Source organism: Humulus lupulus, chromosome 4 (genome assembly GCF_963169125.1).
Source record: "Humulus lupulus chromosome 4, drHumLupu1.1, whole genome shotgun sequence".
Taxonomy (NCBI): Eukaryota; Viridiplantae; Streptophyta; class Magnoliopsida; order Rosales; family Cannabaceae; genus Humulus; species Humulus lupulus.
In genome coordinates, this window is record NC_084796.1 from 70,622,466 (window position 1) to 70,694,554 (window position 72,089).

Consider the following 72,089-nt stretch of genomic DNA (forward strand, 5'->3'; position numbering starts at 1 on the left):
CGGTTTAATTCTCAATATGGGTTATCTCAGCCGGAAGTGCCAGCTGCTGCCCCTGATTCAGCTCAGTCTGGGTCAGGGTGCTGCCCATCTTCAAAGACCTTTCTTTTGCACACCAGCTGCGTGACTTTTTCTTCCTCTTCAGTGTCTTTGACGGCTTGGGTTTTATGCCCTTATAAAACCATGTTGGACATGTAATATGATTTTATATTGTGAATAAAAGTAGTAGAAATTATTTAGTTTGACAACTGTGTTGCTTGCTAATTTTATTACAACACTATTGAAATAATACAAACATTTATAAACTCACGAACATATGGATAGTTAAAATTATAGTGACTAGGACAGTGGATTATAATTATAATTATATGTTCAATAGAACAAGTCCTAAGATTAGATTAGTGCATTGGATTTTCATTGGTTAGGCAATGTACGATACGATCTACTTACACATTCGGGGTGTGATGTCTTGTATAAGGCATTGACCAAGTAGATATTATCGAATGTATTTGGTTACATCAGACTAGGACTGATATTGATTATTGATTGATAAATAAGTATCTTTGTTATCGAATCTAATCAATGTCACAACGTTGACCATAGGTTAAGTCGATCTTAATTCAAAGTGATAATATTCTGCTAATTATATTATTTAAATCTTTTGACTTGTTCTTTACCAGCTTACCCTACAGTCTAGTCCATACTTACATCTTGGAGATTTAGTAGTGTAATTGAGTGGGAGTATTATAGATAGATATGAAATCTATAGCTTCTGTATGAGAAGTGAAAAGATGATTTTCTTAATTGCTTTGTTCAAAATGTTAAATTATTGAGATCTCATTTTTGTGATTAAGTTCAAGGAAATATCATTTATAAGGAACTTAGTGGGAATTGAGGATAAAATACTAATGATGGGTAAAACAGTAATTTGCACCTAGCTCATTAGTAAGTCATCGATAGAGAAATGACTGATTGTAATGGTTATAACAATGAATAACGTATTTATGGTTTGGAAAATACGTTCTATGAATTCAAGACTTCAATTTCGAGTCTATAGTGGAGTCACGAGGAATTAATAGGGTAGTGAAATTATTCGTAAATAAATTCACGATAACTTATTGGAGCTTGATTTCATGAATCCATGGTCCCCGCATCACCTTTGAATAAATTATCTATAATGTCTCAATTAATTGATTTAAATATCAATTAGGAGTTTTAAAGTTGACTAGGTCAATTTTGGAAAATTTTACAGAGATATGAGATTTAGGGAATAAAAGAGAATCTTTGGGTAGATTTATTAATATTGATAAATTGGTGTCAATATAAATAAATAATATTAAATCAAGTTGCAAATTTTAATTAGTTAATTTGAATAAGGATTTAAATAATTGAAAAAATAAAAGGTTTTGAATTTAGGCCCAATTGGGATTTACATTCAAAACAAAGAGATTGGGCCCAAGTCCATTTGTAGGAGCCCAAGGCTTTTATTTTTTGTTTAGTACTCTTAATTAATTTAAATTTAAATAAAGCCCATTAAGTTGCCTATATAAGGAATACGATATCTGGGGTTTTCATAAGGAAGTCTCAATTGATTCATTGGGTAAGTGAAAATCTAGTCAGTCTAATCTTTTCTTGGCCATTCACTCTCTTCTTCTCTTCTAGAACTCTATCTCATGTGTTGAGAACCAGCCCACACTAGTTTTAGGTTGATCAAAGGCTTAGTGAGGAAGACTGTGTTGCTGATCTAATACAGTCTCTTGATAATACTCTGCTACAAAAAAAGAATCAAGGGTTAGAGAGATTGAAGGAAGGAGTTGTTCTAGTTCTGGTGCAAAATGGCGCCAGTTCGACGTAGTTCAGAAAATCCATGAAGTACTAGTCCAAAGGGTGAAAAGAACTTGCCTTCACGTGCTCGTCACTCCAAGCTTCGAAGTCATCCTGAAGTGGAGTGCAACTCCACTCTCCTTCCAATGGAGGTTGAGCAACAAGGCCCTCGGACCCTAATTTGATCCCATGGCTTAACAAAATTTTGTTCACCTTGCACTGGGTCTTTATTCTAGATTCGATATGCTCGGCCTCAAAAAAGGCGTTGGGGTCAACTACAATCTCCCTATCCACCAACGAGCCATGGTGGGGAATAGGGGCCTCAGAGGCAACCTACTTGCCCTTACTCTTGCTTTGCGAAGAGGAGCTCGCGACTGACTTATTTTGATGGGCCATGATCTAGCTTGCCTAACAACAAAGCGGCCTGTTAGAGGCAACCTATGCAAAACCTTGCTACTGCGATAAAGTTACGACAATCAAAGACAAAACTTAAGGGTTTGAATTTGAGTTATTCAATCTATAAAGTGTGCCCATGATAAGATATCTCCTAGCAACAACATGTGTGTCCATGCGCATTCAGTAGCCACGTGCTATAAACTTGAGAAATCTCATGATACTTCGTGATTCGTGTGTTAGGACCAATACTTCTTTAAGGCGGTTTAATGCAAAACCTCTCGGGGAATCGTAACCCTTAAGTTACCTAGAACTAAACCCAAAATCCCTCAAATTTCTATGCATACACATGCAACTCTCTTTCAAAACCCAGAAAATTACCCATATTTTACGCACATTATTTCTAACCAAACCTAGTATTGTGCTTTTGGCCTATAACAAACCGCTATTAAACTCGAACATACAAAAATTAAGAAACTGTACTTGAAATTTCATAAAACTTATTGAAAAATAAGAGGGAGAAATTTAAACCAGCTATAGGAACACTTACAGTATCGATGGATGATAGTAGCCTGAGAGTTTCTGAAGAATGAGAGGATGCTGAAGGTTTTTAAAAGTTCTCTGAGAAGAAAAGGGAAATTTTTTGAATGTGAAGGTGCTGAAGTTCAATTCCATTTCTCCAATTTATACGAAAACTTAGGGAACCAATATGGATCACTCAATTAGGTCAGTTCCGGAACCAAAGGCCAAGAATAAATAACCTCTGCAGTGGCAAAAATTTGACAGGACAGTTGTCACAATACTCAAAACTTGAATAGGTTCCTAACACAGACTGACACATGTTTAACACTCAAGTAGTGGGTGGGCACGATTTCACATAACTGAAGCCCAAAATCCCCTACTGTGCTTCTCAAAGGTGACGTCATCACGAGTAGGATAAGCGAATTGAATCACTATGTTCGGGGTACAGCTGGCAGATAAGTGAATGGAGAAAGCGAACAGATAGAACATCTAGCTAACTCTGGCGTGAGCAATTCGAGTCAAACTTGGCAGTACGATAGCCAGATAATCTCCAGGTCTCCCCTTGAGCCAATAACCTAGTTCTAGATGCGTGATGGCTAGATCACCTTCTAGATGCTCACAACTTGGGCATTGGCAAGTTTCGTTAACTCTTTGACATCCAACTCGAGGAAAGTGTTCAACTCACAGAAGCTTGATCATGACGCACAGTGAAGGATCATAAAAGACTCGAAGATTCCTTATCCACTCATTGATGCCCAAATTTGATTACACAGTTATTACCCGAGATAATATATGTAAGTTTGATAGACAATCATATCCCTATGTAAATGGGATATTATTCTGATTGATTATTTACCATATTTATGCACGCGGTTACCCCAATGTTGTCCAGGAAAACCCACTATAAATATCAAGGGAATGGACAGGAAAATGGGTTGCTTCTTGATATACAAAAACTCTGCTGAAATTATTAGAAAATATTTCATCTAGAGCCCAAAAAAGATTAATAATATTTTCTCGTAGACTATGTGGATTTTAACCACTGAACCACGCTAAAGTGTGAGTATTTTTAGATATTGTTCATTTTATTGATAACGGTTTAGAAAGAGAGCACTAATATCTCTGTTGTCGGATTTCTTAATCCACTGTTGGTGAAAAATTGCGTCAACATTAAGTTACTTGGCATTCACACCCTCAACATTGACGTACATTTTGACAACGAAACCTAACTGAACCAGCATTTGTATAAACCAATTTCAATACATTCTGCAATGTATATTCCAACGATCAAGTTCTAGTTACCCACTAATCTTCCATAACAGAATAAAATTTAAATTAGGATTGATAATCTATAGTCATTGGGAAAGAGATTGAAAATCGTGAGTTATGAATCGTGAGTTTATGTTTATGTTATCTTATGTGTTATGTTATGATATGTTATGAATATGTTATGAATGTGTACGTTTGTAGGCTTGGGCTTATGCCCTATTTGACTAACAAGACCCCAAAAAGATTGTGGGCATATGCCTATTTAGCTGGTAGGACCCCACTAATCTCATGGGCATAAGCTTGTTTAGTCTATGGGACCCCAAGTAATAATGACCATTATAATAAGTGTATTATGTGTTATGATATGTCTTTACGTTTATTATGAAATTTATGTGTATGACTATGTGTTAGATTTTCCTTGCTGGGCATTAGGCTCATTCCTTTCTGTTTTATGTGCAGGAAAATAGCTTTAAGAGGCGGTAAGATTCGTGGACGCTTAGAGGATGTGTATCGATGGTGAATGGAGTCAAGGGGCCGAGTGTTATTCGATTCGAGGATGTAGTCTTGTTTTACTTTTTATAGTTTTAGATGTATTTTCCGCATTTTCTATGTAACTCTTTTTACTTTAAGTTATTTTTGTTTTAAAGACAATGGGTACCCATATCCTACTTATTTTTATGAAAGTAACCTTTGTTTCTACAAGTTTATAATAAATTATGGTATTTTCGCAAATGTATGTTTTAGTAAGAATTTGTATGTATAGTTCGATAATGGTCCAAGAGTCTAGATTAGTGGGTCATTACAGTTGGTATCAGAGCAACGGTTCCTTTGCATGAAGTTCTCCTCGATGCACACGCTCAAAGCTCCGAATTGGACCGCCAAGTAAGTGTTTAAGTTACTAGTTATGTTACTTATGTGTATAGCTAACACCTTTAGTGTTTATGTTTTCAGTTAAGAATGAACGGAGCTTTAAGAAATGAGGATATCCGAGCCATTAAGGCTTTAAAAAGAATAAGGGAGCCAAGGAACACCGTAGGAGCACTAGAAAAGATCACTCGAAGATTGATCTTGTTCCACAAAGAGATAGGTCACCTTCAAGAGTCTAAGCAAATCATGATGAGAGCTGCAGAACAATATGTCCTAGTAATTAGGCTTTTAAAAGATTTTCCCTCAGCAATTTTAACTTTAGAAGAAATATGGGAGAATATAAATAATGATGATGACTTACAAGCAGCCCTAAGATATTATTCTCTCATACTTAAGTTCACCTATGATTTAGAGTTTCAATTCACTAATGAGCAACAACATAGGATCTTCTTGAATCTTCCCCGAGGAAATTTTGAGGCTCAAGACAATGATGATTATAAGGAGATAGATGATGATATGTTAGATGAAGGATCGGATGTAGAAGATCCCGATTTTTAGAATAGCTAGTTTTTCATTGTTTGTTTTGTTTATTTCTTTATTTTATGATTGTAATAAGTGAAAATTATTTTTCCAAATTAATTTCATGTTATTTTATCATCATGTATGAGTTTGATTTTTTTTTTCGCAATCATAATAAGTAATGAATAATGACTAAGTTCAGTGAGGGTGGATACAAATCAATGAACCAAGTTTCCTTATTGAGAGTTAGGGGGCCTTAGTAGTGGGAACGATTTTACTGATCCCAGCCCTCCCTCAATATGGTTAACTTTGGAACAAAGATAAGTTTCGAGCCTGAGAATTAAGTCATATAGGATGATTAGAAACACACTTAGAAAATAAAGATGACTTGTTTTTCTAAGTATAGAAACCCACTCTAATAATAAATAAAGACCTATATAATTTTTCATAAGAAGTCATAATAAATAGGTCCGAGATATGTTTGTTTTAGAATAATTTTTTGCCTTAGAGCCTATTAGGGTAAGTTCTAACAAGTTCTCGACTGTTAGTACTATTGGTGACGATGTCACTCCGAAGATTTGCACGCACCAACGGAAATGCCTCCAACGCCATCCCAGCAACCAATGAAGCCCCTCCAGTTCGCAGAAGAGGAGTGCGTGCTACCACTAGCCGTAACGCGCCGACACCGTCAGCTGACAACACCGCGGAAATCGCTAGACGGCGACAACAAGTCGAGGAACTCTTGCAGCAACAACGTCAACAGGCGCAGACTCAGCCTCAGCCTCCGCCGCAACCGCAGCCGCAGCTACAACAAATGGCCCTAGCACCCCAAGAAGTTGGTCCATATGGGGGATGGCCAGTGACGAACTACGCGCCACATCCAGTACCGAATATGGAGTCAGTGTATGAGAGGTTCCGCAAGCAGCACGCTCCAAACTTCGAAGGGACTATAGACCCCTTTGAGGCAGAAGAGTGGCTAAGGAATGTGAAGCCAATTCTTACGCACATGAATCTCAGTAATGCAGACCGCATATCCTGCGTCTCGTCATTACTCAAGAAGGATGCCAAAATATGGTGGGACTTAGTTCACCAGACTAACGATGTCACCACCATGATATGGACAAGATTTTTGGAGCCGTTCCACAAGAAGTATTACACCTCGGCAGTCATCGCTAATGATAGAAGAATATGCTCGTCAGTTCAATAGATTAGTCAAGTTTGCACCAGAGTTGGTCCCAACCGACTTTACGAGGTTGACCAAGTTCGTCAGAGGACTTAGACCAAAGATGGAATTTGGGGTTAAGTTAGCAAACCTGGGAACCACTACCTATGCCAATATTCTAGAAACGGCAATAGAAGTAGGAAGGATTCAGATTAATGTTAGTGAGGAGAAGAAGGATTAAACGATGGTTCCAGACCAAAGTCTTTGCCTTGACCCAATGAGGAGCCCATGCTAGTAACAAGGATTTACAGGTCAGATCCTATCCTCGATAGTATATGTTCTAGTATCGCTTGATTGGTAGCAGTATACTCGTATATCTCGTTAGGAATGATAGAAAAACTAGACAAACCTAGTGAAAGATTTAGAACTAGGTTTGTAACCGAGTTGCCTTCGGGCAAAGTAGTTCTATCATCACGAATAGTACGAGGCGTACCGATCAAGATTGAGGACATAGAACTAGAAGGAGACCTGATAGAGCTAGTGATCAAGGACTTCGACGTAATACTAGGCATGGATCGGCTAGCACGGCATGGCGCAACGATCGACAGCAAATGCAAGAAGGTGATGTTCGAGACTCCTGACGGTCAGAGACGATGCCTCATGGGACAAGCTTCAGGATTACACACCCCGTTAGTGTCATCTCTCAAAGCTCAACAAAGGATAGAGAAAGGATGTCAAGCGTTCTTAGCCAGCATCACGAACGTGGAAAGGGAGACGCCACGTAAGGATAGGAGATGTTCGAGTTATACAAGTATTTCCAGAGGTATTTCCCGATGACTTGCCAGGATTGCCGCCAACTCGAGAGATAAACTTCACGATAGAATTAGTACCAGGCACCGAGCCTATCTCTAAGGCACCATACCGGATGGCACCCACGGAACTCAAGGAGTTAAAGACGCAGCTACAAGAACTCCTAGACTTAGGCCAAGCCATTCACCATGGGGAGCTCCGGTACTATTCGTGAAGAAGAAGGACGGAAGTATGCGGATGTGCATAGACGACCGTGAGCTGAACAAAGTAACGATTAAGAACAAGTACCCGTTACCTCGGATTGACGATTTATTCGATCAACTCCGAGGCGCGACGGTATTATCAAAATCGATCTACGGTCCGGGTATCATCAGCTCAAGGTAAAGGGAGAAGATATTCCTAAGACAGCCTTTAGGACTCGTTATGGACATTATGAGTTCTTGGTTATATCTTTTGGTCTTACTAACGCACCAGCCGCGTTTATGGACTTAATGAATAGGGTCTTCAAGGATTACTTAGATAAATTCGTCGTTGTATTCATCGACGATATCTTAGTATACTCCAAGGATGAAGTAGAGCACGAGGAACACTTAAGGTTGATTTTGACGCGATTGAAGGAGCATAAACTTTACGCCAAGTTCAAGAAATGCGAATTTTGGCTTTCGCAAGTGGTGTTCCTCGGGCACATCATATCAAAAGACGGAGTTGCAGTAGATCCATCGAAGGTAGAGGCCGTGAAGGATTGGCCTAGGCCAAAGAACGCGTCAGAAGTAAGAAGCTTCTTAGGGCTAGCAGGTTATTATAGAAAGTTTGTAGAGGGCTTTTCTAAGATAGCCACTCCACTCACCAACCTGACCCGGAAGCAACAAAAGTTTAACTGGAATGATAAGTGTGAGGAAAGCTTCCAGTTGCTTAAGGATAAGCTTTGCTCAACACCAGTACTTAGTGTCCCAACACCCAACGACAAGTTCGTTGTCTACTGTGATGCATCAAAGTTAGGATTGGGATGCGTACTGATGCAAAATGACAAGGTGAAAGCCTACGCCTCACATCAGCTGAAGGAGTATGAACAACGCTATCCAACTCACGATATGGATTTGGCAGCGGTGGTCGTTGCATTGAAAATCTGGCGCCATTATCTTTACGGAGAACGGTGCGAGATTTATACGGACCACAAGAGTTTAAAATACTTCTTTACGTAGAAGGAGCTCAACATGAGGCAGCGCAGGTGGATAGAATTAGTCAAGGATTATGACTGCGAAATCCTATACCACCCAGGGAAGGCGAACGTAGTTGCCGATGCGCTTAGTAGGAAAAGCTATGGGAACTTAGCAGTCTTATCCGGAATAGAAAAGCCGCTACAGCAGGAGCTTATCAGTGCCGGAATAGAAGTGGTTGTAGGCAAGCTGGCTAACTTGTCTATCCAATCAAATCTGCTAGAGGACATACGGATTGGTCATAGACATGAGGAATCGCTAGCACCACACATGGATGCAGTCAGAGAAGGCAAGACTATAGATTTCTCAATATCTAGCCAAGGCTTATTGAGATATAAGGATCGGGTATGCGTGCCAGAAGATCAAAGTATTAAGAAGACGATTCTAAAAGAAGCGCACAATACCCCGTACTCAGTTCATCCAGGGTCTACCAAGATGACTCATGACATCAAGGCAGTCTATTGGTGGCCAGGGATGAAGAAGGAGATAGCGGAGTATGTATCTAAGTGTCTGGTATGCCAGCAAGTGAAAGCGGAGCATCAGCGGCCTGCAGGATTATTGCAACCGCTTAGCATACCGGAGTGGAAGTGGGACGATATAGCCATGGACTTTGTGACGGGTCTGCCAAAGATGAACAAGCAGCATGATTCCGCTTGGATAGTCATAGATAGACTAACCAAGTCGGCTTATTTTCTGCCTGTTAAGACTTCATGCACGGCAGACCAATATGCAGACATCTACATCCAAGAGATTATACGATTGCATGGAATCCCCAAGACGATAGTGTCAGATAGAGGATCAGTATTTACGTCAAGATTTTGGAGAAACTTACAGCGAGCTATGGGTACTAAGTTAAGCCTTAGTACAGCTTTCCATCCTCAGACAGATGGGCAGTCTGAGCGTACGATTCAGATCTTAGAGGATATGCTATGCGCGTGTATACTTGATTTCAGAGGATCGTGGAACAAGTACTTACCACTGATCGAGTTCTCGTACAACAACAGCTACCAGTCGACGATCGGAATGGCACCTTATGAGTTGCTATATGGAAGAAGGTGTCGATCACCGTTGCACTAGGACGAGGTAGGAGAAAGGCAGCTTCTAGGGCCCGAAGCTGTTAGACAAGCTCAAGAAGCAGTAACGCTTATTAGACAGCGTATGCTGGCTACTCAAAGCCGTCAGAAAAGCTATGCGGATACCAAGCGACGCGATGTGGAATTCCAAGTTGGAGATCAAGTCTTCTTGAAGATATCTCCTATAAAAAAATGTCAAGCGGTTCGGAAAGAAAGGCAAGCTTAGTCCCCGATTCATAGGTCCTTTTAGATATTGGATGAAGTGGGAACAGTTGCGTATAGACTAGCCCTACCGCCAGCACTAGCCTATAGTCACAACGTCTTCCACATCTCGATGTTACGCAAATATGTGTCAGACCCATCTCACGTCCTCAAATACGATACGATAGCACTCCAGAAAGACTTAAGTTACGAGGAACGACTGGTTAGCATCCTAGATAGAGGGATGAAGCAGTTACGGTCCAAGAGCTTTCCTATAGTCAAAGTCCTATGGAGCAATAGTTCTGAATGCGAGGCAACGTGGGAGTTGGAGGAGGACATGCAAGGCCGGTATCCGGAGTTATTTGATAAGTAAATTTCGAGGACGAAATTCTTTTTAGTAGGGGAGAATTGTAGATTCCAAGAACTTTACTTAGCTAAGATAGATAATAGTATGATAGTATTTATAGAATTATCTTTGTAACTATGGATTTTTGGTTCAGACCGGGAATTATTTGGACACTCATAGTAGTACTTATAGATTTTCTAAGTTTAATCTATAGTTTAAGAATATTAAGTATAACCTAAGGTTTGATTAATGTGACTGATATTAAGGATTATATTTATTATACTATAAGGTTTAGATATCAACCAATAGGATTTTAAGCACATGTTATGAATGGTGATTAAGGATTAAGTATTTTTTAGGATTAAATTTAATAAGGAGTAAAGTTTGAATGTTATAGGGTCAGTCAGCAGCTTTGAATACGTTGAGGGCTTAGTCAAGGCTGTTTACTCCATTCAAACTTAGCTAAAAATGTGTAATTTCGTGTTTAAATATTCAGCGTGTGCCGATATATCGCAGCACGTAGATACGGAAAACACGAATCGATGCATGGTCGCCTCGGGAGCAATGGTCCAGGCGATATATCGCCTATAGGGGGTGATATATCGCCTCCTCCAGCATAAATTCAAACACTTGAACGAGTCCAGCATCTTTTGAACGAGTCTTCAGCCTCTGCTGAACGATTATTCAAATGATTTTCACCTAAAAAGCCATTATTTTTATTCAAGTAAAATCAAGATACTTTCACTCCCAAACTCTATAAATAGGACCCAGTACCCAGCCATTATTCACCTTTTACTCTAAGTTCAGAAGCTGCAAGTGCTAGGAGAGTGTGAGAGTTAAACACTTGGGTGGGAAAGTCATAAGCTTAATCATCTTTAGCTTATCAAACACTTTGGGAAGTGAGGTTCGTTAGTATTTCGGTTGTGGTTAGATTGATCTTGCAAGTCTTTGAGGTAACCAAAACTCTAGTTCATTTCTGTATTATGTTATTTCCTTTCTCATAGTCTTCTACTCAATCTCTAACCTTAATCTCTATTTTGGTTAGGGAATCTAAGTTCTTGAGCACATAAGTTTCGGTAAGCATGTTTCTCAAATGGTTTAGTCTTCCCATTTCCTTTTCATCTCTTTCCTTCTTTAGACTCACTCTTTCTTATGGTTTTAGGAGTGTTCCAAAAGTCCCAACTCAGTCCATTATATCCCGGTAACTTTGGTAAGGAAAATAGGCTAGAATCTATATGTTTATGTTTATGTTATCTTATGTGTTATGTTATGATATGTTATGAATATGTTATGAATGTGTACGTTTGTAGGCTTGGGCTTATGCCCTATTTGACTAACAAGACCCCAAAAAGATTGTGGGCATATGCCTATTTAGCTGGTAGGACCCCACTAATCTCATGGGCATAAGCTTGTTTAGTCTATGGGACCCCAAGTAATAATGACCATTATAATAAGTGTATTATGTGTTATGATATGTCTTTACGTTTATTATGAAATTTATGTGTATGACTATGTGTTAGATTTTCCTTGCTGGGCATTAGGCTCATTCCTTTCTGTTTTATGTGCAGGAAAATAGCTTTAAGAGGCGGTAAGATTCGTGGACGCTTAGAGGATGTGTATCGATGGTGAATGGAGTCAAGGGGCCGAGTGTTATTCGATTCGAGGATGTAGTCTTGTTTTACTTTTTATGGTTTTAGATGTATTTTCCGCATTTTCTATGTAACTCTTTTTACTTTAAGTTATTTTTGTTTTAAAGACAATGGGTACCCATATCCTACTTATTTTTATGAAAGTAACCTTTGTTTCTACAAGTTTATAATAAATTATGGTATTTTTGCAAATGTATGTTTTAGTAAGAATTTGTATGTATAGTTCGATAATGGTCCAAGAGTCTAGATTAGTGGGTCATTACAATAACCACATAATGGAAAATTGGAATTAGATAGCACTTTCCGCTTATATAGCCCAACACAAATAGGTAAGATTTCATGAAATCTTCTCCATGCAAAGATTAAAATCTTTTTTCACAAGTGTAACTGCCAAAAGTTCTTCCACCACTCCAAAATAACCTCTCTTGAAGGCGAAGTAAAATTGTATAGAAACTAGTAGCCACTTTTGAAAGTATAAAGACAATTAATAGTATAATTCCATAACAAACTATCAACCTTTAAAATATTTCTTAGTGGAATTGAGAAAATACACACTTGATCAACCACATTGAAATAATCCTATATAATTTCCATATTCCAACCCTCCCCCATTATCTATAAGATCTTTCACTAGCAGATTAGAATTTGTCACATCTAAAGTTGTAGGCAAGAAGGAAAAGGGGCCTGGTAGTCTTTAAAGGCCAATATACTTTCGCCATTCCCCACACGTTAATGAATGTTTTTCAATAGGGGAGAACATCCCCAAATAACACTTTTCCACACATAGACACCATGCTTGTGCTGCCAAAAAAGCTTGATTATGATACTCAATCGAACGAAAACCCAATCCACCATGATTTTTTGGAAAATATAATTTATACCAAGCCAACCAGTGAATTTTCTTATGATGTGGAGAATATCTCCACCAATAACGAGCCATCATAGATTCCAACTCATCATGAAGATTCTTTGGAGTTTGAAAGCAGGACATTACATCCATTGCCTTTGTTCGTATAACAACTTTAAGAAGAATTTGTTGACCTCCATAAGAAAACAACTTATAATTCCATGATTTTAGTTTCGACCAAATCATATCCTTTATTTTAGTGAAAATTTGATTTTTATTTCGACCACTTCACATTGGAAGTCCCAAATATTTCTCAATCAAATTAGTAATCGGTATGTCAAAATTAGACACAAATAAATCTTGTAGTCAGCTTGGTATATTAGAAGAGAAGTACATTGTGGACTTATTGAAATTATTTAGCTGGAGGAAAAGAAGAGAAAAAAGTAACTATTATATAATACAAAATTAAAATCTGAAATATATGTTATCTTATAAAGTTCATAAAAAAATAAATAAAATAAAAAGAACCTTTTAGCCAAACCAAAAGAAACATACAGGAACAAAGAATGATATATTTATCAATTTTATGGGATATGCATGCTGTGAACTTAGAGACTAACCCTAAAATGATAATAAAAGTAATGGCAAATAAGTTATATAGATAACATGCCTCCTATTACGAATTATTAATTAATGCATTTAGAAAAGTGTGGATCACGAAAAGCAAAACTACCACCATACCCCAACGACATCCGACAAAAATAAAATTATAACTAATAAAATTAAAAAGTATCATTAATGAGAATATTATCTTAAAAAATAAAAAATGTTACATTAGAAATTACCTGTCCTGAAGCTTTGGAATACAACTAAAAAATATGAACAATGTCTGATATCATCTTTCTAGGACACGACTAAAAAATAGACTATCATCTGCAAAAAAAAGGTGAGTAATAGATAGTGCTTCCTGGGCTAGTTTATATCCTAGAAGATCACTATTTCGTTCTGCTTGACAAACAAGAGAGGAAAATCCTTCTGAACAAAATGGAAACAAATATGGAAAAAGATGATCGCCTTATACAAACCTCGAGATGGACAGATCTGGCCAAGTATTTCTCCGTTAATATTAAAATAATAGTGGATAGAACGAACACATCTCATTATTAATCCAAACCAAATAGGCCATATTGATTTGTGGATTCAAAATCATCACTGTCGTATAATTATAGAGAGATTAACTGATCTGGGCCCTACGAACATTCAACATGTGGCCATACGGTATCCTAATGAGTTTGATAGAATATTGCATTCATTCCATTTTCATCTGGACTCTTATCTTGAGACATTGAAAAAACAACTCTAATCTTCAACTGAAAAAGGAAGTAATAGAGATGCGCTTCAGTTGCTGATGCCCTGCGACCTTTGTTACCTTAAAAACAATGTCCATTTTCCTGTGCTACCGAACAATAGTGTAAATAGTCAATAGCTCTTTCAGTCCTGCAGTTTTAGCAGTCACTAGGCTAATAGGCATATCTCATTCAACGTCGGCATACGAAAAGCAGAGCAACTTGACTATGAGCAAGTCCAACTCACGAGACACTTCGTGCCTTCCTTCATCTCTCTTTCATAAGCAGTAATGAGTGATTTATATTTGCTATAATTTACTTTATATAAATAATGTAACCGCAACAATATTCTTATCAGCAGGATAGGATGACATAAAAAGATATGCACAATATGTCTCTATAATGCATAACACATCCTTAGAACTTGTTCACGAAATCCCATCAAATTTAAATAGCCCTAATATTAAATTATTAAATAAAGGACATAATTATTATATGGATCAAAATATAAATAAGTTAAGAAAAATTAAAGAATCCAACCTGAGTTAGATTCATACAAGATATAGCCATTATACTATTATAGTAACACATACATTAGATACCACAATTTTTCTAAATAGAGAACACAACAACATAACAAGATCAATCACTCCTAGACATTTGGACAAATAATAAGAACATGGGTAAAAATTAGCTATCACTACACAAGATGGGGTTTTTGCCGGTGCAATTACGAAACGCACCAACAAAAGTATATTTTATAGGCGTGTTTCATGAAATGCGTCGGCAAAAGTATATTTTACCGGCATGTTTCACGAAAGGCGCCGAAAAAAGTATATTTTACCAGCGCGTTTCACAAAATGTGTCGGCAAAAAAAAGGTTTTTTGCCAGCGTTAATTTACGTTGGTATAAGTGGTTTTTTCTGGCGCATTTCGCTTAATCGCCAGCAAAAGATATTTTTTCAGGCACAATTCTGACAAGCACTGGAAAAAAATTGTGAACTTTTTACGGCAACAATTTTGCCGACACATAAGGCATTATTGTGCCAACAAAACTTTTTTCCGAAATGAGTTTTGACGGTGCTCTTTTGCCGGCGTATTATGCAATTGTGTCAGAAAACGTCTTTCAAATACACCGACAAAAGTCATAAACGCGCAAAGAAAGATAAAATTACGTCGACAAAAGTATTACATAATGGAAATACACAATTTTTTTAGATTTTCTGAAGTGATTAAAGTTTGATGTAGTAGCATTCATAAATTAATGAGTATTTAACATATAATGAATGGTATAATGTTGTTAGATTGTTCTAAGGTTAACGACAATGCTAATGAACTTAATAATTATCAACTATTAGGGTTAAATTTTTGTGAGCATTGTCGATTATGCTTATCTAATCATACAAACATCATTTATTTAAAAAAAAATTGTTATCATAGGTCTAATAAATTGTTTGATTACACTCCAAGTTTATGAAGGTATACAATCTTGGTCTTACTGAGCATTATTAGTGTTACTCGTGATTATTTTTCTTTTGATAATATATATGTACGTTTCAATGTTGATAAATAAAATCGTACTGGTCATACTATTAGTGTTTTATTATAATTATCAAGAATTAATAGTGATCGTATTGATTGTGTAAGTAGATAAACTCTTGTGATATATAAATAATGTTGTATGTCATCCAATTTCACCAATTTTTAGATATATTAGTATTTATTAGTAATTAAGGATAATATAAATAGTTTGATTAAACCCGAAGTGTTAAAATATTCAAAATGTTAAGAACTACTCGTAGTTAACCTAGTTTGTTGATAGTGTCTGTATCGTTGTCGGTTGATATAACACCCGAAAGTATTAGTATGTTAAGCATTTGAACTATTATTTAGTTGTTTAGAAACAATTAATGTTCTAATTATTATGCTCAGATCATTGTAATTTGTTTAAAATTCACATAAGAATAAAATAAAATTTGAAAGGAACCTTTCTCGGTGCAGAAATAATTTTGTCAGTGTAATTTTATGTTGGCAAAGGTCACTTATGCTGGCACTCTTCACAATTTGCACCAAAAAAGTGAGCTTTGTCGACGCTTTAGCATAATGCGCCGACAAAAGTCTAAGCGCGAGAATTCCCGCGTGGTCATTTTTAAAAGCTCGTGTGTAAATACTTTTTTCGGTGCATTCCACCTAACACACCGGCAAAAGTTCCATGTTTTTTGGACATCTACGAGCATGTTAGGTGGAATGCGCTGGCAAAAGTAGTTTATAACAAATTTGGTAGGTGAAGACTTTTGCAGACGCATTTCGTTGCGTCGGCAAAAGTCCACTTCTACGCTGACAAAACTTTCACTTAGCCAAACAACACTGTTTTGAGCTAGGATTTCTGAAAAACTTTTGTCGGTGCAAAAATGTACTTTTGCCAGCGTAATGAAATGCACCAGCAAAACTGTAAGGACATTTCAGCAACAACCCCTGCCTTACTCCCCATTCTTCTAACTCTCTCACTTTCAGCAGTCACCCTCCACCAGCCGAACCTCCACCCTCCACCACCCCGAGCCCTCGTCGCCACCCCACCCCGAACCCCATTACCACCCCACCTAACCCTCCATCGGCACTACCGCAACCTCCATCATCCCTACCATGGCAAGTACGAAAATTTGTTCAAGGAGATGTCAAGTGAACTATACCCGGGTTGCAGAAAGTATTCTGCATTGAACTTCTTGGTGAAGCTGATTCATTTGAAAGTTATTAATAAGTGCAACAACTATTACTTTGATGGTTTGCTCGAATTGTTAGTCGACGCGATGCCTAACAGAATTACCTTACCTAACTCTCACTATGAGGCAAAGGCAAAGTTGCACAACCTTGGATTAGGATAGGAGTCCATAGTTGCTTGCAAGCATTATTGCACACTATTTTGGAAGGAGAATGCGAATTTGGAATTATGTCATGTTTATGGTGAGTGTCGCTGGCAAGATAATCGAGGGAACAGGTAAAAAAATGGCTCATAAGGTAATGCAATACTTTCTAGTGACACCAACATTGAAGAGGATGTATAGTTTGAGATATATTGCAGAGGATATGAAATTGAACTACTCTAAAATGCCAAAGGAAGAGGTGTGATGAGACACCCAACTGGCAGTAAGGCGTGGAAGCACCTTGATGAGTTGTACCCATCTTTCGCAGCCGAACCTATAAATGTTAGACTTGGGTTGACTACAGATGGTTTCAATCCTTTTCGGAACATGCGCAACTCTTACTGCATGTGGTTATTGATACTTTTCCTTTACAAATTGTCGTCGTGGAAGTGTATGAAACCATTGTCATTAATATTGTCTCTTCTGAATCCTGGTCCTTCTTCACCTGGAAAAGATATTGATGTCTATATGAGACCTTTGCTTAACGAGTTGAAGGAGTTGTGGGTGAATGGTGTCGAAACATGAGATGCATACAATAGTACATTATTCACTATGTGTGCAACAATCTTGTGGACTATTAATGATTACCCATTTTATGTTATGATGTTCAGGTGGAGTACAAAGGGGTACAAGGCGTGCTTCACATGTAATGAAGAAACTCTCTCTGTAGGGATTAGAAGTAGAATTTTCTACATTAAGCATAGAAGCTTTCTTGATAAGAGTCAAGAATGGAGGAATAAATGAGCACTATTCGATGGTAACAAGGAACTCATGCCACCGCCGAAAGAGTACTCAGGGGATGTTGTATTCAAGAAATTAGAGAATATACATATTCGACAACCGGGGAAACACAAATAATTTTGGGGTGTGAAACGCAAATGGGCTTCGGCTGAACTTAATTGGTCGAAAAGGAGCATATTTTTTTAGCTTGATTATTGGAAGGAATTTTTTCTTGGGCATAACTTGGACGTAATGCACATTGAAAAGAATGTTTGTGATAATTTCTTTGGTACTATGTTGAACTTAGAGGGAAAGTCTAAAGATACTGATAAGGCAAGACTTGATCTAGCGGGCATGAAAATTAGGGAAAAACTCCTCATTTATAAGGAAGGGAATAAGTGGAAGAATCCTCCTACAAGTTACACCCTCAATGCCTCTAAGCATCGAGTTTTTTGTTAATATGTGAAGTAGGTGGAATTCCCAGATGGTTTTGCCGCAAACATTTTGAAGAATGTCAATGTCCATGACAACAAGATTTCTGGACTGAAAAACTCATGATTGTCATGTGTTGCTTCAATAGTTGTTACTCACCGCAATTAGATCATTTTTGGTTCTTGATGTTTGGAAGCCAATTATTAATTTGTGCGGATTTTTCAAGAAACTTTGTTCACGGACATTGAATGTCAAAGACCTCGAGAAGATGGAGTGAGACATTATCACCATTTTGTTCAAGTTGGAAATGATTTTTCCTCCTGCATTTTTTAAAATTATGGTGCATTTGATTTTGCATCTTTTGAAAGAGGAGATTCTTAGCGGTCCCGTCAACTTTAGGTGGATGTATCCCATTAAACGCTCAATGGAAGTTTACAAACAGTTATCACAAATCATGTATGTCCTGGATGTTCAATTTCAAAAGCTTACGTGGTCAACGATGCCTTAACCTTTTGCTCAATGTACCTCCTTGGCGTTTAGACTTGATTCAATTGACCTGAAAGGAACAATGCCCACATTGAATCCCAACCAAATCAAAAATATTCTATCTTTAAGGTTGTTGGTCGTCCATTTGGTAAGAAATCAAGTATGATCCTTAATCCGCAGTTAAAGCAAAAGGTTGAGTGATATACTTGAACAAATGTACCAAAATTAAGGAGTACCTTAGGAGTGTTTTCCAAACATTTATATTCGTTTATTGTGAGCATATGGTTGAGTTAAAAATAAGGGGGGGGGGGGGGGGGGGGGCTCGAATATTGAAGTTCGAGAAGAAGCTGAGTTTCCTCACTGGTTCAAAAATAAGTATATTACTCAATTCTTATTAGAAACCACAGTTAGTCTATAGTCAACTAACCTTCAAAGCTAATGTTGATAGGTGAGCGGTTTGCGTGATTCAACACCTACTAAGTTAACAATGAATTTTATGCTCTTGCAAACAAATCAATGTACTAGTCGATAGTGATAGATATAATGGTGTCCGTAACGATGTTGTAGTTAGTGATGATGAGAATGGTGATATGTAATTTAAATGAATATTTGTAACTTTTTAAATAATTCAATAAATTACTCTATTAATTATCATTTCATTGCATTATTTTAGTTAATATATATATTCACAAATATAATATTATAATAGTAAAATTAATTAACTAATATTTTAATTTAGCATGGCCGAAACAAGTAATGACACCGGTGGTGGTTCCAAAAAGGGTCGGGGAGCTTATTATGGTGCCAATATTTAGAAGGATCTTGCCACCAAAAAGGTGAGCCACCTTAAAGTAGAGTTTGATGAACAAACTGGTAAAGTCATTCAAACCTACGAAAAGTGCTTCAATAATGTCACGACTCATTATCTGCGTGACACCGTACCCCCAACTACCCTAGCTTAGGAACAAGTAACGACAGTTGATCGAGAAGTTATTCGGTAGAGGTTATCTCTAAGTATCTTTCTAAAATTTGAGGAAATTATAATTAATTATTTTTTCTATTATTATAATATTTTAACAAATTCGAAATTTGTGATTTAGGACAAATTCATTTATCCACAAGATAATCATGTAATCAATGATGCCATTGTAAGACAGATGCAAAAGCATTTGAGTGAGTATAATCTTACAATCTAAATTAATGAGTAATATTTTTTGTTTGAATCATATATCGAAGAAAAATAAAGAGGCTCTAGAAAAAATGACAATACCAGGAGGACACGGTTCTAAATCCATTATTGCACATGTTTATGATCATGTAAGTTATAATAACTAACATCTTTAAGGTAAAAAAAAAATTATTGGGATTACAGTGTTCTAATCATTTGTTTTTCTTTGATCGACCCGTTTACTGGCCAATTTCCAAGAATGATCGACACATTCGAGCAGCACCACAGGAAGAATGATAAGTGGATTAGTGACGAAGCAGCGGCGAAATATGTATATTGCCTAACCTTTACTAATTTAAAGTGTGTATTAATTTAAAATTTTATTATAATTTAACTAAAAGTTTAGTTAAAAAAACTAAAAGTTTAGTAAATAATTAATATATAGTAACTACTAATTGGTTGGTGTCAATTAGTAATTACTTATTAATTAAATTTATAACAATTAAAACTTTATGATTTATGTGCCAATATCGTTATGATTAATGATTGTGGACCAAGATAGAGAAAGAACATAACTAATGTTGTCCCCATATCTTGGAGCTTATAGGCTAAGTTAATTTGGTCGTGAAAATCCATATCTTAATTAAAAATATGAAGATATTGTTGATATATATGTTTAGAGACGTAAATTCCTCCATGAATGGAATTAACAGCTCTTAACATATACGTCAGCAATATCTGCATATTTTTTTATTTAGATGTGGATTTCGCTAACCAAATTAACTTAACCAATTTGCTCCTAGATACGGGAACAAAATTACTTACATGATTTTCCAATCATTGGTCTGCAGTTATTAATAATGGGATGTTGGCAGATAGATAATAAAGTTATACTTTAAAATTATATAATCGATAACTTTTCTTTAGAAATGTTCATATTGATTAGTTATTTTCTGTCTAAGTTAGGTTTTATTTTACTGTTATATTTGAATCTAATATATGTGTCTTTTATTGTACAGACTCAGATGTCCGAGCATCGAGAATCAAAGAGTGCACCCGCTACATCATTTGATGCTTCCTGTGTCGATGATAATGTCGAGGTATGGACATTGTCACTGATGTCCTTGGGCCCCACTCGCGCTACAAGAAAGGGGTTGGGGTTTTGCCTAGGCTAAAGACTATTTGCAGGAAGAGGGGAGGGGATTCATTCTCATCTTCACGAATGTCTGAGCAAGTGCCACCTCACATGGACACAATACTCAACCATAATCATAAACTTGAGAGTCGTCATGTAACCCCCCAAATTACCTAATAAGGCTTAGGGCCTTAAATAGGAGGCTATGATGGTAATTTATGAGAATTATATGTCTATGTGATGTGTATGCATGTAATTGTGTGATTATGTGAGTTATATGATAATATGACTAGATATGCATGTTTAGGCGTATTAAATATGCATGTGGGCCCGTTTCTTATTAGAAGGGCAATTTTCGTAATTTTGCCTGTTATGGGTATATTTGGCATGTATGTGATATATGTGTGAGACCACATTATTATATGGATACATTTGGGTTACTCGGCACGAGACGATCCTAGGGAGCCAGTTAGCGAGAAAGTCACAACAGGACATGCTACCCGACTCGGGGCGAGTCAAGGGGTATTTTGGGTATCTAGCATATTACCGGGTTATCCGGTAATGGGAATGAATATTCGAGGATATATTTTGTATTAGCGAGACTAGGAGGGAATTTTTGGGGATGTTTTGTCCATTTTTCCCTCGAGGACATTTTTGGTTCCCCAAGCCTCGGGATTTACTTAGAGCCTAAGTAACCTCATAATTACGCAAAGCACAAAAAATAAAGGAAAAACATGATCCCTTTTCTCTCTCTCGGCTACACACTTCCTCTCTCAAATTTCTTGTGAATTCTTGCGGTTTAAGGAGAATCGAGGCTAGTTTAGGCTCGGGATTGCTTAGGGAAATACTCACCATCGATTGAGGAAATAGAGGTAACAATTTCCAGCCCTAAATCTTTGTGTTTTATGATTTTCAGTGGAGTTTTTGGAGTTTAGTAAACTCAACTCTGATTTTGGGATTTGAAGGGGTTTTGGCCAAGTTTTTGCTTGGGCTTTGTTGGGGTTGAGCAACTGAATTGATTGGGGGGTTTAATTTTGAGTTTTATCTATGTTGGGATAGGTTTTTGAAGGGATTTGGCTTGTAGAAAACAAAGAAAAATAGGGTTTTCATGTCGACTCGCGGTCTTGTTCTTGGGGCGCTGCGGCTCTCTTGAAAGTTGAGAGAAGGAGGTGTCTTCAGGCCATTTGAGCCGCGACGCCTGCTAGGGAGTATCGCGGCATGTGTTGAAGCAAAGGAGAGCTTCAAATCTTTGACATGGGGCGGGTCGCGGCTCCTTTGTTTTGAGTCATGGCACTTAAACCTAAGGGCTCAGGATCGATCCTACTACCCAGTTTAGTAGAATTTGATGTCCCAGAGGCTAGGACTCGACCTGAAAGCCTTTATTCGCTCACTTTGATGAGATTCTCTATTGATTGTGATGAGGATATCGCTAGGGGCTCAAAACCAGGATCGTGCTCGAGGGTCATTCTTAATACACTTTGCACTCGGACCTAAGGTAAGAAGACTGCACTTAATACGTGATATATGTGATTAGGGCCTAGCCTGATTGTTGATTATAACTATGAATAGGGCTCGACCCCTGAGAATGAACATGAATTAGGTTATTCTTGAATGCTCGATATCTAGATAATTGTTTAATGAATTCTTGCCTTGTTTGCATAGGTAAGGCTCGGGCCCGTTAAGGAGCATGGTTATTATTGTGTGTGGATACCAGAATTTTAGTTGCACAAGACTCCACCTCGTGACCCTCAAAATAAAGGCTCTGAATGGAAATAACCAAGACCAGCCTTGAACCCTGCACCAAAGGCCTCGAAAGGCACATGTGTCTCTTGCCTCGCCTCACCTCGTTCCCAAGCTAGGTAGGATTACCCCACAGAGCTAACTACGCATTTCACACTAAGGGTCCCAAGGGGCCGGATGTCTTGATAATAATGGCCCACTTCGCACCAATGCCTCATGAGATACAGCCTCGCGCCCGCACCACAGCTCCATCTCGCGTGCAAGGGTCTCGCGCCATGGCACTGTCTCGCAACCAAGGGCCTCGCACCACGGCCTTGTCTTGCGCACAAGGGCCTCGTGCCATGGCTCCGTATTGAGTACAAAGGCCTCGTGCCACGGCCCTATATCACGCAAGAGGGCCTCGCACCATGGTAGTTTCTCACGCTCAAAGGCCTCGCACCACGACCCCGTCTCACGGACAAGGGTCTCGCGCACAAGGGCCTTACGCCATGGCCCCGTTTCAAACAAAAGGGCCTCGTACCATTGCTCCGTCTCGCGCACAAGGGTCTTGCTCGACAAGGTTGTCTCACACCAAGGGTCTCGTGGGGCTCTTGCCTTCGACACCCTTTGGGGTCATATCTTCCATGACAACCCATAAATTCTACAACACTTACCAAAATGTAAGAAATTTTGGTGATAAGGTGTATCTTTGAAATAGGAAAATGAACCATCAGGTACAAGGCATGCCCATGAGTATGGGATGTACGACCCTAAGGAGGACAGAGGCACGACTTTGACATCCGTGCCTGCAAGTAGTGGAAGTACGACGAGTGGTGGCATGACCTACATGTCTCTAACCACAAACAAGCTTCGACATCATGATCCTCTACTCCACCACGACCTGTGCCACTACCATGATAGTGTACCCAAGTACCTTCTTGTCCCCTGGGACCACCTTGTATCAAAGGCCAGTAGAACCAAGCTATAAGTAGACCTCCACCCCTCAAACTAAGGGGTTGGAAAATTCTTGTAATGCCAGGCTATTCAAAGAGCAATGTACATGTTTTTTTTATTACTCTACTATTGTTGTTCTCTGAGTCTCCATAAGTTTTCCTAAGTTTATAAGTTCCTGGTTAAGCCATTGAATTTTCTAACCTTAATTCGTTGACGAGTTGTCACCGTCAATAGTTTGGCGCTGTGGATGCCAAAAATCCGCCAAGGAAAAAGGGTGTTGTCCCTTATTGAAACAAATGGGTAAGAGTCACCAAAGGTATCGCGTACGTGTTGGCGGCAAAAGGCTACTATGTGCCACCAAGAGGCTGGTAATGCAAAAGTTCCAAATGAAGTATGAATATAGGACAATTTCCAAAAGCACATAGCCTATAGTCCCAAGGTGACACACTCCAAATGTGGTACCAAACATGCCCACGTCTCGCACCTAGTGAGAACCTCATCTCACACCTTGCGTAGCACCTTGAGTCTCGGTAGTGCTTCACATCCAGCCGATGGGACTCACGCCTATCAAGCGCCTCGCGCCCCTTAGGCGTCTCATGCCAATCAGGGTCTCACACCGATCAGGGCCTCGCACCCATCAGGGTCTTGCGCCTATCACGTTCTCACACCCATCAGGGTCTCGCACCCATTAGCTGCCTCGCACCCATCGAGGCATCTCGCACCCCCAGGTGTCTCATACCCATCAGGTGCCTCACACCCATCAGGGTCTCGTGCCCATCAGGGCATCTCACACCCCCCAGGCATCTCGCGCCCATCAAGTGCCTCGCGCCCATCAGGGTCTCGTGCCCATCGGGGTATCGCGCCCATCATTGCCTCGCACCCATCAGGTGCCTCACACCCATCAGGGCATTTCGTACCCATCAGGCATCTCATGAGGTCCTTCCCCCACAGGTATCTTGGAACCATGTCATCTGTGATAACGCATAAGGGTTTCAATACATGAAGCTCATGGGAATAAGGTACCTTGTGAGGGTAAGAACCTACGTATGACTCGAAGAGCTAGTAAAGGTACGAAATGCAACTACCAACCAAGAGGAATTAGAGTACGAATACGACATCCATGCCGGACAAGTAGTGGCAGTACAAGAATGGTACATGGTAAGGAATCCCTCAGCACGCGTATGAGGTACGTACCCGACAAGTAGTGGAGGTACAATATGGTACCAAGGCAGGAGTACTTTTTCAGACCCCTGACACGTACTAGAGCCAACCACCACTCTTCCAACACCAAAATAACCTGTGCTACTACCCTGACAGTGTACCCATGTACTATTTTGTCCCAAGGGACCACCATGTATAAGGGACCATTAGAGCCCAACTATAAATAGACCTTCACCACTCAGAATAAGGTGTTGGGAAATTCATTGTATAATCAGACTATTAAGCAATATACGAGTTTTTACTTAATTACACTCTTACTAGAATTTGAGCTTTCTGACCTAAGATCGTTGACGAGTTCTCACCATCAACAATTTGGCACCGTCTGTGGGAAGGACGACTATCAAGCCGATTTTCTTCCATCAATTTTGACAAGAAAAAATGCCATGGCATTCAAAATGCCTACGAGAATCTCAAGATGCTTAGATCAACATTGACAGAGGCCAACTAAAAGCCTCCAGAAGAGACCATCCACCACCTGTGAATGGAGGCATGCCGGAGGAATATCCAACTCCTGGAGAGGAAGAAGGAGGCACCACACCTAGCACTCTAACCTAGGGGAGGTCATGGTGAACCATCTACGACCTATGTGGGTGGCCTGAGAACGTACCCTCCTCCTCAACCACTGATTACACCACGCTCGGGCCACCAAGATCCATGCCCCTCTTCGCACAAGCCTGATAACAGTTTGCAGGTGCACTCCGTCAGGCCTAGCTCCAGAACTCGCTTTTACGAGAATGAGATACGCGAGTTCCCCATAATAAATCAAAGGCTAGAAGCCACAATAGAGAACATGCAAGAGGTGTTGAATGATTTGCTACAAGGAAGGTCAAGCATGCCCCTTCCCTAGCATAGGAGAATGAGGCATGCACGAGGCGAAACCACCATACCCGTGGACAGTGACAAAAATGCAGCTCTCCACTTACTATACCCCTCGCCCAGAATGCAAGGAAGTTGTACACCAGTGGTGAAACCTGGCGCGAACCCCACCTACAGGAGGTACAAACACAAGACTACTCCCACAAAAGCTTCTCCTGACTTAAGGGAGAAATTTAACTCGAGAAGGTCCGAGGTAAAAACCACACCCCCTGCAGCTCCCCCAAGGGACACAACCAAATCAAGGGTTCAGTCTGAGAACCCGCAAGACTCCTTAAGCAAAAATAGGAGGCAACTAGACATCGAAATGCAAAGCCCTCGAGGCAAGATTATCACTGCTCCTGGGGGGCACAGAGATGACGAAGAATTTGACCATGATTCACCCTTCACAAGGGAGATCAAGGTTGAGCAACTCCCCACCAGCTTCAAGGAGCCTCGCATGACTCCATGCGAGGGTTCTACGGATCCAAAGTATCACTTAGACTCTTTCAATAACTAGATGAGGTTAAGAAGGGTCAATAGCAAAGTAAAGTGCCAGTGCTTTGTCGTTACACTTAAAGGATTTGCGTACAAGTGGTTCAAGAGCTTAAGACCAGGAACCATCATGTCGTGGCAGCAATTCTCTGGAGAATTTCTTCAGTAGCACCATGTAGTCTGTGATTACGTTATGCCAATTACCAGCCTCGCTAACATAAAACAAAGGGAGAATGAAAAACTGAAGAGCTATATCCACATGTTCAATATGGAAGCAACAAAGTTGGGACATTCAACTAAAGAGGAGCTCAAGATGGCTATTACAGCCAGAGTTCGCCCAGGAAGCAAGTTATGGGGAAACATGCTCAAGAGAGAGGTTACAAACTTAGATGACTTATTCGAAAGAGCAGAGAAGTATATACATGTGGAAGAGGGCCATAAGGACTTTCATGTTGAGGGAAGCAAACCTTCCTCCAATCACCCTTCTACTAATACATCTGAAGATTCCGTGTAGAAGAGAACGTCGTGATAGGGGAGTTGCTGATCAAGTTAAAAATTGGAAGAGGACTACAAAAAGGCTTTAAAGAAGAAGCTAGTAGGATTCATCAAATCATCGCAATCGGCCCCCATAAAGGTCCAAATAAGGTGCCTAGTTGATTCCAGAGATCTGGAATTGTCAAAGCATATCGGAGAGAACGAAAAACAAAGTACTTGGCAAGAAAGATCCCAGAAATCACTTAGGAGGTATTAGATCTGACCTTAATAGTCACCTAGCCATGTGCAAAGTAGGCGCTTAGCCTCACGAGCCTTAATAAATGCTTGGCCAAGTGCGAAACAGACGTCTAGCCTTGTGACATATATATATATAAAAGTACTTATAATACATATATGTGAGCGCAGTGAACCTTATGAGACAACATTTGAGTCTATAAGGGCTAGCTACCCTTATGGAATCTAAAAAAGTCAAAAGGTCCATTAAAAGTGGCCTCTTCACAAACGAACCCATCCTGCAAAGGGACCATGTCATAGAATACAAAGGGAGATCCCAAAGGGAACCCTTTCAAAATAAAGTTATTAGAACTATGACCATGAGGACCCGCAGAAGTTCCTCACAAAAAAAGAAAGAAAAAAAAGAACGGCTTCTCAGAGTCTTGGACCAAGGAAAACACGGTTCCTCACAGTCCCATACTAAAGAAAAAAGTGGGCTTCTCAAAGTCTCACACCAATGGGAGAAAGAGAAAGGGATTTACATTCCTCTTATACTTACATCAGCATGTAAAATTATATTGCGAATTGGTATAACTAAAAGAGCTGTGAGATGAGTGGTCCTTGGGACGTAGGCTCTTGGAAGAATGTGCCCGCAATACAAGGCCGCAATTTAGTAGCCTTCAAATGGAATGCGCTCGCAACTCGAGGCCACAATGCAATACTCTTATGTATTCAACTCCTTGCTCAGATGCACCTTTATTGCTAGGACGCAATGCAAGTTAACTTATGGATACCTCGATGCACCCACATCGCAAGGTCACAATGAAAGTCAACTTGCGGACATCACTTTAGTAATATCCATCTCACAAAACGAGAGGCATCTCAACTCATACTTTACCAAGTGTTAACGGTAGAAATCCTCCCTCGACCTTTGCTCCCAATTGATTCTGCTTCCTACCTTAGACATTCCTTACAACATCACCAAGTAAAGATGTTCGAAACTAATAGCTCAAGTCGACAAAGGAACGAGACACCTCACATCTTGCAAGAGGGTCTCACATAGAAAGGGCACCCTCCCTCTGCAAGGTTGCCCTCGATCTTCTAACTCAATCGGGATCCACTCCTTCATTGGATATCTATCTAAAGGACACTTTGCAGACATAAATGAAGAATGATGTCACGGAGACAAAAAATGAGGCCAAGAGGCCTCACACAGCGAGACCAACTATAGGCTAGTGCTTCCAAACATTCTTGTCTAAGTGTTTAATGTGACCCTAAGCTTCATATAATCCTTATCCTTGGAAGGATGGTCGATGAAGCCCCCGGTACGTCAACAGATAAAGCAAGAAGAGAATGGGCAAGCCTCACCATGTGAGAGGGTCTAGTTGTGCGAGACCATCTTGCATAGCAAGGTCTTCATCACCCAATAGTGTTGTATGACATCCTTCATTGCCTTATAAGCCTCCGAGCATAATGCAAGTGTCACATTATTAAAAAAGGTGACAAGTAAATGCCTTCACGTGTTGACGGATGAAGATTAAAGGCTTGGAGGCACGAAGGAAGGTCACCCTCGGCCCAATGCACCTGAATGACTTTGTTTTTGGTCTTGCATGTAGATGCTTAGTTCTTTTCACCCAACACTTGGTTATACCCTCCAAAGTATATTCTCAAGTTCCATACGCTTCACCTATGCTTAGTCATCCCGTGAGGTCTCCTGAAACAATATTAGTTGTTTTTCCACTCACACGAACATGACAGCCTGGAGTATGCTACCATTGTCACTAGCATCGCGAAATTCATTGTCAAGTTCTCTTCGTCAACAACTTTACATGAAGGCACATAACACTACCACCAGAGCATAGTACGTGTAGCATCGCAATAAGTTTACAAGGATACCTAAAGATCTCCTCATAGACTTGGAGGGCAAGTGTGGATGCGAAAAATCCACCAAGGATAAAAGGTCATGTCCCTTATTGAAATAAATGGCTAAGGGTCACCAAAGGCATCGCGTACGTGTTGGCAACAAAAGGCTACTATGTGCCACTAAGAGGTTGTTTATGCAAAAGTTCCAAATGAAGTATTAATATAGGAAAATTTCCAAAAGCACATAGCCTGTAGTGCCAAGGTTACACACTCGAAAGGTGGTCCCGAACATGCCCGCATCTTGCACCTAGTGAGATCCTCATCTCACGCCTTGGGTAGAACCTTGAGTCTCGATAGTGCCTCATTTCCAGCCAATAGGACTCGCGCCTCACGCCCATCAGGCGTCTCGCACCCAACATGGCTTCACGCCCATCAGGGTCTCACGCCCATCAAGGCCTCGTGCCTAATAGGGCATCGCACTCATCAGGGTCTTGCCCCAATCAGGGCCTCATGCCCCTCAGGTGCCTCGCGCCCATTAGGGTCTCGAAGAGCTAGTACAGGTGCGAAATGCACCAACCAATTAAGAGGAATTAGAGTACGGATATGACATCCACGCCAGACGAGTAGTGGAGGTATAATATGGTACCAGGGCAGGAGTACTGTTGTAGACCCCTGTCACGTACAAGAGTCGACTGCCACTCTTCCAACACGTAATGCCCCTACTATTTCTAAGACCTCTGACCATTAAAAACTATTATGACATAACTATTATTTTCAAATACATTCATATGAATTAACAGAACTTTATTTAAAACCCAAAACATTGTATGAAATACAAAATATGGTATGGGATCCCATTGTTTTAAAACATAACATAAACTTTAAATAAATTTTTTAAAATACTAAGTGCGGAAATACATCAAAACATAAATTTAAAGACTTTAAACAATGTCATCCTCAATCTTCCAGCAGTCCATTCAATACATTCATCCTCAACACACATGCCAAGCTGCCACGAATCCTTCCCACCTTCCACGTTCATTTTCCTCCGTCATTCTAAAAAGAAAAGAATGAGCCTAATGCCCAGCAAGAAAAATCTACTAACAACATAGTTCATAAATCATAAACATAAGGCTATATCATAAACATATACTATAAAACACATGACTATAAAAATGTATATCATAACATGGTATGTGATAAAACCATCTAGGTCCTCTGTCTACTAATCGAGGTAGGTTAGATCACAACTATAGTATATCATAACCCATCTAGGTCATCTGTCTACTAATCGAGGTAGGGTAAATCATAACTCTAAACCATGAAAATGAAAAAAATTATTGGGGCTTTCTTTCTAAGCAAGTCATATGCCCAAGCAACTATAACATAAATTCTTGGGGCTTGCAATCCAAGCAAATCATATGCCCAAGGACTACAAAACATATTTATACATATACATATCATAGCATAAAACATATCATAACATAAACATATAAACACATATAATCTAACCTATTTTCCTACCAAAAACTGGGATAAGGAGACAAGAACGAGATTTGGAAAACTCCTAAAATCAGCAGTAAAAAGCATGAGTTTCTAAAGAAAAGGAATGAAAAAGAGAACTAAACCATCAAAGAAGAAACTTACCGAAAAGAATCTTAAGTTTCAAGAAACTTAAACACCTAACCAAGAATCATAAACAAGAGTTAGTATCTGAAAGAAAATAAAAGAAAACTAAAGAACTGTGAAAAATTGAACTTAAGAATACCTTGGAGAACTATGACTTTTATCTACACCTTGAAATAACACTATATCTCACTTCCTAAGTGTTTAGAAAAGCTTAGATTGGAAAAGCTCTTAACCCAAACCCCAAGTGTTTCTCTCTATAGTAATCTTAGCGGCTTGGAGGCTCTGAACAATGCTTGAATGATGAGTGAAATGGCTGAGTACTAGGTCTTATTTATAGGGTTCAAGGAGTGAAAGTAACCCCTTTTTAATTTGAATAAATAAATGAATACAAAATGAGAAGGATTTGAATTTTCGTTTAGCAGATGCCCAAAACTCGGTCAAAATCGTTCAAAGGCAGGTCCAAGTGGTTAAGGGTGTTTTTTAAAATTAAATCCTCAAGTTTCAAAAATTCACTCCCAGGGGCGATATATCGCCAACCCTGGGCAATATATCACCTAGACCTATATCTCGAGCCTCGTTCGTACGTTCATTCGTGCGAAGTTGACGTGTTATCCGTATCTCCCGTAGGCGATATATCGGCCCCTAAAGCTACGATATATCGGCATACGTTGATATATCAAACACGTATTTGTATTTTTTTAGCATATTTTGAATTGATTAAATAGCTTTGACTGAGTCAAAATGTGATCCTAACAGCTACTTAAAGGTTCTAAAGCTTCTAGATCTTTCTTTTAATTAAACTATTCATCAAAAATACTTAAATCTTTAATAAACATGATTATGACAAGTGTCACATTCTTAATAAACCTTAGGTTATAATAAATATTATTTCTAGGACCAACAATATTAATCAAACCTTATGTTATAAATAATATTTCTAAACTATAGGTTAAACTTATAAAATCCATAACTGTTGCTATGAGTTTCCAACTAAGTCCCGGCTTGAACCAAAATCCACAGAAACTAACATTCTACAAACTACTACTAACTACTACTACTATCAAGCTAAGTAAAAATTATGGGACACTACACCACCCCATTACCATGTATAAGGGGTCATTAGAGCCCAGCTATAAATAGACCTTCACCCCTAAGAATAAGGGGTTGGGAAATTCATTGTATACTCAGGCTATTAAGCAATATACGATTTTTTACTCCATTGATGATCTACATCAATATTTCCTCAAGTCTATTCTAAATTCTTACTTAATTAGACTCTTACTAAACTTTGAGTTTTTCGCCCTAACATTGTTGATGAGTTTTCACCGTCAACAGGTGTCGTCTATGGGAAGGATAAGTGTTGTCAATGGCAGAGAAAGATTCCAAGTCGTCCTAAGCATCTGAAAGAACAAGGAGAGGTTGAGGTCCACCTGGACCGAGATCAGCTGAAAGCCTCCATGAGAAATCCTCCACTCGAAAATGTGGATGTGTCAAAGGAGCCCGTGGCTCCTGATGATGAAAGAGAGGCTTCATCCCCAGCTATCCAGCCAAATGAAATCCATCTAGGACCGATGGCAACCCCTATGAGAGGTGTCAGAGCGTTTCCGCCCCCAAGGCTGCCGTAGGTACCGAACCCCGGCCGGCAAGATCCGGGTCCATCAACGCGTAGGCCCGACAAGAGTCCCCAAGTACATTCCATAAGCTTGAGCTCTAGGACTCGATTCTATGTAGAGGAGATATGCGAGTTACACCAAAAAAATCAAAGGCTAGAAACCACCTTACAAAATATGCAAGAGGTGTTGAACGACCTGTTACAGGGAAAAACAAGCATGCCTATTCCTATGCGAAAAGGGGAAGGACATGAAGGAGGAGAAACCACAGTCCCTATAGGTGAAGGGAGGACTCAACTCTCAACTAGCAATACCCCTTGGCCAAGGCAGCGTAAGCATCCCGGACAGGCGAAGCAGCCTAAGAGGCCAGAGTGGAGGAACAACACTAACCCTCATAACGAAGTGCTGGTCACTTCAAGGGAAACACCCCCAGACTTGAGGGAAGACTCAATAGGAAAAGGATGAATGAGAGAACCACACCTCTTGTGGCTCCCCCGGAAGACAAAAGGAAAGGAAAGGCCAACCCATCCGACTTGAGAGACTCCTTGAACAAAAGATGGCAAGACTTAGACTTCGAGATGAGGAGCTTATGGAGCAAGATAATCATTGCATCTGGGGGGCACGCTATCGATAATGAGTTTTAATATGAATCTCCCTTCGTTAGAGAACTCCAAGTCGTACGTCTCCCAGCCAAGTTCAAAGAGCCTCACATGATCCCTTACGAGGGCAATAAGATCCAAAATACCATCTTGATGCGTTCAATGAACTAATGAAGTTAAGGGGAATTACTAGCAGAGCCAGATGGAACTTCTTTGTTGTCACATTAAAGGGTCCTGCATACAAGTGGTTTAAGAGGCTTCGGCCAGGGTCCATCAAGTCTAGGCAATAATTTTCTGATGAATTTCTCCATCAACATCATGTTGTACGTGATTACACCTTGCCAGGCACCAACCTCGCTAATGTGAAACAAGGAGAAGAAGAGAGCCTGAAGAGCTATATCCATAGGTTCAATATGGAGGTAGCCAAAGTAGGAAGCCTAACCCGTGGGGAGTTAAAAATGGCCATTACAATCGGGGTGCGCCCTGGTAGTAAGCTGTGGGATAACATGCTAAAGAGGGAGGTCACTGACTTAGATGATTTCTACGAACGGGCACAATACTACATTCACGTCGAAGACGGCCATGAGAACCTGAAGGCATCACTTGTGAAGCCCTCAGCTACTAAAGGTTTGAATGATGCAAAATAGAAAAGAGTGTACGAAGGGCCAAGAGATGACCACCAGAGGAAGCATAAACACGAAGGTAATCCTAAGCAAACTTCCCACACCTTCTACATTGACCTAACACATACTAGGGAGCATATCTTCATCACGAATGAGAATCAGGTCCCTTCAGAAGACCATTGCCAATGAAGAAATATCGATCAAAAAGAGACCCCAGTAAATATTGTCAGTATCATAAAGACATTAGCCATAGCACCATAGAATGCACTCATTTCAAGGTAGAAATCGAAGAGCATATACGCAGGGGACACTTGGGTAGATACGTCTGCAAAGAAAACCAATGACTGGAAGAAGGAGAACCCTCACCATGGGCACAAGATGTAGCCCTGGAGGTGCAAGGAAAAGTTAGGACCATCTTCGAAGGGCCAGGGTTTGGAGGCGAATCAAGGAAGGGGCAAGAAAGTATGCCAGAGAAGCCAGGCGAAGTCCACCTCCATGCATCTTAAGTTTGGAGGAACGCCCCCCAAAGAGTTTTAAGGGGGAGAACAACTTGGTAACAATCACCAAAGAAGATGCATGAAGTGTGCACTTTCGTGAGAATGATCCCTTGGTGTTGATTGTACAAATTGCTTACATGAGGGTGCATTGGGTCTTGATGGACAATGGGAGCTTTGTAGACATCCTATATCGCCCAGCCTTAGAGAAGATGGGACTGGTCAGCAGGAACCTAAAGCCCTGCAACACCTCCTTGTATAGGTTTACAGGAGACACGATACAGCCCCTGGGCACAATCGAGTTAGCCCTCACCATGGGAGAGTTGCCTAGACAGACCACTGTAATGACAAACTTTATCGTTGTAAGCTATTCCCGACCATCAACGCGGTATTAGGGAGAGCCTCCCTGGAAGAATTGGAGGCGATAACCTCAGTATACAACTTGGCCATAAAATTCCCAACTCCTTGGGGGTAGTGAGCATGAAAGGGGAACATAAAGAAGCAAGGGAATGTTATAACATGTACCTCTTCACAGTCATGAAACTGCAAGAACCTATGGCGATGGTAGTGCATGGGAGCACAAACCCGCGTGAGTTCAACCCCAAAGTTACTGAGGAGATCAGAATCGATGGTTGTGCATATGCGCCTGAGAGGGAACATCGGGTAAAGCTCCACTTTTAGTACAATAAATCAAAAGGGTTACCATATTTAGCCCCCCAACGTAGTTGTGAGTCCTCCCCTTAAAAGCAGCTATGAATTAGAGGGTAACCTAGATGCCATGATATGTAGTAAGAACAATGTTGCCATAGATACCTATGTACTCTACTCATTTTCAATGAATATGTTTCTTATTGGCATGTCGCACTCCTCATTTATGTGAGCACGTATCTAAATCTTGCGTACCTATCACCAATTGGAAATTTCAAAGTGTATGAGCAAAATGATCAAAGTGCCCGATGAGATAAATCACATCAACAACTTGGGGGGCAGAGCCTGCAGCCAAAAAGGGTCCTGAAAGAGACCCTTATAAAAAAAAAAAAGGAAATAAGGAAGAAAACCTTTCAAGGCATCTCTTGAGTTCACAAGGATTAGCTACCCTTATGAACATCAAGAGGGTCAAAAGGTCCTATAGGAAAAGCCTCCTATTAAATGTTGATACCTCCATGAGAGGAAATTCCTCAAGAAGAGCATCCACCAATAAGCCTAGAGCAGCCACCAAGTCGTCTAGCCAAAAAGGGTCCTAAAAGATACTCTTGTAAAAATAGTACTATGCATAATGACGAGAAGGACGCTTCTTGCAAGAAATAACAAGCGCACGCAAAAATATATAAAAGGATGGTTAGAACCCAAATACAATCAAGGTGCACCAAAGAGACCATCACTACTGATCCAAATAAAGTATCGACAAGTTATTAGAAAAAAAGAGAGACCTATAAAACCTTTGAGTGGGCTCAAAAGGACCTCAAGCATAAAGAAAAAAGAGAGACCTATCGAACACCTTTGAGTGGGCTCAAAAGAACCTAAAGCATAAAAATGAAAACAAATGTTCACATATATATATAAGGGGAGAGTTGTGATAATGTTTCAGGATAAAGTCGGCATCAACCACAGCAAGACTTAGAAAAGTTCCTGAAGGAAAAAAAAACCAAGAGAAACCTCTTTGGTATAATAAGGTTCGAATAAGCATACAATCAAATCAAAGGGAAAGATAAAAATTGTAGAAATGAAATCTCAAGGCCTCCCACCGTGAGCATTCCACTCGGCCACCTTGGCAACAGCATGGTCACCAAAGGAGGAGAAGTCGAAGCTAGGATTCTGCCTCCACATTCCATAAAGGGTGCGCTCTATGGACTTATACTCAACCTCTGCCAAATCAGTCTTCAGGAGAGTGACCCTCTCCCGCAACACCTTAGCCTTAGCTTCCGCTCTCTTCTTCTTTTTTGACGACAAAGAGGCTTTCGTCAGGGCTTTCTTAACTTGAGGTTGACATCGGTAAGTTATCCCTCAAGCTCCTGAACTCTAACCGCTAGACAATCCCATTCGGCGTTGGAGGAAGATAGGCCCTGTGCCGAGTCTACGAAGCATTGAGCCACCAGAGAAGCCTACAAGGAAGCAAAAAGTGAGCAAACAAGGAACCCAAAACACAAAAAAGACCAATGTAAGACCCAAGAACTCACCCAAGTTGTGGAGTGCAGAAGGGTCTCCCAAAGCTCTACCATGGTAAAATTCTTGAGACCACTCCACTCGGTCTCAAGAATACCCTCGGCAACTCGGGCATACCTTTGCACATAAGGAGCTAACGTGCGACCCACCCAGGATGTCCCCTCCAAATCAGGAGCACCCTGGTGAGCAGGGAAAAATGACCCACTCACAGAGGGAGGAGGAAGCGTAGAAACATCAGACAAAGGGTACCCTGAATGGCCATGACTAGAGGGAGCGTAAGGAAGATTATAAAATTCATCGGAGAAAGGTAGAACAAAGCGCCATTGCGTGGTCTGTGGACCGCGGGAATGAGAAGTTGTGTCACGGTCCATAGGAACAAAAGAGGGGGCACCCCCTAGAAGATGGAGATAGCCAAGCTAGACGTTTAGATTCTAGGGAAACCTCCTTGGGCACCCATTCAACATCACCCTAGTCCGAGTATGGTTTTCCTGGAGTTACCTTCTTCTTTTGCTCAGAAATGTGCCATAGCAGGTTGGGCTCCAAAACCCTGGATATACCATAGTGATTGAGGTTTGCCACAGTAAAGAGATGGGCTGCCATTTTCATTGCAAGGTCTGTGTCAAGGAAGACATCTACCGGCGTCACCTCCAACTCAGGAACGTCAGGGATACTGAAGCTCTCTAAACAATCAACTCAGTTATCAATATGAGTATAAGTTCCACAATGGAAAACTCAATATAAGAGGAAAGACTTGAAATACTTACTTGGAGATGAGAGAAAATGTTCATAGACGGAAAGGGGACCTTTCACAAAGAAAAATTCCTACTTGCAGGAACCTGGGTTAGAAACGGAACCCTCTATCAAGGAGACCTGAGAGTTGGCTTTATGTAAAAAGTAGAAGCCCTTAGATTTAGAATTGTGCACGAGATTGTACATAAAATGCACCTCCTGGGTCACGGGAGCGCGACCGTTAAGCTTCATGAACGCCATATACAGGCAGCTTAAGGTCAACCAGCGGTTGGGTGCCAGCTGAAGCGGAGCAAGGTCGAAGTTATTTAGGACCATGATGAAGAATGGGTGTAAGGGAATGGTCCCACCCGCCTTCAAAATATGTTCGCTCATAGCGACATATCCTTGGGAGGGATTATCAGCCCGACACTTATTGGAGGGTACACACAGCTTGTACTCTTTACTAATGTGGTATTTCTCTAACAACTCTAGCAGCCAGTTTTCTGACACGTGGAAAATGATGGTGGACGCCAATAAAGGACAGGAGTCGGGTTTCTCGGGAACGACCTGTCATCTCATTTTCTTTGACATATCTGCAAAACCAAAGGAAAAATGTGAGTTTAAAACAGAGCACTTTACCCTCCATTTTCTTCTTCTTGCGTGAGTTTTCCACTGGGACATTGGGTGTGGAAGCATCAAACACGGGTGGATTAAGGACAAGGATTGAGGGGAAACAGGAGTGACCTTGGGGCTACTATAGGGAGAACATGGGGCTAAGCGTTCCAGAGGGAGGTTTCCCTCCATGAACTCTAGCTCCATTTGTAGGTCAAGAAGGTTCACTCTAAGGCTGGGAATATGATCATTAAGATCGAAGGAGAAAGGGACTCCATCACCCCTCAAAGCCGAATCTATCTCGCTCTCCACCACCTAGATTTTATGCCTAAGCTCAGCCATGCGTTCAAGGTGACATATACGGACCCTTCTCAAGGTGTCGTAGTTTCGGTAAGGGTTGTTATTGGGGGACCCCGAATCTAAGGACAAGTATACAAGCTCGACCCCCAGAGGAACGCTAGATGACCCCTCAAATGCCATATAGTCGCGTCTCATTATTGATATGGGTGCAAGTGTATGTGGAAAGTGTACTATAAAAGACAAAGGAATAAGCTCAAAACCTCTAGACACAAGTGCTCGAAACAACCAACTATGGGGTGTAAAGGAGGGTAAACGTGCAAACGGGTGCATATACATAAAGAAGCTCACGAGGAGCACTGCTGAGACAACCCTTCCCAAGTAACGCTAATTTAGACCCATTAAGCACAAGAAAGGGTGAAGGCGTACCTTGAGGGGGCAAAGTCGCGCACTGTCGCGGTTGTAGAAATATCAAGGGTCAAAAGTACACGCCTACAAAAAGAAAAGAGATAGATGTTTTAAACTCCTAGCACATATAAAGACATTTACATAAAAAAAAAAAAAAAAAAGAGAGAGAGAGAGAAAAGAAAGAAAAAATGCCCTTGTGAGGGATAGAACCACTCACCTCTTGGAAGCTTTGAAGACAAAAGCACCACCAAGCTAAGACGGGAAAGTGCAGAAATTATCCTTGAAAATAAGGCCTATTTACAGGAGGCTCAAGCTCATCCTAGCCATTGAATTCAATATTTGATCTATGGTCATGAATGGAGTCGAACACCCGCATTGGGATCCGTGAAGCCAAATGATAGGTTCACATTTACTCTGAAGGAATGATGAGGAGAACCATCCCAAAGTGTGTTTCTTCACACTACCAAGGCAAAGAAACACACTAACACCACAAGGGATTCAAGGACACAATACCAAAAAGTCTACCAGAGCGCCTAAAGGCCCTCCCATAGACTGGGGTGGATACCAAAATTTTAGTTGCAAAGGCTCCGCCTCGTGACCCTCAAAATAAAGGCTTGGATTGGAAATAACCAAGAGTGGCCTTACGCCCTACGCCAAAGGCCTCGCAAGGCATATGCCTCTCTTGTCAAGCCTCGCCTCATGCCCTAAGCTCTGGTAGGATTACCCCTCAAAGCTAACTACGCATTTTGCACTAAGGGTCGATGCCTTGCTAATAATGGCCCACTTTGCACCAAGGCCACGCGAGGCACAGCCTCGCGCTTGCATCACAACTCTGTCTCACGTGCAAGGGCCTCGCACAATGGCCTCGTCTCACATGAAAGGGCCTCGCATCACAGCCTCGTCTTGAACGCAAGGGCCTTGTGCCATGGCCCCATCTCGCGTGCAAGGGCCTCGCGCCACGGCTCCGTCTCATGCGCAAGGGTCTCGTGCCACTGCCCCATCTCTCACACAAGGGCCTCGCCCGTCTCGCGTGCAAGGGCCTCATGCCACGACCACATCTCACGCGAGAAGGCCTCGCACCAGTGCCCCGTCTCTTGTGCAAAGGCGCGACTCTGACACTCGTGCCTAGCAAGTAGTGGAAGTACAACAAGTGGTGGAATGACTTGTATGTCTCTGACCACAAACAAGCATCAACACCATGATCCTTTGCTCCACCACGACCTATGCTACTACCATGATAGTGTACCCAAGTACCTTCTTGTCCCCTGGGACCACCTTGTATCGGAGGTCATTAGAGCCAAGCTATAAATAGACTTCCACCCCTCAAACTAAGGGATTGGAAAATTCTTGTAATGCCAGTCTATTCAAAGAGCAATGTACATGTTTTCTTTCACTACTCTACTGTTGTTGTTCTCTGAGTCTCCATAAGTTTTCCTAAGTTTATAAGTTCTTGGTTAAGTCATTGAATTTTTTGACCTAAATCCGTTGACGAGTTCTCACCGTCAACATTGTGTTTGTGTATGATTGGTTAAGATACCATGATTTATATGTATGCATACTTGTATTGTCTGAAGTATGCTTATCTGTATCTATATCTGATTTTCTGGTTATCTAAATCTCTGATTAAATCCTTGATTTATTAGTCAAGGGAAGCAATAGCACACTGTGCACTGGTCGAGAGGCTTAGGCCCAATCAGGAACGTACTATTACGTTGGTCGGCCCTATGATCATTGAGAAACAACGCTTTTGTGTACCTTTATGGCTAGTTACTCAGAGTTAAGGGAAAGTTCCCCAGGTGACTCTATGGTGACATAGCTAGGGAATAGGGCCCTGAGTTGACTCTATGGCCAATTATTCAGGGCAGCGGGCCCCAGAATGATTCAATGATCATTTATTTGTAATTTTATGCATGCATGAGTAGGTTATTACTGCTGGGCATGCTAAATATGTATTTAGAATCTACATTTACTATTCATGCACATGTTTAAGTTTTCTTCCTGAACCTTGGCTCACGGGTGCTATGTGGTGCAGGTAAGGGAAAAGGAAAGCTAGACCAACCATGAGTTGGAGAGCTTTGGTGGCAACGTGTATATATGCAGCTGCTTGTCCACTACGGCGAGGGAATTTCAGAGGAACTAGGGTTGTATCCCTTATTTTTTCGCTTAGAACTGGTTGTAACTTTTGATGTGTATACACCCTTTTAAACGTTGGTTTGTAATATTTTTGGATCCCATGTACGTATGAAATGTTCAAATGAAAAGTCAATGTTCCTTTGACCAAAAAATTTAACCCTAACCCTTGATATTAACCTTAGTTACACATTTATGACGAAATGACTTGATTTGCAAGTCTAACACTATTTAAAGTACACAGTGTAATGGTCCCTAATTAGCAGGGCAGTACAACTTGGTATTAGAGCTACCATGGTTTAAGGGTTCCTGAAGATTGGCCATTCATGTACACTCACCACTAAAGGCAAGCTCAACTCATGGTTCAGTAACTATTAATGTGGTTATGTGTTTAACTACTTAAATAGGATATAAATGTCTTATTTGCATGCCTGTTTAGGGAGCATGAGGTATTCTGATCGGGCCTGGCCCTTGACTATTGCATGAATGATAAAGAATATGTTTATTAGCATTGTTATTTCTTATGAATGCAAAGGAACCGCTTATTAGTGTTATTCTATGGGCATGTAGGTCAAGATGCGGTCATCAATGTCATTTTTTTGCATATAGGGCCAAGGAATGCTTATTAGCACTGTTAATACTGGAAGGATTTAAAGAGTATTCTTATTATCATTGCTATACATGTATAAATGCTAGAACATGCTTATTTGCATTGTTAATTTCTTATGTATGCCAGAAATGCTTAATAGCATTTTATTTGCTGATGAATATGAGGAAGTGCTTATTAGCACCATGATTGAGTATATTATGTGTAGGCATGCTTATTAGCATTTCATCTATTTGTTGTTCAGTCTTGGACTGTCAAGCAGCAAGAGGTATAGTTATTACTTACCTAACAACCAATTTGATCACTGCAGAGTGGGTTAGTTATTAGTATGCTTCCCAAAGGTCAGAGAGGTTGGCTGGCCAAGAGATATAGGCCAGGGAAGAGAATGACCAGGGCCAGACCCCACCACGAGCTCCAGAAAACTAGCAACAGGTGCTTGGATATATTCAAGCTAGGTTGCAGAGACAAGAAGATGAGATTCACCTCTTGAGACAGCAACAAATTCCTGGAGGGAACCCGCAGCCTGCAGTACCGGCAGTGTCACAGCCAGAGGTACCAACGGTAGTACAGCCCTAAGTAGGGGGAGATAGATGCGAACCCCTGTATGAGAGGTTCAGGGAACAACACCCTCTAGTTTTTGAGGGTATCTTAGACCCAGTGAAGGCTAAGCAATGGATGACTATGATAACCACCATCCTGGATTTCATGAGGGTAGGTGGTAATGAGAGAGTGGCCTACGCCACTTATATGTTTCGAGAGGATATCTGAATATGGTTGGAGGTGTTATCCCAGACCAAGGCAGTACACTATGGAATGGGGAGAATTCAGAACTCTTTTTAATGAGAAGTACTACAAGGAGACAATTAAAGCTGCGAAGGCTGAAGAGTTCAGGAAGTTACTTCAGAGCAACATGATAGTGACCGATTATGCATTGAAGTTCGACAGATTGGAAAATTTTGCAAAGGATCTGGTGCCCACTGATGGGACCAGGAGAGAGAGGTTTCTCTACGGGCTACACCCTATGATAGCCCGGGTTGTTCGTATTACTACTATGCCAGGGGTGACTACCTATGCACAATCTGTGGAGAAGTTGCTTACAACTAAGAGTGTAGAGAACAAGATCTAGTGTGAGAATGCAACTAGAATGGATTCTAGGAATCCGGGACCTCCATTTATTGGCTTTGGTATGGGTGGAGGCCCTAGTGACCAAAAGAGAAAGACTCCAGATACAGTTTCAGCTCTAGGGCCAGATAAGGAGGCCACGTGCCATACAGATAGGCCGCCGAGGTGGCCCTGAGACCTAGAAGGCATTCCCAGAGTGTACTCGGTGCAAGAGGTTCCATATTGGGGAATGTTGGGCGAAGGACTGCTTCGTCTGTGAGAGTGTGGGACACTTGAAGAAGGACTGCCCAAAGGCCAGAAAGGAAGATCCCAAGAAGGTGGACAACCTGACGCCAGCTCGGGTGTTCACCAAGACCCAAGCAGAGGCCGAGGGTTGTCCCTCGGTTGTTAAGGTCAACTTTCAAGTGCTGGGAGCCTTCATACTATTTTGATTGATTCGGGTGATACACACTCTATTGATGCTAGTAAGGTTATAGATGGATTGTGCAGACCGTGTGACTTTTATCCTATGGAGTTTGGTATTATGCTGCCTACTGGGGAGTTAGTGATCTCCAAGAGATGGGTTAGACCACTATCAGTGACAGTGGATGCCAAGGAGTTGTCAGTTGACTTGGCAGAGGTTGTTATGACTGACTTTGATATAATTTTGGGTAAGGACTTGCTAGAGAAGTATGGGGTAACGATAGATTGCAAGAAGAAGATGGTGTTGGAAATTATTTCCTAAAAGCAATTGTATTAGACAATGGTTTTAATGAATAAATAAATGAATTGAATTATTGTAAATATGTAGCTTATGTACTATATTGTTGCTAATAATATTAAGTAAATATCAAAAAATTCTTAAATTCATCTATGTGGTCTGAATCTCATATTGGTATGAGAGGATCGAGATTGAGATGATGAACTTAAATAGTTCGCAATAAAATAAAGTTATGGAATCTTTAGATTAATTACTGCTAGTACGGTCCACTAGTATTATGAATACATGTGACGTAGATCCGAGTTACTAGTGTAGTAGGACATTTTAGTGGGGTTACTTTGCATGCTGAGAGTATGTAGAACTGGACCAGATGTTATTTAATAATACTTGTTTAAATAACGTTTCGTAGTTATAAAACACATGAACTCATGGTCATATACAAATTGATCTTAATTATGAAGTTACTATGAACTCCTAGATATGTTACTTGATCATTTGATTCATGTGTTACTGTTTCTCAGAATGATTAGGCTAAGAACAATTGTTTTGGGGACTCAATGATGTATATGGCTCAGAACATAGTTTAACAGATATGGAATCTATACCTTCTTATAGATTGAATGATGATTCTCATTTGGGCTGACTTTTGGAACTGAAAAGGTTATTGACGTCAAATTCATAATCAGGTTATGAATTAATCTTCAGTAGTAAAGTCAATGGTACATTAGGAACCAAGATATAATTAAAATGGTAAAACGGTAATTTTATTCCCATTTAATTATGTATCATTAATGGAGGATTAATTTGTATGTAATGATTATATCAATGGACACTTTTTGATTACAATAAAGTACTCAGTAAATATATGTCTTTAATTCTCAAGAGTTCAATCTCATATTTATAGCGGAATAATCATGAGATTAATACATATGATTATTAAATCAAAGAGTTTTGGTTAATAATCTTTTATTTATTAGAGCTTGGAATTATTGGTCCATAGGACCCCGGGGCGGCTCTATCAATACTAATCAAGTTAAGAGTTGATACAAGGGTTAAACAGTGAATGGCCTATTTGGAAGAATATTTATTCCTCGGGATAAATGTGCAATTATATGATAATTGAGGTTACAAAATTTATTATTGCATTTGTGCAATTTAGAAATTGTGCCTAAATAAAAGGAATTGATTTTAATCAATTATTTTATTAAAGTGTGAATAAATAAATATGGATGGTAAAAATTCATTTTGATTATTATATTCATTTAATTAATAATAAGATGATGATGGAAATCCAAATTTTGAATTTTGAATTTTTAAATTTAAGTTGTTATCTTTTTTCCTTAAAAAGATGATACCTTATTTGAATGTCTAAGTATTAATTTATTAAAAATAAAAACACATGAAAAATCAAAATCTCATTTTTCAAGGATAGGCCACACGCATAGGGCTTGGACCGCTCTATGCATGTGGCACATCAGATGTTATCTGATATTGGTTTTTCAATTTTATTTTTTAATTAATTAAACCTTTTAAAAGGGGTTTTAAAATGGTATGTTAGAATTTTGTCTATCATCATTATTATTATAAAAGGTAATTGATTTTTCATCATTATTATTATTATGGTAATAATGTCTATATATTCTATTTGATAGAAAATAGAAACAACAAGTTTCGACAAGTTTTATACAAAGAAGAAAAACTATCATCTTTTTCACAAAAAGAAAAACCTATTCTCTCTAGCCTATAATGAAAATTTTTATGTGTTTAGAATCCTTTTGATTCACAAAATTGATCATTGTTCTCTATGTGCCCACCCACATCTTGAGGTGTAGAGAACTTCTTGGAAAATCTAGGTGTGAGTACTCATGTAACCACCCAAAATTGCTAATAGAGTTTAGCGCCTTGATTAGCGTCCCGGGAGGGCATAATTGGTTTATATTTTGATTAAATTGGTTAAATGCATGACTATGTCACATGCATGATTAATATGATTGTGTGAATATATTATTTGCATGTTTATGAGTATTAGATATGCATGTGGGCCCTTTACTGCTTATAAGGGCATATTGTAATTTTGGCCTGTTAAGGGCATATATGTGATTATATGTGATAAATGGTTGAGATCACATTATTATGCTGATATATTTGTAGTAAATGGCTCGAGATGGTCCTAGTGAACGGATAAGCGAAATAGTCACAGTGGGGTTTAATACCCGGCTCGGGGGAGCCTAGGGGTATTTTGGGAATTTAGAGAATATTTTGGGATTTATTGAGTAATGAATAAGTATTTGGTAATTAACTAGACGTGATGGGATTAATTGGTTAATAGTAGGAACACTTGAGGAAATTAGCGGGAACCAGGGGGAATGACCATTTTACCCTTAGAAACCATTAGAGGGCTGAATAAACTTAAAGGGGCAAAATGGTCTTTTATGGGTTAAGGATATACATAGAGAAGACTTGGGAATGTATCATAATACACTAGAAGTCCCAAAACTCTCAAAACGTTCTTCTTTCATCTCTCTAAAACTAAGGAGGAAAGTTGAAGGAGAACTCAAGAATAAGCTGGATTTTGGGCTGGTTCAAGCTGAGGAAAACCAAAGCTAAGGTCAACCAGGGGTTTCTGAGAAGTTTAGACAATCAATTCAGGTAAGAGTTCCAATCCTAATCTGCTGAATTTAACTGAATTATTGAGGAGTTTAGAACTTGTGTAAACTCTCGGTTTAGGTTGAATTTGAGTGTTTAATAGGAGTAAGGATTGATTATGAGCTAGATATAATGTTCCGAACAAAAGGATGGGAATTCTAGGCTTAAATCCAAGTTTGGTTACTGGTTTGGGGTGTGAATTTGAGGTTATGGCTGGGTAGAATGCTAAGGGAACCCAAAGAATTCTAGGTTAGCGGGGGCACGCCGCGACCTAACTCATGGGTGTCACGGCCGGCGTGCCCAGAATGCCCTAGGAGGGCTTGTTGACTTGAGGGTGCGCCGCGACCCTAGGGGGGCAAGTTGCGACCCGCCTCCCCCCAGAAGCATGAGGTTGCACCTCTGACTTGAGGCACGCCACGACCCTCAGGGCCAGGTCGCGGTCCACCTACACAATTTTGGCCTAGGATAGTTTTTAGGCTCAGGGAGGCTCCAGGATTCAAACCTAGGTGTTCGGGATGAATTCTACTACCGGGTTTAGTAGAATTCAAGGTCGCGGAGGCTAGTTTTTGTTTCCTAAACATTTATTTGGATTAGGACATGATGGTTACCCATTGACCATGTGACTAGGTTTATTTCTAAGGCTCAGGACTGAGGATCATGCTCGGGATTTGAGGAAAGAAAACTGCACCCATGTGGGTGGGTGTCTTTGGGATTAAGAGCATTCTTTGAGATATATATCTGTTATGTGGAATAAGAAAGTACGGCCTAAGGGTGTCGGGGCTGATGATAAGCGTATTGAATGCAGCTCAGCTAAAGTGAGCTGGGGTCAGCTAAATAATTAAAGGACTCAGCCTAAGCGAGCTGGGGTCAGCTGAATAAACAGACGGCTCGACCAAAGGGCGCCGATCCTGAACAATTGTATTATCTATTGAAATGTATGCTTGAGAATACATGTTTGTCATTGTTTAGCCTAATACGTGTACTCTGCTTAATAACTGAATCAGTTTGATTAATGTTGATTAAATCCTACTATTGCTATATGTGTTTGCTGTATTTGGTTTTCTTGGTAGGCCTTGGCTCACGGGTGCTACGTGGTGCAGGTAAAGGCAAAGGGAAACTGGACCAACCATGAGTTGGAGAGCTCTAGGGGCGGAGTGTACATAGGCAGCTGCTCGACCACCATGGCCGAGGGATAATTACAGGGACAGAGCTCTAAAATTTGTATTTTTCCATTATAATGGCTTTTATTGTATTAAATTTTGGAGATTGTATTTACCACTTATACCCTGTTTTTGGGATAACATGTATCAAACATCTATTTTAATGAAAATCAACCATTTATGATCAAAATCTTTTTACCTTAACCTGATAGTGGACCTTAGGATCACATTTTTATTCAAACGACTTGATTAGCAGGACTTGCACTAATTTAAAATAAACAGTGTAAGGGTCTTGGTTATCCAGGGTATTACAACTCAAGCAAGGATAGGACGATCGAAATACATACGAAAAGATTCAAGAATTCTTGATAGGCTACAATAGGTAAATTGTTTCGTATTATTTTTATATTCATACTATATATATTGATTAACATATTGCATATTATCCTCGTATAAAGATTGTTTATATGAAAATTTTTGCTGTATACGATTACCGCCATTTTCGCTGCGCACTTGGAATCGTTCCTTTCAATTGGTGTCATAGACATCTTTAATCCCAACATATGTTAATTAATGTCTTGGTATCATATGCATTTTTATATTATGTGTAATATATGAATGGATAGTATTTGTGTTAGAAAATGTTCTTAATTTTTCTAGATATACAAAATTTGTAAGCCATTTTGGGGCATAGGAATTTTGTAATTTATATTAAATTCTGAAAATTTTGTAATAGCCCAAGCCCAGAGCGCAAACCCTGAGGCCCGAGTCGTTGCCCCTACAGCCGTGTGCACACCAGCACGCCCAACACCCACGTCCAGTGCCCGTGCCCGTGCCTAGCGCCCAGCCTCCTACACCCTTGCGTGCCCAGATCCACGCGCCTGCGCCCAACTCCCCGCGCATGCACCCCTGCGGCCTAACGTCCTGCGCACCTTCAACCACACCATGGCTAGCCTCAACCCACCATTGACACACCCATTAGGGTTTGTATCATGCAAACCCTAATGGATGTGTAATTATCCATTTGGGCATGATTAAGCCCAATATAATTAAAAGTGTTTTAATTATAAATTTTGAGTTAATTGTGGTGAGTCCAAATTCCAATTGGGCCTAAACAACTTGTTGGGTATTAAAACCCAAAGTTTGATTATTTTAAAATTTGCTGAAAATAATTAAACGGTTATTTAACTCACAATGGTCAATTAAAATGGTAATGGCCCAAAGACTAAAAGAGAAGGTCCAAGATCAAAGGAGTTGCTCTTTATTAGGCCTTAGTTAGTTTAATTATTGTGTATTTTTTTCAAGTGTTGTAATTTTCTAGAAATACCCAAAACACCCAACCCTCTTTTATTTATTTATTTATTTTCGTGAACATGATTAAATTTTTTAATACTTTATCATGCATAATAACATGCCATACATATTACCCACAAAGTACATATTAAGCATGCATATTTTTAGAAACATGCTTAGGATTGATTATATGTTTTATTTGATAACTCGTATAATTAATTTAGTCCTAATTAGTTAAGATGTTAAATAGAATTTAAAGTTGTTTATTTTCTTATTTAATACAATTGTTTTATTAAATAAAATGGTATTATATTTAAAAAGGAAAAATAAAATCTAGGGCACGATTATTTATTTTGCACAATTGGATTAGCATTCATTAGAATATCATTTAAAAAATTAATTTAATTAGTTTTACAACCTAATTAAAAAATATTGATTTTGAGAAAAACACAAATTTATAATAGTGAGTGGGAGATAAAATTATGACAATAAGTCCCATGGTCTTCATTGTTGGTTGAACTGGCATAGGAAGGGCCTATTGTCACCTCCGTTTGCGACCTCCCTAAGGAAAGGCTTCCGAATATGTTCATTTTATCTCAAGGTTGACTTCTCTTATGAAAATAAGATTAGTGATGTATTTCAAGTTTGACTGACCCTAAGGCATACTCTTGAGTTAAGTCATTGATCGAAAATAATGGGTTACACTCTGAAGATGTGTAATGACCCAAATTCACTAATAGGGCTTAAGGGCCTTGATTAGTGTGCCGGGAGGGCATGACGGGAATTATGTGTGATTTTTATGATTAAGACGCATGGTTATGATTCTAAGCATGTTATATGACTATGTGAATTATGTTATGCGATAATTATGATGTGTGAATCGTACCACGTGGGTGCTGTGATACCAATGTGATGCACGTGCCGAGACGGTCCTAGGAAGCTAGATAGTGGTAACTGGTAATTTGGTAACCTGCGTAACTATTAGTAACCCTAGAGAGTAACAGGTTTTATGGGGAAAGTGGTAGAATTGCAAAGCTGGTAAAAGGACGAGTATGCCCTTGGGGGTTAGTTAGGAAGGGGTATTAGTGGAAGGGTATAATAGTCATTTGGTAGGATAAATGACCATTAGCTGAAGGGAAAAGATCATAAACGTTATTTCATTTGGGGCATGATTGATTTATGCTGAATATGGAGACCTAGAAATAGAGAAAAAGAAAAGAAGAAGAAGGAAGCTGAATTTGAGTCTTGGAAGGAAAATCAAGAGGGTTGAAGTAATCAAAATCAAGCTTAAGCCAAGAATATTCAGAGGTAAGATTTTGGTTATGGTATATCTAAGTTTCAAGTCTGATTTTTGATTGATAAGAGTGAATTGAAACAAATTGGTGGCTGGTTTTGTATGAACTCAGAATTGGGTACTCAAAGGGGAAGGAGGTTTAAAGCTAGAGGTTGGACTCACCACTCAAGGTAAGGTTTCTGTGTAATTATTAGGCTTATTTCTGTTAAGGTTTAGGGAGTTTGGAGTGTGGTTCGTGTTTGGGTTTAAGTTGTTTTTTTTAATTCTCTGGTTTGAGTTACAAAGCATGAAACTCAAGAGTGAATCTTGGGAATAGTTGTGTGAATGGGCTTGAGTATGATGTTTCTAGGTTGTTGTGGGGTTTATTAAGGATCTAGAGTTGGTTTTGGGACTTAGGATGGAGTTTGGGGTGATTTGGAGTGAGTTAGGCTGGGGAAAAACGCGAAGGAAAACCCAGAATTCTGGGCCTGCGAAGGCGCGCCGCGGCACAGTTTTAGCGTGCCGCGGCACGAGGCCCCTGACTTGCTGGGTGCCACGGCACAAGGCCAATTTCAGGACATCAATTTTGGCAATTTTGGCCCTTTGCTCCGGGGGTTCGGGGGATGTCTCCGGGGTATAGTTTTAAGGTTTTGGGGGTTCCGAGAGTGTGGGTTAGGTTCCGAGAAGGTAGTTTTGGATTGGTTAGTGACAAAGAATGTTTTATTTGTGTTTTGATTAGGACTTTGGAGAGGCTCGGGGTAGAGGACCGTGCTTGCGGCTACGTGGCATCGAAAACCAGTGAATTGAAAGGTAAGAAAACTGCACCCGAATGTATGATTGTAATGGGACTAAGTGCTCCCGAGAGTTGTATTGTGTCAATGTTGGTATTATGCCAAGGGACACGTAAAAGCGGTCTAAGAGTACCGTACATGATTTTAGCGCACGGGGTGCGAATTGGCCACTGGGAGCCAGAAACAATAGGATAACAGAGGGAGCAGCCTGTGAGCACTAGCCCTGGTTATCGTCTGTGCATTATGTATTATGACCTGAGATGCTTAGTATATGAAATACTTGACTGATGATATACTTGAGTTTATGAGATGCTATATGTGTAATTGACCTGTTTGCTAGTTGATCATGCTCTGTTGTTGCTTTGTTTTCTTGCTGGGCCTTGGCTCACGGGTGCTTCGTGGTGCAGGTAAGGGCAAGAGCAAGCTGGACCAGGCCTGAGGTGGAGAGCTCAGCGGTGAAATGTACATAGCCAGTTGTTCGATCACCATGGTCGAGGAGTGTGTCAGGACAGGGAATTACCTAACTGCTCATTTTTGCCTTAATATGGCCAGTCAATGTATTTAAACTTTGTAACTTGTGTAAATGGCTTTTAAACTGTCATTTTTGGGATCCCATGTAAATAAACAATGTTTAGTAATGAAAACGTAACTTTTGAGACCAAAACACTTTTAACCCTAGCTTCTCTACTGTTTCAATAACACGCTTTTACTTTAATGACTTGATTAGCAAGTCTGGCACTTTACAAACACACAGTGTAACGGTCTTGGCTATCCAGGGCGTTACAAGATGTATCTAAGCTTTCTAGCGCGTATAGTACATCTTGACCAAACTAGCGATAATTCATAAGTCAAAAGGGAAAAAATGAGTTTTTAAGTTTTCACTTATGGAGTTGAGATCTAGTCTCATGGTTAATTTGTGATTAGTCTGACCAACCCTAAGGCGGACAATTAATTTTCAAATTAGTCTATTGTGGATTAGTAATTAATTTTAAGTGTTATTTTATATGTTGCATTCATGCATCATATTTACTATTCCAAATATAAACTGATATTTATTATATGCATTAATTCATTATATTTTATTTATTTAATTTTCAGCAATATGTCCAATCCAAACCCTGTAACTCATTTACTTGCTAATGAAAAATTGGCTGGTGATAACTACATGAAATGGAAATCAAACATGAAAATTGTTTTGATATGTGAAAATGACATGTTTGTTCTTAATGAGGAATATCCTAAGGTTCCTGCTCTCATTGCTGCCAAAACTGCAAGAGAGGAATATGACAAGTGGATCTTATCTAACAAGAAGGCCAAATGTTATATGCTTGCTAGTATGAGCAATGTGCTCAGAAAGAATTTTGAAACTATTGAAACAACCTATGAGATTTGGGAAACTCTACCAGGCATGTTTGGCCAGCAATCTGATAAGTGTAGACATGATGCTTCTAGAAGCTTCATGAATATGAAAATGAAGAAAAATGTTTCTGTCAGAGAACATGTCCTAGACATGATCAATATATTGCACGATGTAGAAATCCATGGTGCAACCATTGATGAGATAACTCAAGTAAGTGTGATACTTGAATCTCTCACACCAGCTTTTGCGGCATTCACTATCAACTATGTTATGAACAAATTGGAGTATAATATGACCCAACTGCTGAATGAGTTGCAAACTTTTGAATCTCTAAACAAAATTTCCACTAAGGTTGAGGAGGCAAATGTTTCTGAAACCAAGCCTTCCACTTCAAACGGTAATTCAAGGAAGAGGAAGGGTGGCCATGGAAAGGACAAGAAAAAGGACAAATAACCAGAGAAGACCAATAAGTCTTCCAAGAAGAATAATTCTGCAAAGACCCCCAAAAAGAAGGCACTGAAAGGAGCATTCTTTCATTGTGGAGTTGATGGTCATTGGAAAGGAATTGTCCTTAAGTACCTGGCTGAACTGAATGACAAAAAGAAGGGTAATTTGATTTACTTGTTTTAGAATCTTTCTTAGTGGAAAGTGATTTATCATCCTGGATAATTGATTCCGGAGCCACTAACCATATTTATTTTTCTTTGCAAATTCTTAGTACTTCAAGGAAGGTGGCTCATGGAGAGGCAACCATGAGAGTTGGAAGTGATCAGGCGATCTCGGTAGCTGAAGTTGGAAAAGCTCGCCTAGATTTTGATAATAATAAATTTATTGTGTTGGATAGTGTTCATTTTATTCCTAGCTTTACTAGAAATTTAATTTCCTTATCAAAATTGCATGAACAAGGCTTTAATGTTTATTTTAATAATAATTAGATTGTTATCTCAAAATATGGTTTTGAAATTTGTTCTACAAAGTCTAAAGGTGGACTTTACAAGCTAGAGCCCAACGTTGAGCATGTTTATAATTCTGAACTATTTAAAATAGCAAATCCTAGATCTATTAAAAGACAAAAGACAGATTGGGACATATTGGTCTAGACAGGATTAATAGACTAACAAAGGATAGTTCTTTAAGAGAAGTATCTATTGGTTCTCTCCCAGTCTGTGAATCCTGCCTAGAAGGCAAAATGACCAAAAGAGCTTTCTCTACTAAAGGTTCAAGAGCCACAGAACCACTTCAACTTGTACATATGGACGTTTGTGGTCCACTAAATGTCCAAGCTAGAGGAGGTTATGAATATTTCGTTACTTTCATTGATGATTATTCAATATATGGTTACATGTATTTAATGCAAAGGAAATTTGAAACCTATGACAAGTTTAGGGAATTCCGAGCATAAGCTGAAAAGCAATTAGGTAAATCACTAAAAATTACTTTGATCAAATCGAGGTGAAGAGTACTTATATTATGAATTTGAGGACCATTTGTGTGAGAATGGAATTCATTCCCAACTCACTGCACCTGGAAAGCCACAAAAAATGGTGTTTCAGCAAGACGCAACAAAACCTTATTAGATATGGTTAGATCGATGATGAGTTACTCATCATTGCCTTTGACATACTAGGGTTATGCAATAAAATGTGCTCTATACATACTCAATGTTGTTTCATCTAAGTCTATTCAGAAAACACCATAGGAATTATGGAGTGGTACTAAACCTAGTTTACACCATTTTCGTATATGGGGTTGTCCTGCACACATGCTTAAAGGAAAGACTAGGAAGTTGGAATCATGCACTGAAGTGTGCATGTTTGTGGGATATTCGAAAGAAACCAAAGGTAGTATATTTTATAGTCCTAAAGACAACAAAACATTTGTATCTACAAATGCTACTTTTTTGGAGCATGACTATATAAATAACTACAAACCTCAAAGTAAAGTCGTACTTGAGGAAATGGTCTCAAGTAAACAAGACCAATCACCAGTAATTGCAAGAGATAAACGGCCAGAGGATATCGCCAGTTCTAGTCAGAACAAGAGAGAGCTTCGTCGTAGTGGGAGGCTTGATAAACAGCATGTACGCTATGAACATGAAGTTCAAATGCTTGTGTATGACACAATCAAAGATTATCCATTGACTTATATAAATGCCATGGAAGATTCTGACAAAGATAAATGGCTAGATGCCATGGAGCTTGAAATGGAATCGATGTATTCCAATTCTGTCTGGACTCTTGAAGATCCACCTGAAAATGTTAAACCTATTGGTTGCAAATGGATATTCAAGAAGAAGAGAGGAGCCAATGGGAAAGTAGAGACTTCCAAAGCAAGGCTAGTAGCAAAGGGCTACACACAGAAAGAAGGAGTTGTTTATGAAGAAACTTTTTCACATGTGTCCATGTTCAAATCTATAAGCATACTCTTATCCATAGCTGCATGCATGGATTATGAGATTTGGCAAATGGATGTTAAAACATCTTTTTGGAATGGCTATCTTGACGAAACCATTTACATGTCTAAACCAGAAGGGTTGCAAGTTAAAGGTCAAGAGCAAAAAGTTTGCAAGATTCTTAAGTCTATTTATGGACTCAAACAAGCTTTGAGATCTTGGAATCTTAGTGAAACAATCAAAACTTTGATGAACCTTGGTTTATAAACAAATCAAAGATAAGATTGTGGTATTCCTCGTTCCTTACGTTGATGATATTCTACTCATTGGGAATGACATAGAAACATTATCAAAAGTAAAGACATGGTTAGCTGAGACATTCCAAATGAAGGATTTGGGAGAAGCCAAATATGTTTTTGGAATTCAGATCTGCAAAGATCGAAATAAAAAAATTTCGGCCTATCTCAAGCAACTTATATTGATAAAGTGCTAGAACACTTTGGCATGCAAAACTCCAAGAAGGGCACTGTGCCTACCCAGTCAGGAGTTTAATTGTCTAAAGAACAATGTCCAGAAACACCTCAAGTAAGAGGACATGAGACAGTATCTCTATGCCTCTGCAGTAGGCACTCTAATGTAGGCAATGTTATGCACTAGACCTGACATATGTTATTGTAATGACCCAACTATTTCTAAGACCTTGGACCATTAAAACTATAGACATAGCTACTATTTTGGGAACATACATAGGAAATAACATAATTTTATTTAAAACCCCAAAAATAAATATTGTGCAAAATACAAAGTAAAATGTAAAATATAAAATACGGTAATACATAAAAAACATAAACCATAACTTTAATTTTTTAAAGAACTAAATTCAGAATTACAAAAGAAACATAATTTAAAAGACTTAAAAATAACTTCATCCTTGATCGTCACGCAGTCCATTCAATCCATTCATCCTTAACACACAAGCCAAGCTGCCAAGAATCTTTCCGCCTTCCATATTCATTTTCCTGCATCAAGCTAAAAATAAAGGAGTGAGCCTAATGCCCAGCAAGGAAAATCTACTAACACATATATGTCATATACATAAAACATAAGACTATATGATAAAGCATATACTATAAAACATATGACTATAAAAATATATAACATATAGGACTACAATATTAATGGCCATTTACTCATTAACATGGCATGTGATAAACCATCTAGGTCCTCTGTCTACTAATCGAGGTAGATTAGATCACATGGTAGTATATGATAACCCATCTAGGTCCTTTGTCTACTAATCGAGGTAGGGTAAATCATAACTCTAAACCATGAAAAATGATAAAAATTCTTGGGGCTTGCTATCTAAGCAAGTCATATGCCCAAGCGACTGTAGAACATATTCTTGGGGCATACTATCTAAGCAAGTCATATGCCCAAGGACTACAAAACATATCATAGCACAAACATATAAACACATATAATCTATCCTATTTTCCTTACCACAAACCGGGATATTTGGGAACAAGAACGGAATTAGAACACTCCTTAAAACCAACAGTAAGAATGATGAGTATCTCTAAAGAATAAACATGAAAAGAGAACTAAACCATCAAAGAAGAAACTTACCAAGAAGAACCTTAAGTTTCAAGAAACTTAAACACCTAACCAAGAATCATATACAAGACTTAGGATCTGAAAGAATGAAAATAAAGAAAACTAAAGAACCATAATGAACTGAACTTAAGGATAAGAATACCTTGAATGATCTTATGAATTGATCTAAACCTCGATGCCGAAATCTCACTATATCTCACTTCCCAAGTGTTTAGAAAAGCTTAGAATGATAAAGCTTTTAACCCAACACCCAAGTGTTTCTCTCAATAGTAACACTAGCAATTTCGAGGCTCTGAACAATTGCTTGAAGAATGAAGAAAATGGCTGAGTACTAGGTCCTATTTATAGAGTTCAAGGAGTGAAACTAACCCCTTTTAATTTGAATAAATAAATGATTATAAAATGAAAAAGATTTGAATTTTTGTTCAACAGCCACCCAAAACTCGGTCAAAATCGTTCAAAGGCAGGTCCAAGTGGTTAAGGCTATTTTTAAAATTTAAAAACCAAAATTTCAAAAAATTATAGCACCAAGGGCGATATATCGCCTACCCTAGGCGATATATCAGCTAGTCCATTTTCCCGAGCCCCGTTCGAATGTTCATGCAAAGTCGACGTGTTTTCTGTATCTTCCGTAGGCGATATTTCGGCCCCTATAGCTGCGATATATCGGCATACGTTGATATATCAAACATGTATTTGCACTTTTTCAGAATATTTTGAATTGAGTAAACAGCTTTGGCTGAGTCATAATACGACCATAACAGTTTCTGGAAGGTTCTAGAGCTTCTAGATCTTTCTTTTAATTAAATTATTCATCAAAATACTTAAATCCTTAATAAACATGATTATGAAAAGTGTCATGCTCTTAATGGTTCGATCTAAACCTTAGGTTATAATAATTATATTTCTAGAACCAGCAATATTAATCAAACCTTATGCTATAATTAATATTCTTAAACTATAGGTTAAACTTATCAAATCCATAACTGTTGCTATGAGTGTCCAACTAAGTCCCGGCTTGAACCAAAATCCACGGAATCTAACATACTACAAACTAATACTAACTACTACTACTCTCTAGCTACTTAAGTAAATATTATGGGACACTACAGTTATGTAGTAAGGATAGTTAGCCATTATAAATCCAATAATCCTGGATTGAATTATTGGACAACAGTAAAGAATATTCTCAAGTATCTTAGGCATACTAGAGATTACATGCTTGTGTATTCAGGTGGAGACCTGAACCCCACTAGATATTCTGAATCTAATTTTCAATCAGATAAAGATAGTCGAAAGTCGACATCTGGATCATTTTTCACACTTAGAGGAGGTGTTGTAGTTTGGAGAAGTATTAAACAATCCAATATTGCAGACTCCACCATACAAGCTGAATACATAGCAGCTTGTGAAGCAGCTAAAGAGGTTGTGTGGCTCAAGAAGTTCTATATTGATCTGGAAGTTGATCCAGGCATGGATCTGTAACGACCTAAAAATGCTAATAAGGTTTAGTGTCTTGATTAGCATGCTAAGAGGGTATAATTGGATATGTATGTGATTACATGATTTAAATGCGTGACTATGTGTCATTCATGATATATATGATGATGTGAATATATTATATGCATGTTTATGAGTATTAGATATGCATATGAGCCCTTTATTGTTTATAAGGGCATATCTGTAATTTTTGGCCAATTAAGGGCATAAATGTGATTATGTGTTAAATGGTTGAGACAACATTATTATGTGGAAATATATTTTTAGCACACGGCTCGAGGCGATCCTAGTGATCAGATTAGTGAAATAGTCACAGCAGGGTTTGATACCAGGCTCGGGGTGGGCCTAAGGGTATTTTGGGAATTTAGAGAATATTTTGGGATATATCGAGTAACGAGAAAGTATTTCATAATTAATTGGACATGTCAGGATTAACTGGTAATTGGTAGGATGAATTGAGGAATTAGTGGGAATTGGGAAAAAGACCATTTTACCCTAAGAGCAATTAGAGGGCTAAGTAGTCTTGAGGGGTATTTTAGTCTTTTGGTTAAGGTGTATGATCAGCTGAGGTTTTAGGAAACCACCAGAGTTATTAGGAATACACTTAATCTCTCTCACTCACTCACATATACGGTTTCTCTCTCTCTCTCTAAAACCTAAGGAAACTTAAAGCTTGAAGAAAAAAAACTCATGAATGTGGGCTGGGAAATCTGGAGAATTGAGGCTAGAAAATGATAGAGAATAGCAGGGGATTCAAGCCACGAACTGAGGTAAGGTTTCAAGTTTTAATTGCTAAATTATGCAGTAATATAGTTGGAACTTAGAGTTTGCATGAAAGTGGATTCCAAAACTGATTTTGGGTGTTTGATGAGTGTAAGGATTGGTTTATAAGTTGGTTATGATGTTTAGGCTATAAGGATAAGAATTCTGGATTCAATTTTGAGTTTGGCTGAAGATTGGGGTGTGAATTCAGGGTTTTGGCTCGAGAAAAAACGCTGGAAAAAGGCTGGTTTTCTGGGTTTGGGGGCTTAGGTCGCAACCCTGTTCTTCAAGCATCGCTGCCCATGTGCTCGAGGAGGCTGGAAGGCCTCCGTTCTATTTAGGCGTGTCGCAGTGCAAGGTATAGCATGATGCGGCCCGTGTCCTTCAGCAGAGAGGCATTTTGCCTCTGACTTGAGCGTGTCACAGCCTTTAGGGGTTGGACAAGGCTCAAATGCAAAACCAAGGATGTTTGACAGTTTTAAGCTCAAGAACCAAAATGTTAAGGCTCGGGAAGGATCCTACCACCCAGTTTGGTAGAGTCCAAGGTGCCTGAGGTTAGATTATTATTTTGATGTTGATTATTTGATTGGGATTTGATAGTTTTCCATTATTACTTGTGATAGATTACCATTAAGGCTCAGGACTGAGGATCATACTCGAGACCGCTCTTTATCTATCGCTCGGGACTCAATGTAAGAAAACTGCATTCATGTGGTTGTGTTTGGGACTGAGGTTCCCTGTAATTGAACGTATGTATTGTGTAATTGTATGGGTATTGTATGCAATATGAAAGTATGACCAAAGGCTGTCGGGGCTGATGATAAGTGTACTGAATGCAATTCAGCCTAAGCGAGCCGGGATCGGCTAAATAACCAAAGGGCTCGGCCTAAGGGCACCGATACCTAATTTCTTGTATTATTGATCAAAATATATGTTGAAACTATATGTTTTTCGTTGTCTAGTTTTATGCCTGTATTCTGCTAATTAGTTGAACTGATTGGATTGAAGTTGATTATATGCTCTTGTTGCTATCTATGCTTGTTGTTTTATGGTTTTCTTGTTGGGCCTTGGCTCACGGGTGTTATGTAGTTCAGATAAAGACAAAGGAAAGTTGGACCAACCATGAGTTGGAGAGCTCTAGGGGTGGAGTGTACATTGTTAGCTGCTCGACTGCCACGGCCGAGGGAATTTACAGGAATTAGAGCTCTAAACTGTATTTTGCCATTTAGAATGGCTTTTTCCTATACCTACTTTTGAGGGTTCTTTTTCCATCATGTAAATACTATTTTTGGGATCCCATGTATCAAACACTTGTTTTAATGAAAATTAACCATTTATGATCAAAATCTTTTAACCTTTACGGGTCAGTTAACTTTAGAAAACACATTTATGTTTAAACAACTTGATTAGCAAGTCTGGCACTATTTTAAACACACAGTGTAACGGTCTTGGTTATCCAGGGCTTTACAGGATCAGCCACTTGTTCTCTACTATGATAACAATGGGGCTGTAGCTAATTCAAAGGAACCCAGAAATCACAAGAGGGGAAAGCACATCGAGAGGAAATATCACTTGACTTGAGAGATAGTCAATAGAGGGGATGTTGCTGTCTTGAATATTGCCTCCGAAGATAATCTTGCAGGCCCATTCATAAAGACTTTATCTAATTAATCTTTTAAGGGTCATGTAAGAAGCATGGGGTTAAGGGAAATGCCCCATTTGCTTTAGGGCTAGTGGGAGATTGTTGGGAATTGTGCCCTAAAAGATTGTGGTAGACAATGGTTTTAATGAAATAAATAAAGAATTGAATTATTGTATATATGTAGCTTATGTACTATATTTTTTCTCATAATATTAAGTAAATATCATAAAATTCTTAAGTTTATCTATGTGGTCTCAATCTCATATTGGTATGAGAGGATCGAGATTGAGATAATGAACTTAAATAGTTCGCAGTAAAATAAAGTTATGGAATCTTTAGATTAATTACTGCTAGGACGGTCCACTAGTATTATGAATACATGTGACCTAGATCTGAGTTACTAGTGTAGTGAGACATTTTAGGGGAGGTACTTTGCACGCTGATAGTATGTAGAACTGGCCCAGATGTTTATTTAATTATTTAATTAAAATCAATCTTCCACAAAATAAGGTATTTATCTTTTTAAGAAAAAGATGACAACCATATTTCTAAATTTAAATTTTAAATTCAAAATTCAAATTGATGATCCTCATTATCATCATCTTTTAAAATTAAATAATTCAAAAAATTATTTTTTCTTACTTACCAATTTTATTTTCTTTCACTCAACTAAAATAATTAATTTCACAAATTAATTTATTTCTTTATTTATATATATGAATTTCAAAATTTTATATATTTAAATTAATAAATATATTTTAAAAAATTAATAATTAATTTCAAATTAATTATTCAACCTCAATTATCATATAATTGGATACTTGACCTGAAGAATAGAATTCTTCTCAAATTCCCAAATTATAGCTATAGCCTTGTATTAATTCTTACATTGATATTGTGTTGATAGAGCCACCCTAGGGACCTATGGACTTATAATATCAAGCTCCAATAAATATTACATTATTAATCAAAGCTCTTTGATTAAATAATCATATTTATTAATCTTATGATTACTCAACTATAAATATAAGATTGAACTCTTGATAATTACAGACATATACTTTGTAGAGTCCAAGAACTTTACTTAGCTAGTTAGATAGTAGTATAATAGTAATAGTAGTAGTATTTATATGACTGTGGACTTTGGTTTAGACCAAGATTTATTTGGACACTCATAGTAACACTTGTAGATTTTCTAAGTTTAAGCTATAGTTTAAGAATATTAATTTTAACCTAAGGTTTGATTAATATGACTGATATTGATGGTGATATTTATTATATTATAAGGTTTAGATAGACCCAATAAGAGAGTAACACTTGCCATGTGTATGTTTAATGATAATTAAGTATTTTTGAGGAATAAGTTTATTAAGAGTAATATTTGAATATCCTAGGGTCTGTCAGCAGCTTTGAAAACGTTATATCGCAGTACGGGGATACGAAAAACACGTAACTTCACACGAGCACCTCAACAAGCCTCGGGCATGCTGGCCCAGGCGATATATCGCCTACAAGGGGCGATATATCGTCTCCTTCAGTGTACTTTTGAATATTTTTGAAAACGTTCCCATTTTAATCTTTAACCTCTTGATAAGTCCAGCATATTTCTGACCGAGTCTTCAGCCTCTGCTGAACGATAATTCAAATATTTTTCACTTATAAAGCCATTATTTTATTCAAGTTAAATGAAGATCTTTTCATTCTTTAACTCTATAAATAGGACCTAGTACCCAACCATTTATTCATTCATCAAGCTAAGTTCAGAGGCTGCAAGTTGCTAGGTTATTTTGAGAGTGTAAACACTTAGGTTGGGGATTATAAGCTTGATCATTATAAGCTTACTAAACACTTGGGAAGTAAGGTTTATAGCACATTTCGGTTCAAGGATTAGATTGGTCATAGAAGCATTCAAGGTATTCCAAACTCTAGTTCATTTGGTATTATTTTTCTTTAAGTTCTTATAGTTTTCTATTCAGCACCTTAACTTTATTCTTTATTCTTGGATAGGAAATCTAAGATCTTGAACATAAGGTTTTTGGTAAGTATATTCTTGATGGTATAGTTCTTTCATCACTTTCATCCCTTTTTCTTTAGTGTACTCACCCTTTCATTTATGGCTTTTAGGAGTGTTCCAAAGTCCCAAACCTGTTCTCATATCCCGGTATTTTTGGTAAGGAAAATAGGATAGGATTCTATATGTTATGTTATGTGTTATCTTATAATTTATGTGTTATGATTAACCTATGATTTATGTGATGTTATGTATGTTTGTAGACCTGGGCATATGACCTGTATAACTAACAAGCCCCAATAAATTTATGGGCATATGACTTGCTTAGCTAGCAAGCCCCACAAATCTAATGGGCATATGACTTGTTTAGTTTATGAGACCCCAAGTAATAATGGCCATTATAGTATATGTGACATATGTTTATGATATGTTTTATGTTGCATTATGAATTTTGTGTATATGGTTTACGTGTTAGGTTTTCCTTGCTGGGCATTAGGCTCACTCCTTTATGTTTATATGTGCAGGAACATAGCTTGGGTGGCGAGAAAGGTTCTTGGAAGCTTGGGAATGTGTATTGAGGCGGAATGGAATCGAAGGGCCGAGAGTTCGATTCGAGGATGAAGTTTCTTTACTTATGGTTTTATATGTATTTTTCTGCACTTTATTATGTAATCAATTTTATTTACAATTATGTTATGTTTTTCTTTTAAAATAATGGGATCCCATATCCTACTTTAAGTTTTATGTAGTTTAACATTTGTTTTTACAAGTTTTTAATGAAGTAATGATTATTTCACTTGTACGTTTTATTAAAGATTAGTGTCTATGTATAGTTGTCGTTAATGGTCCAAAGTCTAGAGTAGTTGGGTCATTACATACTTACTGAGTACTTTATTAAGGAATACAGTGTCCATTGATATAATTATTACATACAACGTTAATCCTCTATTAATGGTTCGTAATTAAAAGAGAATAAAATTACTATTTTACCGTTTTAATTATATCTTATCCCTAGAGTACCATTGACTTTACTAGTAAAGGTTGTGTCATAACAAGTTTGCGACGTGAGCGCTCATAACCTTTTCAGTTCCAAAAGCCAACCCAATAGGGAGCCATTATTCAATCTATAAGAAGGTATATATTCTATAATTAAACTACGTCTCCAGCCATATACATTATTGAGTCCCCAAGATAATTGTTCTTAGCTTGATCATTCTAACAAACCTTAACGCATAAATCGATGGATTAGATGACATATATAGGAGTTCATAGCAACCTCGGGATTAAGATCATCGTTTGATTAATACTATGAAATGGTGTCTAAACAAGTATTAACAAATCACATCTGGTCTAGTTTTACATACTCTCAGCATGCAAAGTACCTCCACTAAAGTGTCCTACTACACTAGTAACCTGGATCTAGGTCACATTTATTCATAATACTAGTGGACCGTACTAGCAGTAATTAATCTAAAGATTCCATAACATTATTTTACTGCGAACTGTTTTAAGTTTATTATCTTAATGTCGATCCTCTCGTACCAATATGCGATTAAGACAACATATATAAACTTTGGAATTTTCTAACATTTACTTAATATTATGAATGTACTATTGGACATAGTCGATATATATAAGAATTCAATTCAATTATTTATTTCATTTAAAATATTTGTCAACTACAATTTCATTAAGGGCACTATTCCCAGCAGAAACATAGTAAGTACTCAGAATCTATCAGTTAACGGGTAGTTATTTGGTTGTTAATTGGGTATGTTGAGATTTCTTGGGAAGTTATAGTATTATATGGGGATTAGCGGGAAATGAGACACAAAGACTGTTTTTCCCTTGAGGGGCTTTGATGGGAGAGTTGCAAGGCAGGGGTATAATGGTCATTTAGCTAGAGAGATGTACTTAATACTTTAGAACCTTTCAGAACTTATGAAAGGCTCTACATAACTCTTTCTCTCCCTCTCTCACGTTCCCCTCTTCCTCCCTTGGTGTGCCTTGTAGACCTTTGAAGTTTGGAAGCAAAATCTTGGATTTGGTGAGCTTGGAAGGGATATAGACTTGGGGATTGCTTCAAGTGTCTGCCTAGGGTCATAATTTGAAATGGGGGTAAGTAAGTGCACCAAAAAATATTTTTGTTTTATTTTATTTAAGTATTAAGTGTGGTGAATTTTTTTTAATTTTATTTAAGTGTTTGTTTATTTTATTTAATTGTTTGTTTGCTTTATTTAATTGTTTGTTATTTTATTTAATTGATAGAATTGTTGGTAGAATTTTTGTGAAATTAGTTGTTAAATGATAATTATTTATTTTTATTTTAAAATGTGATTATGTGAGTTTTGTTTGTATGCACTAAGGTGCATGGTAGGTAGTGGTTCACCCTAGTGATTTAGTGTGTGCAAGTGCATGGTAGCATGGTGCACATGTGAAGAATTTTCCACACACTTGATACTTTCCTTATATTAGATTTTATTTAATTAATTGAGGAAAAAAATAAATAAAATAAGAAAGGGAAATAAGATGGTGGACGTGTGGCTCTATGATTTCATATGGTTTTGGTGTTAGGCATCATATTATTATTGGTCATGGGAAAATTGTGTTATGGTTAAACTATGAAAAAGTTTTGTTTCTATTTGTATAAGATGAGATTGGGTGAAAGATAAGGGTTAGAAGTTTTACTATTTTATGTGTATTGGTTTCGGTTTATGGGCATGTTTAGGTTTATGATTGTTTGTGATTTTGAATATGGATTTATATTGGCTATGAAACTATGTTGATCTCTTGTTATATGAATTGTTTGATCTTAGGATCTTGAGTATGATGATATTGATGTTATGATATCTATGTGAAAGCATACAATGGTTTGATTTTGATCCAATTAATATGATGATCTTGGTATTTTATGTTTATGAGAATGAGGGTTTCGGCCTATCGCACATTGATGCATGATTGTGTTTTTTTTTTCCACCTATACTTGTTAGGAACATGCTAGGTTAATGTAAAGGTATATATGAATATTGGAGTTGTATACTAATAATGCATGTTGTCTTTATTATTTTGTTGGGTGGCATGTATGAACTCATTGGAAATATAATAGGGTGTTGTAAGGTTTTAAATGAATATGTATTAGTTATTTTCCTTTTGAATTATTTATATAATAGGAGTATGTTAGGATTTGTGATTTATTTGTGCTAATTAAACATGCATGATTTTGTATGAACTTGTGAGGCATGATGAAAAATATGAATTTTATGATGATTTATGCTTGCTGGTTTTTGGTGTCTAAGTAGTTAGTATATGATGAAAATAATGATTTGGATGTTAAATAATTTGGCTAATGTTTTGATGTTTCAAGAAATTAAATGGAAGGTTTTAAGATGCCTTGAAATGATATTTTTGCAAAAATTATTACCTACAGATTTTTTCTTTATTTTTAAGAAAATGTTGAGTTTTAAACATAAAAATGGTGATTTTGAGAATAAAGATAGTTGCTGGGATTTTTGTAAAAAAAGTGAAGTTGTATTTTTAATAAAAGAAATTTGGTGAGTATCTTGAAATAAATTAATACCCTAAACTATGGTAATATTAAAATTGGTATTTTTAATGTAATATGAGTGTCTATTTTAATAGTTATGATTTTTCTTTATTTTTTATTAAGAAAAATGTTGAATTTAGTTCACTTGTGAATTTTAAGTAAATTAAATTATGGCTGAAAGTTTAGTTAAATATTTATAAAAATAATCATTGGATTTTTCACATATGAATTTATTCTATTTTAAAATTAAAATTTAAAAATAACACAAGTAAAAAAAAATGTATTTTTCCACATCTAAAAATTATATTTTTCTCGCATTAAACTTGTAAATTTGTTAATTAGATTATAATGTTATTTTCTAAATAAACATGTTAAATTATGAGAATTTTACATAATTTTTAGTTTTGGTTATTTTATGGAATTTAAAAGTAAGTAATGGAGTTATTATATTTTAAATGATTAAATAAATTATTTTATGAAATAAAATAATGTGTTGAGAGATTTAATTAACCTAGTAATTTTAAGAAGATAAAATAATGATAAACAAGTTTATTATTTTGAAAATAATAGAAGTAAGACGCGTAGAATTATCGTTTTAAACACCACGTTTACGCAACGTTCCCACGTATGCATGTCGCATGCAAATTCACTTTTACGTTAAAAAATATGTCTATTATGCAACCATGTAGTTTTTATAGAAAGATCATGCATGCAATATGGGTAGAATGTGCATTATTCTTTTATGACCTTATGTGTAATTATGTATTTTTGTATGTTGTGAGTAACTCTCACCATGTGTGCATGGCCCATGCACACATGAGTTATATGAGTTGGTAAAATAGAGATTATGCAAAGCTAAGGAATGTTATTTTGATTATGGTATAGGCTCGTTGAGAAGTTGTCGTTTTACTTATCTTGGACCTGAGGTAAGGAAGTTAGATAGAATTTTGCTTGTTAATGCTATGAATGGTATGATTGTTTGTATGAAAGTGTTGTGGTGCTTTGCGCTATGAATTATGAAATGCTTTATGATGATGATGTGATTCGAATGTATGATTGTGGGGTGATATGAATAGATGTTAGTGTGATGAACGTAACACATCAAAAAGGGGTTGCTAAGGATATGAAGACGTAACCTGAGTTACTAAGGATATAAAGACATAGCTCAAAGGGCGGACGCACCGAGATTATTCAAGGACCAGAGATCCTATTTACCTCAAAGGGTGACATGGACAAGTTAGCGAGCCATGTTCACAAGAAAATGTTTATGATGATGTTTTGTTATGATGATGCTATGATGTTTATTATATGATGAAGTTATGATGTTTATGATATGATGATGTTATGATGTTTATGGCATGATGATGGTGTTAATGATGACGTGAATATGTTTATGTTTATGATATTGATGCCATATTAAGATGATGTTATGATATATAAAGATTAATGAAGGTGTTTGTGATTTGTTGTATCTTACTTGCTTGTTGTTTGTACTTCCTTACTGAGCTTCTAGCTCACCCCCTTACTTTCCCTTCCAGGTAGCAAATAGGTTTCTCTATGGCAAGCATGGTGATGTGGGGAGTTCTATCGTTGTGGTGTGTATGGCGTGGGGGCATCCTATGGACAAGAAACGATCTATTAAAACGCCATTTATCTTTTAATAATGTTATGTTTAATGGGATTTTTCAAACTTATTAGTGGGACTTGAACTTTTGGTTGTTTTAGATCTTTGCATGAAAACTGATATTTTCTTTTAAAACTATTGGGCCCAACTTGCATGTTTTTTTAGCAAGAACCCACTGAGATTTTATATTAAGTGGCTTTTCTCTCATAAACCTATGGACATGTGAATGTTTTACAAAGCACTAGATTAGGGCATTTTTACAAATGGTATCACAGACGATCGTCCATGTTTCTAAGGGCCCTCCCTATACACGCTAAAGACGGGAAGATCTCACCTCACCGCGTCGTAAGTATTTGTTCTATATGTTATCGTTTCCTTTCTGATTTTAAATTTTTTAGTTTTGTAATTCCTGTGTAGAAAGTATGTCTCTAGTAATTAGGGCTTCTAGAAATAAACTTCTCGATGAGCTCAGTGGAATCTCAAGGGTTCATATAGATGATGTAAATGCAGAGATGAGTGGATATGAGCTCCCTGAAAGATGTTTGTTGAGAATGAACATATTTAATGGATGAGATGCATCATAGGAAATCACAAGTATGACACTATCAAGTTTAAAGTAAAGCGAAGAATGGATTACGTTAATTATAATATAACTGGACACTATCAAGATCAAAGGACACATAAGCTTGAGCTTAACCAACGATTGATAATCACTACTTTTTTGGTTCCCAATCGGGATGGAGATTCCGGTCCGGTGTAGGGGACACCTTCTTCATGATCTAGGGGTCAAATGTAGCCCGCGCTAAGCAGGGAGAGCTAATCTTTGGTTCCATCTGTCCATATTCTTCTTCCCTTCCATCCAGGGGAATTCAGGCTTGATTGTTCAGTGTAGTCGATTCGCTCAGCACCCTCCATGAACATTGCGACACGATTGTTAATATAGGCATAGGTTAGGGAGTTTACTCCACAACATTATCTTGCAAGGTGATGTTGCTAACTAGATAGATATGTGGAGTAGTAGAGGAGCACACAAAGTGGACACACCACAACATTTAGTAACAAACAACAGCAAAACCTCAATGGAGTAAATTGAGACTATGGAGGCGGAGAGGCGAGTAAATCCACGATAACATAGTTCAACATAGAGGACAATGACAAGCTACGAACTGACGCAACAATGAGGATAAGTAATGAGCTGCGACATGACAAAATAAGACAAAGGTTACTAGTACAGACTAAGAATTTCCAAGGACAACAAGATAATTAGCAATCCTAAAAGTAGATGCTAGAATTTAGTGGGACATGGTTAAGAAGACACACACTTTAGACACCATGACCTGGGCTGACTTTGTACGAGTTTTCAGCAAAAAGTACTACAATGCTACAGTACTAGCAACTAGAGTTAATGAGTTTGTGACACTGACACAAGGTAATCTTCCAGTCACATAGTATGCCTATAAGTTTGACAGACTGGCAAGGTTTGCACCTGAGATAGTCTCAATGAGGTCATGAGTGTTTAAGGATTCATAAGGGGACTGAAGCCTATGATTGCCAGAGATGTCAAAATGACCAGTACAGAGCTAGTTAGCCATGCTGAGATTCTAGACAAAGCTTTAGACACTGAATACATGAAGAGCGGTATATGGAAAGATAGTGCTGCAAGTATAGATACTAATAAGAGTAAAGTCTTTCAAGAGAGTAACAAGAGGAGGCCTAATAAGGTCAAAATAGTGGCACTGACAAAAGGCCCAAAGTCGCAGCTCCCAATAGAAATCACAACAACCGTAATAGTCGAAATGATGATGAAAACTGTGGGAATCACCGAAGCAATAAAGTTGAGCATCCTTGCTGTCCTAAATGCTCGAAAAGACACCCAGGAGAATGCCAGGCTGATACCAATAAATGTTTCAAGTGCGGCCAGGCAGGACATTTGAGAAAGAATTGCCCACAATGGAAGGCGGGACAGAATAGCAACAATAATCTGGTACCAGCAAGGGTTTTTGCCTTAACCCAGAATGAAGTGGCCAACAGCAACACCGTAGTTACAGGTCAGCTCCCTATATCTGGTACGATGTGTAGAGTCTTAATTGATTCTAGAGAGACTCATTCTTATGTTTCCATGAATGTGATTGATAGACTGAATATACCTTGTAAGATGTTTGAACACACCTTTAGTAACGGTTAAGGCAGAAAGTGCCCAACAGATCTCATAGAACGTAGTATACCAGATTATGATGTCATACTCGGCATGGATTGGTTATCCAAACATGGGGCTGCGATAGACTGTCTAAAGAAGACCGTAGAGTTCAGGCCAAAGGAAGGAGAGGTATTTTCCTTTAGAGGCGAAGTAGCGGGTATTCGAACACCCATAATATCTGCACTGGAAGCATGGAATATAATGCAACATGGTTGTTCAGTGTTTCTGGCTAGTGTAGTGGATAATTCTAAGGAGTCAGAATTAAAGCCAGAAAATGTGCATATTATTTGTGAATTCCCAGAGGTGTTTCCCGAGGAATTACCAGGACTACCCCCGGACAGAGAAATCGAGTTTGTAATCAAGGTTGCACCAGAAACAACACCGATCTCTAAAGCACCCTAACGAATGTCGCCTGTGAAGTTAAAGTAACTTAAGAACTAGCTACAGGAGTTGTTGGATAAGGGGTTCATAAGACTTGCCATTCGCCATGGGGAGCACCAGTCTTATTTGTGAAAAATAAGGACGGGAGTATGAGAATGTGCATTGATTACCAAGAACTTTATAAGGTCACCATTAAGAATAAATATCCTTTCCCTAGGATAGATGACCTTTTTGATGAACTGTAAGGGGCAGCGGTATTCTCAAAGATTAATCTATGATTCGGGTACAATCAGTTGAAAGTGAAAGAGGGAGACATTCCAAAAATGGCTTTCAGAACTCGCTACAGGCACTACGAATTTTAGTGATGTCTTTTGGATTCACTAATGCCCAGCCAACATTTATGGACATGATGAGCCGGGTATTTAAGGATTTCTTGGACAAGTTTGTGGTAGTGTTCATAGATGATATTCTTATTTACTCGAACACCAAGGAGGAGCACAAGGAGCATTTGAGGTTGACTCTGAAAAGATTCCGAGAACATAAGCTATACTGTAAGTTCTCTAAATGTGAGTTTTGGCTAGAACAAGTAACTTTCCTAGGGCATATAGTGTCCAAGAATGGAATAGCAGTAGACCCATCAAAGATCAAGGCCATTAGAGACTGGCCCCAGCCAAAGAATGCCTCAGAAGTTCAACGCTTCTTAGGATTGGCGGGTTACTATAGGAAGTTTTTTTAGGGTTTCTCAAAGATTGCAACTGTAACGACCCAAAATTACTAATAAGGCTTAAGGGCCTTGATTAGTGTGTCAGGAGGGCATAATTGGAATTTATGTGAATTAATGGTGAGAACGCATGTTTATGAGTATTAGATAAGCATGCGGGCCCTATTTAGTCTTTAAGGGCATAATTGTAATTTTAGCCCGTTAGGTCATAAACGTGATTATTTGTGATAAACTATTGAGACCACATTATTATGTGGATATATGTATTTGCAGCTTTCGGCACGAGGCAATCCTAGGGAGCAAGTAGAGGGAAAATCACAACGGGACCCGATACTTGACTTGGGGCAAGTCAAGGGGTATTTTGGATATTATATGGTTATCTGGGTTATCGGGTTATGGAAATAAATAATTGGAGATATATTTGAGGTTAGGAAGCCTAGGTGGGACTACTGGGGAATTTTACCATTTTGCCCTCGGTGACGTTTTTGGTACCCCGAGCCTCGGGATTGACTTAATTGCTTAAGGATAGACTAAGTAAAATTCAGAAAATGGTAGAACAAAGCCAAACCGAGCTTCCTTCCTCTTCTCTCTCTCTCTCAAAGGAAACCACAAGGAACCAAGAAGAGCTTGGCTGGAACTCAGAGAAATTGAGCTGGGATTTAGGAGATTAACTCAGGGATTAGCTAAAGGATCTAATCAAAAGTTAAGGTAAGTTATGAGTTTTATCTTTGGTGGTTAAATTCTATGAATTTGGCTGAGTTCTAAAGTGTTTATGGGTGTTTGGCATTAAAGGTTGAATTAAGGCAGAAGGCTTGGGAGTTAGCTCAGTAGTTGTTTGGAGGATTGAGTCTTTAGTGAAGGTAAGCCTCAATTTATGAAATAGTGTTTGAATTCTGGGTTTTCCTGACTGGTTTTGGTGTTCTTGAGCTTGTGGGTTTCAAATATTGAAATGTTGTTTTGATGAGTTTCTAAACTAGATTTCTACTGGGTTATGTTGCTAAAATCATGTTAGATTGTTTGTGATAATTGGATTATATCATTAGGATGGTTATGGGTGGTTTTGAATGAGGTTTGGGTGTCAAAAATGGTGGTTTTTTTGGGTTCAAAGGGGTCGGGCCGCAACATAATTCTTAGTGCGTCACAGCCCTCTGAAGCAGGTGAGTGCTAGGGAAGGAGGGCGGGCTGCGGCATGGGGAAGGTTGTGTCGCGACCCATGTCTGTTTTAATTGAAACTTGGTTTTTTTTATTTAATTTATGTTTCTTTTCTATGTTTGACTTGCGAGGTAAATAAAAAATGCTCCATCAAGATTACATCATGGGTTTTTCCCAACAACACAATGAGCCATTTTAATCTGCTTGGAGGAGATTTAATGAATTGATGGAGAGATGTTATCACAATTTCTCAAGGGGGTGTCTTACACTTTTCTTTTACAATGGATTAGATGATGTAACAAGATGTTGGGTAAACTACGGAGCAGAGTTAACTGGTGAACCTTTATTAAGAATATGTCAGGATGATATAATGGAGTTGTTGAATGATATGACAGATTTTGATTACCATTGGCATTGGGATCCTTCACTACAAGGTTGGAGTCACCAATATCCTCCATTATTCTAAGTTCCTAATATTATACCCCAACCATTCGATCATGAAAAGCATAAACCAAAAATTGAAGAAGTAATGGCTCAATTGAAGAACACTTTAAATTTAATGGTGCAAAACATGGAGTGGTTTAAGGATAGTTACTCAAACAATCAACGTTGTGAGAGTTATTAGAATACTATAGAAGTACCAATGGTTGAGCCATTAGAAGATATTGAGTATAAAGTTGATGAACAAGAGACCTTCGAAGTTATATTCACTCAAAATTTTACTAAGTTGGATACTTTCTTGGTAGATAATGATTATGGTGGGGTGAATGAAGTAAATTCAATCCATGATCATGAAGTTGTTGAAGAACAAATCACAAGCATGTTTATGGATAGTCGTGTGGAGAGTGAAAAACAATCAAAAGGGTTATACAAGGAATTCATAAATGAAGATGAGGAAAATATGACTTTGGAGGATGAGGAAGCACTTAAAATCATTTATTTGAGTTCATCAATGCTTCAATCATATACACCACCAGTGGATCCACATTTTAAATTGATGACTCTTATACTATTCTACATCCTTTATGAGCTACCAAAGTTTTCTCCCCAAGCTCATCACTCAAGGTCTTGTGTTGGTTGTGTGACGTGCCGAACATATTCATATCTAGCCAAGCTTGAGGGCATTCAGAATGACAACCTTTAAGTTTTCTTGTATGACACTTATTATGGGCGTCAACCACTCATTGATGTGTTTCGAAATATAAAACACTGAGGAAGATATAGATGAGATTCAATGCAATGGAGCAATGCATTGGATTTGAAGGAAGTTTTATTTTCCTTTTCTTTTATGTATACATTGGGGACAATGTTTAGATTAAGTTTGGGGGAAGGGATTTGATTTTTATTGCTTTGCTCATTGTAGATATCTTAGTTTGTTTAAGTTTAAGTTTTGTTAGGTTTATATTTATTTTTATTTTATGTTTTGTTTGGTTTTTGTTTAGAGTGTAAATCAAGTTGACAATGATAATATGATTGAATGATTTGTTGTATAAATTGAATGGGAATGAAGCTATAAAAATCTGTGTGCTTGGTTGAATATTTCTTTCCATTTTTACTTTGTCTACTTAAATAATTGAGAGCTTAATCA